Raw genomic sequence first — 72,089 nt, 5'->3', positions numbered from 1 at the left:
ATCAATATTTAGTTTATCTATATCATAACAAGGAGTATTAGTGCAAAATTGAATAGATATAGTAAAAACTACTTTTTATTTAATTATTATAATAATGGGTTTAGTGTTAATTTATAATAAAAAGTATGGAATCACTCTATCAAATTGAGAGCATACTTTTGTTGCAAACTATAGATTTAATGAAATTTGCTAAATGAAAAATAAGGAGATATTATAAAAGTTAAAAAGTTCTCATCTCAATCTACACTAGGTATATTTGACATTTAAACCAAAATATTGTATTCCTAATGACAAATTCATAACAAAAAAACATGAATTTTTAATCTAGTATTTTTATTACCATTAATCTTGGTTTAGAGTATGAGATTTGAATAGAAATGTATCAAGTTAAAAGAAAGAGAACCATCCATTTTTCCATGAAATACTTTATATTTTTCTTTGAATCCATAAAGAAAATATTTGAGCTTGCAAACAAGCCAAAAAGAATTATTGAAAGGCTTAATATGTTTGATAATGAAATAACTGTCTAAGAGTAAAAATGCATTCTTTGTATTAGTAGAACTTGCACTTTGTTGCAAGTTTAATTCCTCAAAGATTACATAATTTACTTAGAGGGAGTCATCCATTCATGATATTTTATTCAATATGCTCACTTCTAGAAATAATTTGATTGGATTCTATGGGTGGGGCTCATTATAATTTATTTCACTTTGCAAAGGTTTGAACTTTTAGTGCCCTCTACTCAAAAGCCCTTCTTGTCATCATTCTATGGTGGAAAGTGAGAACATATGATAGATAAAATCTATCTTCAACAAATATAAAAGGACCTTAAAGTAGTGAATAATTTTTTTTTAGAAGATACCTTTGAAAGTAAGATGATTCCTATACTTATCAATCAAACAACCACTTACATTTTTGGTTTAGTATGTTGAATTAAAAAAAGATGTTTTTTTTTCCTTTCAAGAAAGAATTTTTTTTTTTTTTAATGTGAACTTCAACAATGAAGATCAATCTTATACCATAACATCCATCAATTTTATTGTTCTTGTCTTATTATAAAAGATGTAAATAGATACTTTGAAAGTACATTCTATAGAAGGTTGTGGTGTAGGCACATCATCAAAATTATAGTTTTAGATATAGTCAATCTATTACAATAAGAAGAAGGTGTACACTTAGCATCTATATTCATATTATTCAACCAATTAGTTCATTTTTTCATACATATTATCATACATAGGTTTAAGAGTGTATTTCCTTATATTGTATTCTCCTTTACAATTCAAATTTAAAATTGCCACCCTTTCTCCTTTGGATCTTGCTAATCTAATTTGGGTTATAAAGAGGAATAATATTTGGCAATTATCTCTTTTCCTCCACATATCTTTTGAATAGCTTAGTGGTGAAAAGTGGAGATCTACATCCTATTAAAAGATCTCTCTTTTAACCATAAACAATATTTTGAACCTGACTTGTCCCCCCTTCATTTTGGTGTTAGATATTTTTTATTTTAAGCATTTACCTTCTTTTGGTGAATTCAACCTCTTATCCTCTTTCTTGGAGTTAGATCTTTCTTTCTTATTTGGCATCAATTTCTCTAAACATTTTGGTGAACTTGACTTTTGCCCCTTTCCTTTTGAAGTTAGATTTTTATCTTCTTTTGGTGAACCCTTTTCTTCTTATTTTTATTTTAAATTAGATTAAGTTATCTTCTATGTGGTTAGATCTCTCTCTTATGCTCCTTATTATATTTGTGTGGTTAGATCTTGTTGGGTTTTGGGTAAACTTCAAAATTTTGTAGTGTTGATGAAGCTTAACATTATAGTAATGCAAAAGTTCATTAGTTATAGAATTAATAAAACATAAAATCCTACATTTTGACAATAGCTAATAAATATAAGTGGTTCATGCCTAGATTCTATATCCATTTTTTAATTTTGTAATCATTGAATTCCTAGTAGTAAATACTATTTTTTTTAAAGAAGAAATATTATGTGTTTTATATGTTACGAAAACTCCTTATGAATATCATACATTTTATTTCCTAGTGGGGCATGTATTTTTTTATAGTTTGCATATATTTGATGACTTCAACATTGATTTTTGGTAAGTTATATAGTCCAATTATCCATTTTATGCATGATCAGATCTCAAAGATCATCCAATCTTGTACACTCCAAAAAATACTTAATTAGTTTCTTTATTTTTCATCATTTAGTAAGTTTTAGCCTTCTAGTTAGTGTTTGATTATACAATTATGATTCTTGTCATGTTAAGCTTTAAAATTTTCATAGAAGTGGCAAATGGCAGCTTATTACAGGAAGAAAAATACCTAATTAGGTGTCTTTTTTCTATCTAACAAAAATAAGGAGTATTATATATATATATATATATACACATATACATGTATATGTATACATATAATGTATATGTATATGTATATGTACATGTATATATATATACATGTACATATACATATATATATGTGTGTGTATATATATACATATATATACATATATGTATATATATCTATACATATATATACATATATATACACACATATATATATATATATGTATATATATATGTATATATATATATGTATATGTATATATATGTATATATATATACATATATATGTATATATACATATATATATGTATATATACATATATGTATGTATATATACATATATGTATGTATATATACATATATGTATGTATATATACATATATGTATGTATATATACATATATACATGTATATATAGATATATACATGTATATATGTATATATACATACATATATGTATATATACATACATATATGTATATATACATACATATATGTATATATACATACATATATGTATATATACATACATATATGTATATATACATACATATATGTATATATACATATATATATATATATATATAATGTTATTTTTATTAAGGTTATTTGATTTTATATGGAAAAAATAATAATTTATCCTAATACTTGTATGTAATGATCATTATCTAAAATATTTGTATAAGATAGTTAAATTTAAGATACTTAAAAATCTATTCTTTGAGAAGTAGATTTAAAATTGAAAAAAATGAAATTTCTATAACACATATAATCAATTTACATATAAATTACTTTACAAAATAAAATATATAATTTTTTAACCTTTTATTCAAATTTTTAATAACTTTAACTAATTTCAAAGATATGTTGAAAATTTTCAAAATGCTAGTTCACATCCAAAAGTTTGCTAAATTTCTTTAATATTGGATTGTAGATTCTACCTCTTTAAATGAAGCTAGCCTCTAGAATTAAAGAGTTTTCATCTTTTAATATCTAAACCTAATGCTCTTTTTGCTAGATCTAATACATAAGTTCATGAGATCTCTAACTAGAGTTGGGGTTTGTTGATAACTTGATAAAATATATAAACTAGTCAAATTTTAATTATTTTTTAAAAGAGGAAGTCCTACATAATGTTCACACTTTCTAAGGTCCATTTAAGGAATTCTTGTGATTAAACATTATTATTTGTTTTGACTAATATTTCCTTTGTTGGTTTTGGTGATTGGAAAATTTTGTAGATTAAATTAGAAGGTTTTAAGAAAGAGCATGATAGAAGGCAAGGTTTCAAGGAAACAAATTCTAGAAGGAAAAGGAAAAAAATGTGTTTCTCCTCTCCTTATGTTTTCCTTGAATCCAAACATACTAATTGGTAATCAAGTGCATTAGTCACATTTGTAAATGATGATGGTTTGAACCAATCACTAGTGGAATTTTGATTTGATGCATTCTTTATAATAGTTCAAGTTTTTTATTTGAGACATAGTATGATATATAACAAATTCTTCTAAACCTATTCATAACATTTGGTGTCTAATGTAGGGGATTTTGTAGGTGATGTAAGGAATTTGACTAGGGGAAAATTGAAAGATTTTGATGGCTCCTCGGGTCAGGTTTTGATCATCTGGAGCATGAAGAAGATAAATTGTTGCTTGGTTTCTAATCTAGAAGATGCAGAGATGAGAATATCCTTTATTCTAACCTTCTAACTGAGAGCCTAGTCTAGACTAGGGATCCACTACAAGAGGGGAATATTTCAAAAGATGTGGGCAAGGATGTGTTTCCATCACATGTGGAGGATCAGAACAAGGATGTGGTGGAGATAAGTCAACGCACATGGTCTTCACTATTGGGAAGGAAACCAAGAGGAAAGTCATATTTTCCTCTAGTTACTTCTAAGTCATGTTAGGAATAAGGCTGTCTTACTAGATGTTATTCCTTCCTTGGTCTTTGAGGATTAGAACAAAATGTTGTGTGCTATCACAAAGGGAGAGGAAACATACAAAGTTGTTTGCTCACTTAAAGGAGACAAATCCCCAGGGCCAGATGGTTTCCCCATGGTTTTCTTTCAGAAAGAGTAGAAACTACTTGGAAAAGATGTCTACAATGTTGTTAAAGAGTTCTTTGGAGCCAAAAGTATGTTGAAGGAAATTAATTCTACCTTCCTATGTCTGATTTTGAAGAAGATTGGAGCTAATTCTTCAGACTAGTTTAGACCTATTAGTCACTGCAACTTGATTTATAAAATCATCTCTAAAGTCCTCACTTTGAGATTGTTGAACATTCTTCCAAATTTGATTTCTGAGCAACAAAATGGTTTTATTCCTATTAGGAAAATTCTTAATTCCATTATTTCTATGCATGAAAATATCCACTCCTTATCTCTTTCTAATAATCAAGGTTTTATCATGAAAGTTGATATTGTCAAAGCTTATGATAGAGTTGAATGGTCCTTCCTCCAAAATATCCTTTTTTCCTTTGACTTTAGTTCCTATGTGATTAAGCTTATTATGGAGATGGTGTCTACTACTTCACTTGTTGTATTGGTCAATGGGAGTTCTACTGAATTTTTTAGGCCCTCTAGGGGGATAAGGTAGGGTGACCCTTTATCTTTGATTTTTTTTAATATGATGGCTAACTTTCTAGGGAGATATATTGGTAAGTTGGTTTCTAAAGGAGAAATTCAAGGTTTGAGACCCTTGTCTCATCCTCTTATGTGTTCTCATGAATAATTTGTGGATGATACCATTTTCCTTGGAAAAGCTAAGGTTAGAGAGGCTAGGAATCTAAAAAAGGCTCTTAACCTTTATTCCTATACAATTGGTCAGTTGATTAATTAGAACAAGAGTTCATTATTTTTATTAACACTCCAACAACTAGACAAGGTAAGATTTCTAACATTCTTGGATACTCTATTGGTTATTTTTTGTGTACCTATCTTATATTACCTATGGGTTTGAATCCTTCAAAGATTTTTTGGGAGGATCTTATTAAGAAATTCAATAAGAAACTCGCTAGGTAGAAAGGTAATAAATTGAGTCAAGCTGGTAAAGTTACTCCCCTCAAAGTTTATCTTCAAAGTATTCCTATGTATGATTTGAGCCTTTTTAGGATCCCAGGAAAATTTGCTAATGCAATTGATAAAATTCAAAGGAACTTCCTTTGGTCCAGTATAGAGGATAGGAAGAGAATGGCTTTAATTGCTTGGGATAATATTTGAAGCCTAAACTAGAAGGGGGTTTGGGTATAAGATCTACCAGAACTATGAATAAATTTTTATTAGCTAAATAGGATTGGAGAGTCTACCATGATTACAAGGAATTGAGATCTATCTAGAAACATAAGTACCTTTATGAGGCTACTTCATTTACCACTTTCTTTTCTACCTTATTGCTCCTTCTTATGCAATTTGGAATGTGGTATAGGGAGCTAAAAATATTTTGAACAAAGGTTACAAATAGAAATTAGGTAATTGGAGTAACATCAGGTTCTAGGATGATGAATGTCTTCTAGATCATTCTCTAATTGAGGATTTTGATGATAGGACTTTTATGGACAGATGCAAATAGGTTTATGGTGAATTTGTGGAGAATTATTGGGATCATAGTAAATGGGTCAATATTGATGACATTAATCAAGATTTTTCTAGTATCTAGTTGGCCCTGAATGTTGTTATCATTTACCTTCAAAAAAGAAGATACTTTGGTTTGGGTGATTGTGTCATGTCCCCTTTTCAAATAATTAAAAATAATAATCTTTGCTAAGGTATGCAGGCTCAAAAAGAGGTTGCCAAACCTGTAGACAACGAGACCCAAGGATGGGATTTTTTAGGTTTCTAGGAAGGCTAAGGATGGGATTTTAAAGCCATTCCATGTGCAAGCTCATGCAGATTTTGCCCTTGTGCTGAACAGTGCAAATTTGTGGGTTTTCAGGTGTGTTTTTGTAAGAGTTTAGTGTTTTCGGTTGAGTATTTCATATCAGTTTGGGTTGTTGCTGTATTTCAGACATTTAAATATTAAAATAGAGCTGAATATATTTTTTTTTTGTGGTTATACTTTTGTGATAGATTATTAGTTTTTTTGTGGTGTTTCTGGGCTATTTTGTGTTATTTTCGGGAGCCCAATGAGCATTGTTTTTGTCCTCCATTTGGGAGTTGTTGTGTAAATGTTATATAGATCTAGAAATATCATTTTTCACACCATTATTCTAGTGAATTTTTTTTTAAAATGTCCACTTTTAGATATATTAATAATATGTGAAGCTGTGAAGTTTTTGGCACTATTTCGGGCATACTCGATTTGGGTTTTATTGAGAAATTGGTGGATCTTTGAAATATTGGTTGTTTGATTTTAAAAACCTTATTAGAGGCTTTAAATATCATATAAAATTAGAAAGGGGACATTCCAGTGGTATCAGAGCTATGATCTTGCCAGCTTGAGATTTTGTAGAAGTTTGTATGCAACTAAGTGAAAGAGAAAAGAGATATTCACAATGAGAAAAGAATAAAGAAATTTTGATCAAACCTCCAATTAAAAGTAAAAGTACAAAATCCAAGGAAGGAAAAAGTATGGCTGACCTAGATGAGATGGAAAATAAATTCTTTCAAGAAATCCAAAATACTCAGAAGCAAATAGTGGATAGTTTGGTAGAAATTAGAGAGGCTTTGTGAATATTGACAGAAAAACTGCAAGGAGTTGCATCTACTAATGAGAAAGGGAGCACTTCAGAGGAGTCAAGAAATCTAAAAACCACACCTTCTAAATCAACAAAAACTATTTTCCTACTTGCAGATGAGCCACCAGTACCAAATCCAGCCCCTAATCCTGTGGAAGAGGTTACAGGTAACTTGATTGCATTAAGAGCTACTTACAATGGCTTGGATGATGGCTTTCATAGTTCGGTTCCTTTTAGAGAATTTGTGGATATGATGAACACTTTGATTCCCAAGAAAGAGTATAGGAGGGAGCATGACATAAGTGGAAGAGAGATCAAAAATAAAATAAGCAAGTTTACAACACCTACTTTTGATGGAACAAATAAAATTTTAGCTAGAGCATGGCTACAAAAATTATAGACCTTCTTCATACTTAACCCCATGAAGGAGAGTGATGTTGTTCAATTTGCAAGTCTACACTTGGAAGATGCAACCTATGATTGGTGGTATCATGGAATGACTACTCAAGGTCATGATCAGATAACTACATTTGATGATTTCAGTCAAAGAGTGATAGATAGATTTGACCTCAAGGATGATGAAGAGTATTTTAAAGAATTGTCAAAGTTGAAGCAAACCAAATCAGTTAATGAGTATATAGAAGAGTTTCAAAAAGTGGTTGTTATGGTACCTGATATGAGTGAAAAGAGGATTTTTTATATTTTTCTTGATGGTTTGGAAGATTCTGTTAAGGGTTTGGTTAAGGCTTTCTCACCCTCAACCTTATAGGAAGCTATCAAAAGAAGCTTGCAACTTGAAACTTGCATGCCTATGAAACCAGTCACTAATCAAAAACCCCCAAATCTTTGGAAACATAAGGGGAATTTTTTGAAAAAGACTTTTCCAACACTACCACCAAAATATGTGATAAATGTGGCAAAAAAGAAGGTAGATGAAGAGACTAGGAGTGAATTACGAAGGAAAAAGCTTTGTTTCACTTGTAGAGAACCATGGATTCCAAGACACAGATGTTTGGGGAAAGGTCAAGTGCACTATATTGAAGTTGCTTCAGAATCTGATTTAGATGAGCATGAGAAATTCGATGACACTAAGGAGGAGGAAGAAGAAGAGAAAGAAAAAGAAATCAGCAAGGATGGCACTTTAGCAGCATTATCAGGAGTCCCAAGATACCATCCCTTTCAAATTCGAGGTGTACTAGTAGGGAAAAGGTTGATAGTTCTTGTAACGCCCCACCAAGGGATCCAAAGAATAAACCTAAAGTTACACTAAGTTTGGCAACATTTTTTTTTTCATGAAAGTTAAAACCATTTATAACTTATACATAGTAACGAAAGCAATAGAACCAATCCAAATTAAAGTAAACATAAACATACACAACAAGTTACATTCTTTAAGTATCCCTTAACGTTGAATCACATCTAAAATAACTATTAATGAATCCATCTAATACTACATCCATATGAAATAATAACTAAAAGTCCAATGTTCATAAATTACATTTTCGATTGCTCAATCATCCACTGTACATGCCACAAGGTATGAAAGGCTTAAAAGAATATACATATGTGAAATAAAGTATATCATCATTCCAAATCTAATCCACGATCCAACAAAGTAAAGGTAATCACATGTAATACATGATACATCATCATAAAAGATAACCATTTATCATAAACATAATTACCTAAGTGCACGGTTCCTCCCAACTATAAATAGCATCATTAGACCATTGTGGGCCCTAGCCATCCCTCCGTGCGTAACATCCCAAATCACCAAAGAGATCATCGGTATTAACATAGTAGGAATGTCACTCCTAAATCATACTACATCATATGCAGAAAAAAAATATAACATGCAAGATAAAGCATAAGATAACATCATCTAACATATGCAAATCATCAATGTAAGGATACGTGTCCACCATCATAAAGAATGCATCAGCCACAATGTCTCAAATGGATCTCAAATGATAAGAGTGATAAAGCACTACCACCTAACCGCATGGAACCTAAATGGTCCACTCCCACCGCGCTAAGGAGATAATCTCAAGTCTGAAAAAGGTTATCAAAATCACATAGCATAAATGCACTCTAAGTACAAGAATCCTAAAAATATACTAACTCAAGGGTTCCAATCAAAAACTGAAATCTAAATCCAGAGGCACAACAAAGACATGTACGAAACCTACTATGCAAGCGAGAAAGTGTCATCGCACGAATCAAGCTAGAGTTACCCTGGTAGTATCCCAATAGACCCCAACCCCCTAGTGATCCCTGTGCGACCACTAGTATCCTCTCATACAGATGAGGCATACTATAGAATGCAAGGTCGCAACCAAGCGTTCTCTCTACTCCTATCCTAGTCTGTACTAGCACTCAAGGCATGGGCGAGAAAAAAACAATTATCTTATTAGGTTCATTTACTTCAATATTAGGTGTGAATGTTTTCACTTGTTAAGACAACTTACAATGAATTACCCTGGCAGCCTCTTAGGGCCCCAGCCCCCATTGCAAGCCACTTCCCATTACTACAAGTAGATAACCTACCCTAAGCTCATGGAATCATAAATCACAAATATCAAAAGATAATCCACAATATAATCATCAAATCTCCATGAGAAAAAGAAAAGCATCCATAGATAATTATGACCACAACAATTCTCTATTGGCAATTGAAGGTATCCCTGATAATCACAATAATTATTGGTTCTTAATAAGCAACCAAAAAGCATCTCAAAGTGATACTGATCGAAGACTCCAAAATGGTTGAGTCAAAACATGTCACAACATGACATCATCAAGATCAGATAACAATTTCAATTCCATCAAATGACTGAAAAGTAATCCAAGTATAATTGATTGATGACTCAAAATGGTTAAGTCAATTGTCTCATACATATGAATCTCAGCTTCACACAAGAAGACTAGAAAGCAATAACAATTAGTAAATACAAACATCTCATAGAGCATACCATCACATGACCATGGTTGGGTTTATAAAGATTGTAACCAAAAGACATCATCATGACATCACAATCATAATCCCTCAAGCCTCTGTAGACATCCTATAACTAGTCAACACTAGTCAACTCAAAAACTCAAAGCAAGAAGCATAGAGAAAACATAATGCAAGCACATGTTTTGGTTTGCTAGAATCTTATAGTTGAATTAAATGTGGAGGTCTCAATTTTCGTTTCAAATTTAGATATCAAGTGGGGAAATTGTACATTTTGCCTAACCCATGTAATAGTTAAAAAAAAATTCATAAGTCTAGAATCGATTTTCCAATTATTCTAATGATATATCGTTAATATAAACGTTAATTGAAAATGACCCCCATCAAATTTACATTGTAAATTTTTAACATGAGAATTTACCAATTCTTTTCATTATCATCTTATCTTCATACTTCAAGTCAATTAAATAATTAAATTAAACCTATATTATTAGAGTATAATGTTACAAAATAATTTATTACTAAAAGAAATGATCTATTAATACAAATCATTTTTTAAATATAATAATTATTTATTATTAATAACATATATACATATATACTTATATACATATATCTATATATATATATATTTATTTATTTATTTATATATTTATATATATACATACATACATAAATATATATATAATAATAAAAATTTAATAATAATAATAATATTTTATAAACATTATCAAAATGTCAAAATTTGATTTTTGCGACACGTATTACAATTTAAAAAATATATATATTAAAATTTCTTACCACAGTACCTACAAGTACTTCACAGACTATGGTCACAGTGCCATCCCATATGTGGGAGGCCTGCCACGGTAGTGGCCACTGCACAGTCATTAATGACTGCCAGTGGGTCCACTGTCATGGACAGTGATCGCCAGGGGGGAATGGGATGTGACTGCCCGCCCCTCCCAAAATTGATTTAATCTTTTTTTCTTTTAAAAACATTTTTAAAATGTTTTTCAAAATCACTTTCCTCAAATGCGATTCGAATTTTTATATACATATTCTTCACTGTGAATTAATAATCAATTTCAATAAATATATACGTATATATATATATACATATATATACACGTAGAGTTTTATTAAGCACTACAATAATATGTGTGTGTGTGTGTGTATATATATATGTATGTATATATATATGTATGCAGATTTATATGATTTTAAAAGAAAGAGAACAATGCATAGTTTATAAAACAAAAAAGGGTTTTCTAATTTCTTAAAATTTCCTTTAAAAATAATTGTTCTCTAAATTTTACCTATTAACCCTTCTAATAGGTTTGACAATAAAATTTTTTTAAACCCCAGTCCATAGAATTCTCAGATCTACGCTTGTGGGGTTTTCTCACATAAAGAATTTAAACATCCATGACAAGAATAAAACAACTAGAACATTCACACATAAAATCCTCAAAAAGTATTTAGAAGACACGAAGAAGACAGGAAGTGCAAGAAGCGAGATTTTATATGCAAAATTCACAAGTGTCTACCTGGACACTGATGCTAATTCACTTCTCCTCAGAATCTGCAAAGCAAGCTTCTTCCTTCTACAACATTCTCGGGTCCTCCAAACACGCTCCCTAAGCTTCTAGGAGTGCCTGAATATAAAGAACTCTTAGGAAGCACCTAGAATGTCTCTAGAAACAACCAGAAGGTGTTGACAACTAAGCATGAGTCTTTTCCAACCTTCTAGATGAGTCACAATTTTGTAGACACCATGTGCTTAATTAGTGCGCTAACTCTTGTGTTGTTGACATATGTGCAATCAAAAGGTGTGTTTACTCCTAGGCAAGCTTATAAATTTTATTTTAATTCTTTTATTATTTCTATTATTATTATTTATTTATTATTTTATTATTATTATTAATTTTAATTTCTTTTATTTAATTTTTTTTCTCAATTAATTCTCATTTAATTAATTAAAAATTAAATATCAAAGATCATAACATTATATTAATTTTTCCCAAATAATTTAATTATTAATTAAATCTTTTAATTTTAGACTTAATTAATAGAAAATTCACCATAGACCTCCAAGGTAAAATATGAAAACCCATCATAGAACAATCCATACAAAATCAGTCTAAAGGGTTAAAATCACGAATTATGTCATCTGACACATTCAGAAGGTAAAATATCCAGATACTTGTCCTACCTCACTAGGACAAATGGTTTAAGGGTTTAGGATTTGGACTTGACAATTTATCTCCCCTCTCTTACCATTGAGACAGTGCGATAGGGTACGCTCATCCTGGTAATTCAGGGAAGTTGATACCTAGTACCTGCAGCTTGCATAAAAATCATGCATGTACATACAATATATATATATATATATATATATATATATATATATATATATATATGCTAAGCTAAACAGGAAATGGCCGGAAGTGGTGCATCGTGTAGATCCTGACTAGTAGGTGACTATGACTCCCTTAACCACATCAGAAATGCCATACATAAGAACAACATGCACACCATACACATGCAAGTATGGGGTAAGTATCCATAAGAAAACACATGCAATAATAAACATCTAAGTAATCATCATCAATAGCTAGAAATAATCTACTAATCATCATGTATACATAAAATGTAGAGTCTGAGTAATCTCATCACATATCAACTGAATCCATAACACACTATCTAAAAGTCTCAAAACAATACCACTAACCATCAACATAAAACTAGTCTAACATAGTCTGACAATAATAGCAACAATGTGTCCAGAAAAAAGTAAACAAGGGCAGTCACTACATCCACGCCCCCTTGGATTAGGCTTACTCCTAGAAGCCTACAAAAAAGTAGGGATATACCTCCCGTAATCTAGCTACATCCTCCCATGTAGCTAAAGAATCATCAGTAGGGTCCCATTGGACCCTTACCTACTTGATGGTTTGACCCCTGAGGGTCAACTCCCGCTGCTGTAGAATATGAACTAGCTCCAAAGCCAACTGCCCATCCTCTACCTACAACACATTCCAATCAAGAACATGTACAACATCAGGGATATACTGCCTAAGTACTGAAACATGGAAAACATCATGAATACAAGCTAGGCTGGGTGATAGAGCAAGGCGGTAAGCAACTAGGCCAATCCTCTCAAGAATCTCGAATGGTCCCACAAAGCGAGGTGCTAGCTTTGAACCCTTTTTGTATCAGATCAGACTCTTTCATGGATGCACTCTTAAGAATACCTTATCTCCCACAAAAAATTGCTTATCTATCCTATGTGCATCAACATACATTTTTTGTCTATCCTATATCGTAGTCAAGTGCTCGTGGATATGCACGACCTATTTCTCCATATCACGAAGCATCTCAGGACCCAACAGGATGCGATCCTCAAGACTATCCCAACTCAAGGGTGTACAACAAGGATGTCCACATAAAGCCTAAAATGGTGCCATGCCAATAGAACTGTGATATCTTCCAAAACCTGATTCACCCTCTTTGTCTAACCATCTGTCTCTAGGTGATATGCCGAATTGAAATTCAATTGTGCTCCAAGCTCATGCTACAACGATGTCTAGAATGTAGATGTGAATATAGGATCCCTATCCGAAATGATCTTTCAGGGAATACAATGTAGTCTCGCAATGTCATGCATGAAGACATTAGCTACAAAAGTTGCTGTGTAGGAAGACCTGATTGGTAAAAAATGTGCCACCTTGGTCAACCGATCAATAGTGACCATGATAGTATCATGATGATGAATAGTCATAGGTAATCCTACAATGAAGTCCATAGAGATGATGTCCCACTTCCATGAAGGAATGAGATTTGGTTGCAAAAGTCATGTTGGGTGCTAGTGTTCTGCCTTGACTCTCTGACACTCAAGACACCTAACCACATAATCAGCAATGTCTCACTTCATCCCAGACCAATAGAATAAATGTCACAAATCATCATGCATCTTCTTGACACTTAGATGTGCCAAGTAAGGTGTACGATGGGCTTCTGCTAGAATCAAGGCGCGAAGCTCATCCAGTAATGGCACATAAATCCTCCCTGAATATCTCAAAAGACCATCCAACTCTTAGATGTAGCCTACAAACTTACCCTCCAAAGGTCTTCCTGAATCTATCTCTCTGCACACTTCTTGGTACCAAGAATCTGTAGGAAGTGCCTGAAGAATCTGACTACTTAAATCAACACTAAGAGTCATAGATGATATCACATGTCTCCTATGACTCAAAGCATCTACCACCACATTTAGCTTTCCCTTAATGTACTTTACCTTAAAATCATACTCACATAGAAATTCCATCCATCGCCTCTGGCGAGCATTCAAATTAGGCTACATGAAAATATACCGAAGGCTGTGATGATCACTATGTAGCTCAAATCTGTGCCCCAACAAGAAATGTCTCCACCTTTTCAAAACATGAACTACTACTACTAACTCAAGATCATGTGTAGGATAATTTAGCTCATGATCTTTGAGCTTGCATGATTCATACGCAATCACCCATCCATTCTGCATCAAAACTACTCCAATCCCTTCCAGGGAAGCACTTGTACACACCATGAAATCACCTTCTAGATCGGGTACTACTAAGATCGGTGCACTAGTCAAAAGCTCCTTGAGCTTCTGAAATGCTTCCTCACACTTCTCTATCCAAATAAACTTCTTTCCTTGCCTTTGAAGGGAAGTGATAGGATGCGCTATTCTGGAGAAGTTTTGGAAAAATCTACAATAATAACCAGCTAGACCCATGAAACTATGAATCTCTAACACATTAGTCAGTATAGGCCAATCTACTATTGCTCGGATCTTTGTAGGGTCTATAGAAATACCATCACCTGATATGACATGTCCTAAATATTGAATCTCTGATTTGAAGAATTCACACTTAGCCACATTGGCATAGAGTTGATTGTCTCTTAAGCATTGCAAAACCAATCCCAAGTGTTCCTCATGCTGCTTCTAAGTCATAGAATATATCAATATATCATCAAGAAACACAAGTATAAACCTGTCAAGATAAGATCAAAACACCCCATTCATCAAACTCATGAAAATCAATGGAGCATTAGTCAGCCCAAAAGGTACCACTATGAACTCATAGTGCCCATAGTGAGTTTGAAAGGTGGTCTTGTGAATGTCAGCTTCCTTAATGCAAAGCTAGTGGTATCCTGACTTAATGTCAATCTTGGAGAATATTGTAGCTCCTTTGATCTAATCAAATAAGTCATCGATCCTAGGTGGAGGATCCCTATTCTTTATCATCACCTTATTCAACTATCTGTAATCAATACAAAGGTGCAAAGAACCATCTTTCTTTTTCACAAAGAGCACTAGAGCTCCCCACGATGACACACTAGGTCGAATGCCCCCTTTGGCCAAGAGTTCCTCAAGTTGAAGGTGCAACTCACCCAATTCCTGTGTAGTCATACAATAAGGAGCTTTAGAGATAGGTTCCACTCCTAGAATTAGGTCAACGTTGAAATTGATGTCCCTCTTCGGAGGCATGCCTGGAATCTCACTGGGAAAGACATTTGCATACTCTTGTAAAATTGGGTGATCTAAAGTCTTCCTCACAGGATCTTCCTCATCAAGATCATTAACCATAACAACAAATATCTGGCATCCCTTATGGAAACTCCACTTCAATTGCATAGTAAAAATCATTCGTAGAGATATAGGCCTCGGTATCCCAACAATCTTCACATCATTCCCTTGGTCATCCTAACATGATATAATCTTCTTCCTACAATCTATACTAGCTCTATGAGAGCCAAGCCAATCCATTCCTAAAACCACATTGTAGGAACGAAGAGGTATAACCCAAAGGTCAACTGCAATATCAAATCCTCCTATGCTAAGCCAACACTTATGAACTACAAAATCTGTGGAGACCTTAATGCTTGAGGCTAGTTCCACTTGCCAACCATGATCTTGCTTCACCACATCCAACTTGCACTTACCAACTAAAGATGGAGAAATAAATGAATCTGTAGCACCTAAATCAAACAACACTGAAAGAGGTGTACCTCGAATAGCTCCTATGGTTTCAACCACTATTCCCTGATGATCTACCTAATGGTGATCTACTGATGTAAACACTCTATGAGCTCTTCTTATATCCCCAACTATAGGCTCAGATGTTGTTGGCCTAGGTCCTAAATACTAAGGTGTTTGCTAAGGACAGTGAGCTGCAAAATGTCCAACCTGCCCACATGAAAAACATTCTATATTTCTACCATATCCTCTACTCGTAGGTGGTGCATTTGACTACTAACGGCTATTCCTGCTAACAAAAGACTGACTGCTCTGAGTTGGATGAGGGGGCTGATTTCATTTATTGCATTGAGCATTGCAGTTGTTCTTGGAGTTAGAACCTCTGCCACCACCTTGAGCCTGAGAATTCGATCCCTTCTGCTACTGCATCTATTGAGACTGTTGTTGATACTGTTTCCCCTTAGAAAAAGGAGGCTTCCTGTTACCACCTGAATTGTAGTTTCCTTTAGATCTTGATGCTATAGGCGCTCCCACAAAACCTCCCTGACCAAGGTTGACACTTTTTTCAACAAGGATGGCTCATCATACTGCATCCTTGAGGGTTTTTGGCTCAAATACCTTGACACCCCCAATTATACGGTTGTTCAATCCCCTAATAAAGTGATGTGTCAACTGAGCTGAGTTGTCACTGAATCCTAAAAAGGACATGAGCTCATAGAATTTACGCTCATACTTTATTACTATCATAGAATACTACCTGAGGTTATGGAACTCATCTGCCCTTTGCTACTTCCATTCCTCTGGTAGGAATCGTTTGCAGAAACTCTCTAAGAATAGTTCCCAAGTGACACTGTTCATATCTATGCCCAGCTTCTTTTCCTCAATTGTCCATCAAGTGGCCCCAAAATTCTCCAAGTTGGTGATCGCAAATCTCACCTTAACATTACTGTCAAAGTCCTGCATGGCAAAGATCCTGTCAAGCGCAATAAGCCACTATTCGGCCATAGATCCAGAACCTTGCTCATTTAAGGGCTTGACCTTGGATCTCAAAAGGTCCTTCATTTGAGTAGATACAATGGATCTTTGTTGATCCTTTAGAGGGCTCCTAGACTTAGGTCTATGATCTTGTTTTTTCTGATGTGCTCTATGCTGATCTTGAACAAGAGGTAGATGGTCAAGAATGGTCTCCATCATTTGTCTCAAGTTAACCTCTTCAGACTCAGCTTGGTCCTCTCTATGGCTCTCTTCTTGCTACTTACTAATGTGCTCTCCTTTGCTCTCTTCATGAGTGGATTCACCGTAGACAGACTCATGGACACTGATAGCTCTAGCATGTCCATGGCCTCTTCCACGACCTCTACCATGGCCTCTAACAGAAGACCTAGTCCCAAATACCATCCTACAACAATACCCAAGATACTAAGCACTATTACCACATAATGCATGCTACTATATAAAAGGCACATGTTCTACAAAAGACTAAGTTCAATTTTAGTTTTTCCTATGTTTAGATTTAAATATAATTTTTAGTTTTGAGAACTAAGTGTTGCATATGCAAGTAATAGTTTAAGTTCTATTTTAGTTCACCTAGTTTCAAGTTTTGAAGAGATACACATAATAGTTTAAAGTCCTAGTTTGTTCCAAAATACCTAGAGCTCCCAATGTAGGAACTCGGGCTCTGATACCAAATGTAACGCCCCGCCAAGGGATCCAAAGAATAAACCTAAAGTTACACTAAGTTTGGCAACATTTTTTTTTTCATGAAAGTTAAAACCATTTATAACTTTTACATAGTAACAAAAGCAATAGTAACAATCCAAATGAAAGTAAACATAAAAATATATAACAGGTTACATTCTTTAAGGATCCCTTAATGTTGAATCACATCTAAAATAATTATTAATGAATCCATCTAATACTACATCCACATGAAATAATAACTAAAAGTCCAATGTTCATAAATTACATTTCAGATTGCTCAATCATCCATTGTACATGCCACAAAGTATGAAAGGCTAAAAAGAATATACATATGTGAAATAAAGTATATCATTGTTCTAAATCTAATCCATGATGCAACAAAGTAAAGGTAATCACATTTCATACATGATACATCATCATAAAAGATAACCATTTATCACAAACATAATTACCTAAGTGCACGATTCCTCCCAATTGTAAATAGCATCATTAGACCATCGTGGGCCTTAGCCATCCCTCCATGTGTAACATCCCAAATCACTAAAGAGATCATCGGTATTAACATAGTAGGAATGTCACTCCTAAATCATACTACATCATATGCAGAAAACAAAATCTAACATGCAAGATAAAGCATAAGATAACATCATCAAACATATGAAAATCATCAATGTAAGGATACATGTCCACCATCATAAAGAATGCATCAACCACAGTGTCTCAAACGGATCTCAAATGATAAGAGTGATAAAGTACTACCACTTGATCACGTGGAAGCTAAATGGTCCACTCCCACCATGCTGAGGAGATAATCCCAAGTCCCAAATAGGTTATCAAAACCACATAGCATAAATGCACTCTAAGTCCAAGAATCCTAAAAGTATACTAAATCAAGGGTTACAATCAAAAATCGACATCTAAACCTAGAGGCACAACAAAGACATGTAGGAAACCTACTATGCAAGCAGAAAAGTGTCATCGCACGGATCATGCTAGAGTTACCCTGGTAGTCTCCCAATAGACCCCGGCCCCCTAGTGATCCTTGTGCGGCCACTAGCATCCTCTCATACAGACGAGGCATACTATGGAATGCAAGGTCACAACCAAGTGTCCTCTCTACTCCCATCCGAGTTTGTACTAGCACTCGAGGCATGGGAAAGCAAAAAAAAATTATCTTATTATGTTCATTTAAGTCAGTATAAGGTGTGAATGTTTTCACTTATTAAGACAACTTACAATGAGTTACCTTGGTAGCCTCTTAGGGCTCCGGCCCCCATTGCAAGCCACTTCCCTTCACTACAAGTAGATAACCTACCCTAAACTCATGGAATCATAAATCACAAATACCAAAAGATAATCCACAATATAATCATCAAATCTTGATGAGAAAAAGAAAAGCATCCATAGATAATTATGACCACAATAGTTCTCTATTGGCAATTGAAGGTATATTTGATAATCACAATAATCATTGGTTCTTAATAAGAAACCAAAAAGCATCTCAAAGTAATATTGATCGAAGACTCCAAAATGGTTGAGTCAAAACATCTCACAAAATGACATCATCAAGATCAAATAACAATTGCAATTCCATCAAATGACTAGAAAGTAACCCAAGTATAATTGATTGATGACTCAAAATGGTTAAGTCAATTGTCTGATACATATGAATCTCAGCTTCACACAAGAAGACTAGAAAGCAATAACAATTAGTAAATACAAACATCTCATATAGCATACCATCACATAACCATGGTTGGGTTTATAAAGATCATAATCAAAAGACATCATCATGACATCACAATCATAATCCCCCAAGCCTTTGGTAGACATCCTATAACTAGTCAACCCAAAAACCCAAAACAAGAAGCATAGAGAAAACACAATGCAAGCACATGTTTTGGTTTGCTAGAATCGTATAATTGAATTAAATGTGGAGGTCTCAGTTTTTGTTTCAAATTTAGATATCAAGTGGGGAAATTGTGCATTTTACCTAACCCATGTAATAGTTTAAAAATTTCCTATAAGTCTAGAATCGATTTTCCAATTATTCTAATGATATATCGTTAATATAAACGTTAATTGAAAATGACCCCCATCAAATTTACATTGTAAATTTTTAACATGAGAATTTACCAATTCTTTTTGTTATCATCTTTTCTTCATAATTGAAGTCAATTAGATAATTAAATTAAACCTATATTATTAGACTATAATGTTACAAAATAATTTATTATTAAAAGAAATGATCGATTAATACAAATCATTTTTTAAATATAATAATTATTTATTATTAATAACATATATACCTATATACTTATATACATATATTTATTTATTTATTTATTTATATATATATATATATAATAATAACATTTAATAATAATAATGACATTTTATAAACATTATCGAAATATCACAATTTGATTTTCGCAACACATATTACAATTAAAAAAACATATATTAAAATTTGTTATCACAGTACCTACGAGTACTTCACAGATTGTGGTCGCAGTGCCATCTCGTATCTGGGAGGCTTGTCGTGGCACTACCATGGCAGTGGCCGCCGCGCAGTCATTAATGATTGCCGGTGTGTCCACTGTCATGGATAGTGACCTTTGGGGGGGAGTGGGATGTGACTACCCGCCCCTCCCAAAATTGATTTAAATTAATTTTTTTTTTAAAATATTTTTCGAAATCGCTTTCCTCAAATGTGATTCAGATTTTTATATACATATTCTTCACTGCGAATTAATAATCAATTTCAATAAATATATGTATATATATATACATATACATATATATATATATGTATACATGTATATATATGTATATATACATATATATGTATATATACATATATATGTATATATATACATATATATGTATATATACATATATATACATGTATACATATATATACATATATACATGTATATATATATGTATATATATATATACATATATATATACATATATATACATGTATACATATATATATATACATATATATACATGTATACATATATATATATATACACACACACACACACACACATATATATATGTATGCAGATTTATATGATTTTAAAAGAAAGAGAACAACACATAGTTTATAAAACAAAAAAGGGTTTTCTAATTTCTTAAAATTTCCTTTAAAAATAATTGTTCTCTAAATTTTACCCATCAACCCTTCTAATAGGTTTGACTATAAAATTTTTTTTTAACCCTAGTCCATAGAATTCTTAGATCTACACTTGTGGGGTTTTCTCACATAAAGAATTAAAATATCCGTGACAAGAATAAAACAACTGGAACATTCACACATAAAATTCTTAGAAAGTATTCAGAAGACATGAAGAAGACAGGAAGTGCAAGAAGCAAAATTTTATATGCAAAATTCACAAGTGTCTACCTGGACACTGATGTTAATTCACTTCTCCTTAGAATTCACGGAGCAAGCTCCTTCGTTCTCCAACAATCTCGGGTCGTCCAAACACGCTCCCTAAGCTTCTAGGAGTGCCTAAATATAAAGAACTCTCAGGAAGCACCTAGAATGTCTCTAGAAACAACTAGAAGGTGTTGAGAACTATAAGTCTTTTCCAATCTTCTAGATGAGTCACAAGGTTGTAGACACCATGTGCTTAATTAGTGTGCTAACTCCTGTGTTGTTGACATATGTGCAATCAAAAGTGCATTTACTCCTAGGCAAGCTTATAACTTTTATTTTAATTCTTTTACTATTTCTATTATTATTATTTATTTATTATTTTATTATTATTATTAATTTTAATTTCTTTTATTTCATTCTTTTTCTCATTTAATTAATTAAAAACTAAATATCAAAGATCATAACATTATATTAACATTTTCCCAAATAATTTAATTATTAATTAAATCTTTTAATTTTAGACTTAATTAATAGAAAATTCACCATAGACCTCCAAGAAAAATATGAAAATCCATCATAGAACAATCCATACAAAATTAGTCTAAAGGGTTAAAATCACGAATTATGTCATCTGACACATTCAGAAGGTAAAATATCTAAATACTTGTCCTACCTCACTAGGACAAATGGTTTAAGGGTTTAGGATTTGGACTTGAGAATTTATCTCCCCTCTCTTACCATTGAGACAGTGCGATAGGGTATTCTCATCCTAGCAATTCAAGGAAGTCAATGCCCGGTACCTACAACTTGCATAAAAACCATGCATGTACATACAATATATATATACTAAGCTAAACAGGCAATGGTAGGAAGTGGTGCATCGTGTAGATCCTGACTAGTAGGTGACTATAACTCCCTTCCTTAACCACATTAGAAATTCCATACATAAGAACAACACACACACCATACACATGCAAGTATGGGGTAAGTATCCATAAGAAAACACATGCACTAATTACCATCTAACTAATCACCATCAATAGCTGGAAATAATGTAATAATCATCATGTATACATGAAATGTAGAGTCTGAGTAATCTCATCACATATCAATTGAATCCATAACACACTATGTGAAAGTCTCAAAACAATACTACTAACCATCAACATAAAACTAGTCTAACATAGTCCGATAATAATAGCAACAATGTGTCTAGAAAAAAGTAAACGAGGGCAAGCACTATAGTTCTTCTCTATAGTGGGGCAACTCACAATTTTATTGATGAGGGATTTTTCATTAAAAGAGGGCTTAAAGCAAAAGATTTTGAGGGATTCAATGCTACTATAGCTGATGGATTCACTATGCCTTGCACACAGGTGGTGAAACAACTCAAGATGACCTTAGGAGATTATGAGTTATGTGATGACTTCTATGTTGTTGGCATTGGGGAGATAGATCTTGTATTGGGTGTTCAATGGTTGCACTTTATTGGAGGTTATTACATGAACCATCAAACTATGGAGTTTAAATTTCATTCCAATGGGAAAGAAGTCTTATTGAGAGGCTTATCGAATGGAGCACCTAAGGTGGTCTCTGCAAAGAGGATGGAGAGGAATTTTTGAAGAGGACAAGTAGCATGGGCAGTAGGAGTCATAATCCATCCAAAAAGCTCTCCAAAGAATCAAGGTAATTTCCATTTTAAAATTCAAAATATTCTTGATAAACATAGTATAGTTTTCAATGACTTGCCTCCAGGATTACCACTAGATAGAGGTTTTGAGCATGTTATAGAGTTAGAATAGGGTGCCAAACTAGTTATAACAACCACATATCACCCTCCAAGAGGTTATAAGGAAGAAATTGAAAAAACTATTAAAGAACTCTTGGACATGGGATTCATAAGGCCTAGCTCTAGTCCATTTGCATCATCTGTGGTACTTGTTAAGAAAAAGACAGTACAATGAGAATGTGTATAGACTACAGGGCTCTAAACAAGAAGTCCATAAAAAATAGGTATCCCATACCACACATAGATGAACTCATTGATGAGTTACATGGTGTTGTATACTTCTCAAAAATTGACTTAAGATCAAGGTACCATCAAATCCAAATGAGGAGTGAAGATGTGGAAAAGACTGCTTTCAGATGTCACTATGGGCACTTTGAATTTTTTTTTATGTTATTTGGCCTCACTAATGCACCCGCAACATTCCAATCTTGTATGAATAAGGTATTTAGCCAGCATCTTCAAAAAAAAAATTTGGTATTTTTTAATGATATCTTGATTTACAATTAACATGGGAAGAGCATCTAAAGCACATAGACACTATTTTATGAAACTTGGAGCAGGAATCCTTCTATGCTAAGCTATCTAAATGTGAGTTTGGTTTGACAAAGATCCTATATTTGGAACATATTATAAGTTCTAAAGGAGTATAGGTTAATCAACAAAAAATCCAAGCAATTTTGGATTGGCCTCCACCCACTAATCTTACACAGTTGAGAGCTTTCTTCAGGTTGTATAGCTACTATAGGAGATTTGCCAAGGGATTTTCATAGCTTGCTACCCCCTTGAGTGATTTAACAAAGAAAGGAGCTTTTTTTTGGATAGAAGAGGCACAAAAAAATTTGATAAGCTTAAGGAGGTAATGAGTTCATGCCCTATGCTTGCAATTCCAAATTTCTCTTTACCTTTTATTGTTGAATGTGATGCTTCTGGAGAAGGTATAGGGGCTAGCCTAACTCAAAGGGGACATCCGATAGCATTTGAGAGTAGAAAATTGAATCAATCAGAGAAAGGTTACTCCATCTATGATAAGGAAATGTTGGCAATCATGCATGCACCTCATAAGTTTAGACAATATTTGGTATGTGGGAGATTCATTGTAAAGACAGACCATAATAGCCTTAGGTTCTTCTTGAACCAAAGAGATTTGAATGATCGTCAACAAAAATGGGTAAGCAAATTGCAAGCTTATGATTTTGATATTGAATACATGAAAGGAAAGAATAATGTGGTTGCTAATTCTCTCTCAAGAAAGCCCACCTTTTGTTCCTTAACATCTATCTCTGTTGATTGGAAAGTCTCCATAATTTTAAAGTATGCTAAAGATTCCTTTGCCACCAAGATTTTGGATAAGTTAGTGGATGATAACAGGTACAAGGTTGTTGATGAATTGATTTATTACAAGAACACGATCTGCTTAATGCTAGGATCAAAAACTAAGGAGAGGATATTGAGGGCCTTTCATGACACACCTTTGGCTAGTCATCAAGGATACTTCAAGACATATAGGAAAATTTGAGAGTGATTTTCATGGAAGGGTATGAAGGAGGATGTGCTTAAACACATTAAAGAATGTATGGTATGCCAACAAAGCAAGAGTGAGCAAAAATTTCCTACAGGGTTGTTGCAGCCACTTCCTATTCCTGAACAAAAATGGGAAAGTATTTCCATGGACTTCATCACTGGGTTGCCCAAGGTTCAAGGTAAGGATTGCATATATGTGGTGGTAGATAGACTAAGTATGCACATATTTCTTTCCTATCACATCTGATTTCAAGGCATCACAAGTGGCCAAATTGTTCTTCAAGGAAATTTTTAGATTACATGGCTTGCCTAGAAACATTGTTAGTGACCAGGATAGTAGATTCCTTAGCTCTTTTTAGAAGGAGCTCTTTCATTTGGCAAGAACTGAACTCACTCCCAGTACTAGCTATCACCCTCAAACAGATGGACCAGCAAAGATAGTTAATAAATGGATAGAGGGATATTTGAGGAATTATGTTTCAAATCAACAACATGATTGGGTGAAATGGTTGCACCGAGGGGAGTATTGTTACAATACATCTCATCACATGTCTATTGGTATGCCTCCTTTTCATGCTCTTTATGGTTATGATGCCCTTTCCTTTCTTGATCTAGTACTTTCAGATAGCAGACTACCCGCAGCAAGTGATTTCATCAAGCAAAGCCAAGACATAATAAGGTCCCTCAAGGATAATCTACAACATGCACAGAACCAATAGAATTTGTATGCTAATAGGAAAAGGACTGAAAGATCTTTTGAGGTGAGATATTTTGTTTTTTTCAGGTTGTAGCCATATAATCAAAGCACCTTGAAGAGGAGTGGGCCAGAGAAGCTCAAGCCAAGGTTCTATGGGCCTTATAAGATCATCAAGAAGGTAGGAGAGGTAGCTTATGAATTGGAGCTCCCACCAAAAAGAAAAATACATAATGTTTTCCATGTATCTTTCTTGAAGAAGGTTCTAGGCCAAAAAACCATAGTATCTACAGAATTACCACCTCTTGATGATGAAGGGAAATTAGTTTTGATACTAGAAGAGATTTTGGATACGAGAGAAAAGATTGAGAAATAGGAGCATCATAGAGCATTTGGTCAAATGGAAAGGATTACCATTAGAGGATGAAACTTGGGAAGGAGCACATATTCTTGAGCATTCCAAAATTCATTTCTTGAGGACAAGCAATATTTGGGAGGGGAGGACTTGTCATGTCCCCTTTTCAAATAATTAAAAATAATAATCTTTGCTAACGCAGGCAGGCTCAAAAAGAGGCTACCAAACCTATGGAGAAGGAGACCCAAGGATGGGATTTTTTAGGTTTCTAGGAAAGCTAAGGATGGGATTTTAAATCCATTCTATGTGCAAGCTCATGCAGAGTTTTCCCTTGTGCTGAACAGTGCAAATTTGTGGGTTTTCGGGTGTGTTTTTGTAAGAGTTTGGTGTTTCTGGTTGATTATTTCATATAATTTTGGTTTGCTGTTGTATTTTAGAAATTTATATGTGAAAATAGAGCTGAATATATGTATTTTATTTTTCTTATACTTTTGTGATAGATTATTAGTGTTTTTGTGGTGTTTCCGGGCTATTTTGTGTTATTTTCGGGAGCCCGATGAGCATTGTTTTTGTCCTCCATTTGGGAGCTATTGTGTAAATGCTATACAGATCTAGAAATGTAATTTTTTAGGCCATTATGCTAGCAAAAATTTTGTAAAAATTTCCACTTTTAGATTTATTAATAATATGTGAAGCTGTGAAGTTTTTGGCACTATTTCGGGCATACGCGATTTGGGTTTTATTGAGAAATTGGTGGATCTTTGAAATATTGGTTGTTTGATTTTAAAAACCTAATTAGAGGCCTTAAATATCATATAAAATTAGAAAGAGGACATTCTAGATTAAACCTAGAGGATGCTTCAAGATCTCTTCTATGTTAAAATTAGAGGATTAAAGGGCTTACTCCAAAAATCAATGTCTTTTTTTTACTTTGCTTCAAAACAAAATCTTACTTTGGATAACTTACAAAAGAGAGGAGTCTACTTGGTGAATAGATGATGCCTCTGTAAGGAATTTGAAGATAGGAACCACCTTTTTTTAATTGTTGTTTTACTCAAAATGTTTGGAACTATCTTCTCAAATTTTAGAATTTAAATTAGGTTCACCACAATGACATTGATCTTTGTTTTTAGGGCTAGAGTTTTCCTACCAAGAATGATGATATTGGTTTCCTCTAGAAGATTCTCTAACTCATCTCTGGTGGGGAATCTAGAAGGAGAGGAATGATAGAATTTTTAGAAATAAGTAGACTCTTGATTGGGTTTTAGGGCTCAATATAATCAAAGCTATAAAAGAGAATTTCAAAGCTCAAAGAAAAATGTCTAATGAAATTCAAATAAGTAATCCTATGAATTCCAAAGGTACTACTACTAAACAAAAAGATCAAAGATAGAACATTAAGTAGAAATCTCCACTTATGGGTTTGATTAAAGGAAATATTGATGGATTTGCCAAAGGGAACTTGGGAAATGTTGGATGTGGAGGCATTTTGAGAAACCATTATAGTATGGTTTTGGATATTGTTGCAATCCCTATTGGGAAGTCTACTAGTCATAAAGCTGAGGCAACGACTACTCTTTTCACTATAAGAATGGTTGTAGAAACTAGTTTTTAGAATCTTTGGTTGGAAGGAGACTCTCTTAACATCATTAACATGTTAAACAAAAAGAGTTTAATTACCTGGAGTATAGAGCGAATATATTAGAAATAAAAGACCTTATGAAAAAATTTCATAATGTCTATATTTCTCATACTTTTCAAGAGGGCAACAAAGTTGCCGACTAGATTACTAATCAAGCATTCTATAGGGAAACTAGGTTGAGTTGGCAAGATGACCTAAGAAAGGAAGTTGAGCTAAAAAAAACTATTAATTATGATATGAAAAATGCTAATGAAAGAAAGGTCACACAAGATGAAGGAACTTATTAAGGGACGTGATGGGTTTGTGGTGAATTTTTTGAGTATCCCTAGGTGGTACTTTACATAAATATGGATTATACTTCGCATTCATGCAAGCTTAAAGGTTTCTTGGAAATCATTGGCACCATACTCTACTTTTTGGTGATCATTTTTCAGCCTAGTTGTAGGTGCAGAGCCAAAAACAAGATGGGAGAGGACCCAAGAAAGAAAGAGCCAAAAAAATGCAAAGAATAGAGGGAAAATTCAGATGTTTTGAAAATTCTGCAAAAAGGGAAGGCAATGGCTTATATTGAAAAACTTAAAAGGTATAAGCCACACGTTACTAAGTCCTTCTTCAGAAATTGGATTGAGGACAGGGTAACATTGCATGGGGTTACTGTGAGGTTGTCATAGGAGTTAATTGTTGAGGTTACGAGTCTTCCAATGGAGGGTCTTAAATTCAGCAAGGCAACTAGTATCTCGAATGTGACCTTCAAAAAATTCCCCAAAACTAATGAGGAGGAGAAAATGCTAGAGAAGAATGGTGATTTTTATGATCTAATCTAGATTAAGGTTATTTGGAGGGATGTTCTTTCATGTATCCATGAGTATTTTATCCTTGATGGTAGAGATAAGAGAGTCCACAAGTTTCATTTTTTGTTCCTAAATCATTTTAGGTATAAAGATAGAATTTCCTTCCCATTCTACCTTAAGTACTCTCAAATACAAAGCCTCCAAGCACATAGGAAGAAGGATTCTCATGTTGTTCTTCACAAGGGCTTAATCCTTCTTATTGAAAAGTATTGTAAAAATAATACTATTAAACCCTCTCCAACTTTGAAGAAAAAAATGAAAGTGTCTAGTAAGGAACCCTCTAAGAAAAGGGTTAAAAATTAGGATGGCACCAGTGATAGTAAGAGCACTAAAAAGGGTCATAAGTGAGAGATTAGAAAGAACAATGTTGAGGAAGTGATAGATTCTAAGATTTCTATCGAGGAGGACAATAAGATAGAAATGGGAGACCTTAGCTTGAACCTAGAAGGCTACTCTAGAAGTAAGGGCATGTCCATAGGTAAGGACCATGTGGAGGAGAGCAAAGATAGAAAAACTTAATCAAATACTTGGTTTAAAGTGTTAAAGGATGATAAGGGGAAAGATCAAGTTCTTTCTTCTCCTTCTAATACTAAATCCAATGAGGAGAAAATGAACATTGACACAAAAAAAAATGAGGATAATGTCTTTTTATAAAAGAGAAAAGCCCAAGTAAGGAGAAGGAAGAGGAGCTTGAGAAGAAGTGGGATGCTAACAATGACATCCAAGTTAATAACACTACCATTGATGTTGCAATTAGAAATAAAGAAGATACTAGGGATGAGACCCACCATATGAAACTCTCCTTTCTTCATACTGCCAAACTTAAAGTGGAAGCTTCTCTTCAAGCAGATTTGAGGCTATACAATGAAATCATGGTGCTTAAGAAAAAGGTTGGAGTCATTCAGAAAGAGCTAGACCATGAACATGTTATGAGAGCCCACCTAGAGAAACTCATTGGAAACATAACTAATAAACTTAAGGATTACAAGTTGGAACTCCATAAACCTATCAAAGAAAGTGGGTAGAGAATGGAGTAGGTCACTTTCAGTTTGTGCACCAAAACAATTAGTCTGGTTAAGAAAAGAAATGAGGAGGTCATGTCTCTAGACACTACTATGGTGAGGAGTCCAGGAGGGCCTATCAAGAGAATGAGGCTAAGTATGAGAAAAAATATTTTTGATGCTAATGAGGTTCCTTTTTCTGCCATGATTGATATTATCTACGCTAATTTTGAAATTGGTAAGGAGGGGAGAAGAGCATCAAGGAATTGGTTTAGGTGTTGGTTATGGTTTTTGGTGTGCTAGTTTCTGATCTAGGTGTTGTTGTTGGTTTTGTTTCTATTTTTCCACCTTTCTATTTAAAAATTTTAGGTTCCAAGTCCTTGGGAAACCTAGGAGTGTTTGGTTAAAACTTGTAGTTTCAGGTCTATGTAAAACTTGGTTGGTTCTTAATGCTAATCTTTTGCTTCTATTAAAGGGTTTCAGGTCCCTTCAAAACCTATTTTTACCTTAATCTAAAATAATTTATTTTTTGTAGTATGGTAATATTTACATGATTCAAGTGTTGATTATTGTAATAATATTAGTATATTATTTTCTTCTATGAACAAATATTGATCAAATATTTAGTATTGTGAACATAATTTTACATTGGAATTCATGAACTTGATTAATTCCCATGAAAATGGCTTATATTTATTCATAATATCATTGGATAGGTTCATGGGTATCTTTGAAATACATTGTTGACATCATTATCATTCTTTGCACAAGGTCATGAAAATTTGAAAGAAAACTAGCATAAATGATCCTAATGCCTGGCCTTACATTGTCTACCCTTAGTTGGTGAGGAAAAAGCTCTCAACACATAGCAAGGAATACAGAATTGTGAATGATGCATTCATTTTCATGGTCATCTGATTCATAGAGGGAGATTATGCAAAGAGGCTATCTGATGATGCAATAGCACAGATAATAGCTCTCAAAGCCTATTAAATCCATTTTAAGACATTCACATATCTGCGAGTAGCAGGTGCATCTGTCAACCCTAAGGAGCACCCCAGATATCCAAGTGATAAATTGGTTTTGCCGAAGATTGCACAAAAAACTAAGTCTACCTATTACAAGGTTAGGAGGTAGCAGAGACCATGTTGGACATGGCCCCTAGTCATAGGACCATACAAGGTGAAATAGAAGCAAGATATTTCATCCTTTGAGTGGGAGTGGGAACATTATCCCTTAGAAGAATACAACTCTCCTCGGCCCTATTTTGATAATTTTGGCATAGTGGAAAGTCTGGCTGGTAAAGAATTCCATCATGAGGAGGTTGTTGAAGACCATTGGATGAATGCAACAAATGACTATGATGTCTGCGTAAGAGACTATTGTAGGATGACTTTGTATTTAGTAGAGAAGGCTCTCAAACTAAACATTCTAGAGGAAATAAGGCAACAAGATTCCAGGAAGATGTTGGACCCCTTGTTCAACTCAGAAAAAATTGGAGAGAGACCCATCATAAATGTTGAGGTTGATAGGGAGGAGGGTGATGATATTAATCATCGGGCAACGAATGTCGTCAGAATGACAAAGGATTGGATCAAGAAGCCTTTTCAACTTGATCCAATACCTGACACCGTGATCTTTCATGCTCAAGCCCACTCAAAGAAAGGTAGAGGGAAGAAAGTTACAATTGCTACCTTTGAGGCCCAATCTCCCATCAGGCACAAGATAGTATACCAACTTGACCACCTGGTTGGATACTATCATCCTCTTGAGAGGAAAGGAAAGAACAAAAGGAAGAGGAACTCCCCTCAAAGGATTGAGCTAGTCAAAAGAGGGAGAGAGTCAATAGGTTTCCATTCCTCCTTCACAAGAAGAGCCAGCATCCCCTTCTACCTCTACAAAACAAAAGAGGATTAAGATCCGAATGAAGAAGAGGCAAAGGGTGACTAAGAGAATGGTGCCTTTCCTATCTGTTCTTAAAACCATTCTAGAGGGAGAAGAGGAAGAAGAAGAAGATGAAGAAGATGAAGAGGAACAAATGCCTCTGTAGAGAAGAACCCAGCTAGCTAGAGCCACATAGCAAGAAAGGAGAAGGAGTATCATGGGCACATCACCATCCACCCAAGAAAGACCCTTAGAAGTCTCTTCTTTGGAAGATGAAGTAAAATAGTGGATGGATGAGCAAAGTGAAGAGAGTGATGAAATTTTCAAAATTTTAGATTTTGAATTTATGCCCATTGGAATAGAGGTAGTTGTGGACAAGAACAAGGATACCCCTACAAGTGAACCCCAACAAGAAGACTAGACACAAATGCCGCCAGATTCATAGGGACCTAATCTTACTCCCCCATCTCCACCACAAGTCACAATGGTAGATAAAGGCTCGATTACTCCTCAATCAACCATCACAAGAGGAGGGACCAAAACAAATGGTGATTGATGAAGTGTCAAAGGAGGGACAAATGGTAGAATATTCTTGACCACCTTCCCAAGACACTAAGGTGCAAGATGTAGGGTCTATTGAGATAGAGACTACAAAAGGAGAGCCCTCACAAAAGGAAACAACTTTGAGGAGGAGTAATAAGGGGAAAGAGGTGGTAGAGCATACTCCATCCTCGAGAGGCAAGTCTTTAACTAAGCACATCCCAAGATGGCTCTAGAAAGAAGTGATGAGGAGCACAAAACCTCAATTTCATTATGATGAGGAGGACATTTTTGAAATTACTAAGATTTTGAATGAACCTAAGTCCACATTATATGAGGCAAGACCGTTGACATATGTCAACAATACACAAGATTAGGAGTTGTTTGCACAAGTAGTCATTCCTTTTGAAGACACAGATGTAGAAAGCCTTGGCCCTCAAGATTATCAACTCAAAGAGGTTATGCTATGAAAACCTACATGGGATATAGCCTAATTGATGGTGACTATGGGAATCAAAGAAGCCTTCATGAGCATGGAGCAAGAAGAGGTCAAACTTTGAACACTTCGATGACAAAATAACATCCTAAGGGGATATTTGGCCAAAGTGGTTGGTCTTCTTGATCCCAAGCACCCCGAGACATTAAATACCATACTCAAAGAAGGGGTAGTTGTACATGTAGATCCATTTTTGAAAGCCTATCAATAGTGGTGGGAAATTTTTGAGGAGAAGGGAATTTTGATAATCTAGGGGAACTTGAAGTTACTACACGCTACATAGGAGAACATGAATAAAATGGTGGCAATTTTAAAGCAGGACTTCAACATTATGGATGAAGTAAGGGCCTGGAGTAATGACTTACAAATTTTGCAAGCCATAAGGGGGCAAAGGTATAGAGTTTTGATAGATGTATATATAGGGGAGGAGTTAGACATGATTGATGATTGGATGGAGAAAATTGTACATAGTAATAAAGTAATGGAAATATTACATGCAGAGATTCATCGGCTCAAGGACCAAGCCCAAGAGAAAATTTTGGAAGTAGAGAGACACTATAGTGATGCATGCTTAGATATTTTTGAAGATGAGGAATGGGAGAAGTTGTTTCCTGTAGAGGTAGTAGTGGAGATTTTTAAGAAGATTTTTGTGGAAGCTGCTAATGATGAGGATATCTAGTAAGCCTTCAGGACTAAAGAAGCTTTGTTAGAATTGGATACCAAACTCAAAGATTTTGTTGACACCCATTTTGAGGTAGGCAATTACAAACAGAAGCTCAAGGTCAAATATGAGGCTTTATATTTACTAGATGTAGCTAAAATCACTAAGATTATAGAGAAATTCAAGGGCAAACATCCAAACATAGCTTTGGGATGAATAGGAACAAAACCCAAATGCTAGAATTTCAATTTTGATACTTAGTAAAATTTTGAGATTTTGAGCCATTTTGAAGTGCATAGCTCCACAGGTCTATAGGTCTATAGGTGTGCAAATCCGTAGCTCCACAAATTTGTAAGTGTGCATTTCAGAAGTTCCACTGAAAGTTAACTGCTAGTTCCAAAAATAGGGCTTTACATGCATTGGAAATGCATTCTGATAGCAGTTTAACTCCAACAAATGACCAATGAAGGATCAATTTCCATTTTCAGCACTTCCAGACACTTCCACTTCAACTCAAAGCTTTCTCATTCTTTCTTCTCTCATAATTCTTTATTTTTTAACATGTAATGGCTCATGTATCCAATTAATGAATAAAATATGGATGGAGTCCTACTAAGCACCAATTAGATTGTAGTTTGTATATAATTAGTTTATTTTGGTGATTAAAAGAATTTTATTGCATGAAGAATATCTCTCACTCTCAACACAAATTGAGGAGACAATTTCTTAAAAATACCCCATTGTAATATGTAATGAGGGTTGCCTTTATTTTGCAATAAAACTATGCTTTTGGTGCTCACATTTGGAGTGTAGTAATTCTTGCCTAAATGTGTCATTGTTTTATGAATTTATGTTCATGAAATTGTGATTGAGCCAAAGGTTTATTACTTTTTTTCTAGTTGTGCAATTCATTAGTTCTTGTATTTGTTATGGTTTTGACGAATTCTGCTACATAACTAGCTTGAGAAGAAATCATCAAATTGTGCCTACATAACTTTTCATCTTGCATGAGTGCACTTTTCGTAGCCTTGTGATTTGATGAATAGTAAAACATCATACAATCACTAAGTTTCTCACTGATGATTGCAACAGTGGAATCAAGGAAGTGCCACTCCTTCTTTCATTGGTTATCTACCGATCTCTTTGAAAGTTTAATTTGGAGATGTGTCATTTTCCATAACATATGTCTATTAGGAATTTCAATTTCATGTTATTTGCTTTAAAGTTTTGTTATTTTCTTTGCTAACCCCCCTGTTAGAATATAAATTCATACAAGTTACATTGTTAGATTGCATTCATAAGAAACATAAAAATATATAAAAACATAGTTCTTTTTTGTGTTTTATTTTGAAGTAGCATATGGATTCTTCGTCTCATCTAAAATCAAAATGAACCAGCACAGCCCTGGTTGTGAACAATCACATTTATCTTCAACTAAATGGATTCTAGTAGGTCACAAGATCAACCTGGAACCTTGGAGTTGATTCTCAAAATCAACTTTTCAAGAGAGGAATTCGCAAGAATTCCTGCTGTTTAGCATTGTGCAGAACGACAACTCAATAGAAGTGGCACTAGAAGGAGGGCCACACTTTTGATTCTCAAGAAAGGAAGGAAAATTTGTGAAAGTTTCAAAATTCTACACTTTTTGTGAAATTTTGTGTTTGCCACAAGTTCAAATTTTTTTTTGAGTTTTTGGGAAATTCAGGTGCACAGGTGTGCAACTCCATAGGTTCATAGATCTGCATGTGCATGAAACTCTGTAGTGCACCTGATTTGTGAGAAAGTCTACTTCTAAAGAGGTGCACTTTTTTTAGAATTGGTGCAAACTGGAGGGTTCTGATCCAGAATCCCCATTTCAACAAGCATTAAGATCTTCACCGAGGGCATATGAGTTTCTTGAGCTTACCCACTTCCACAAACCTTGCAATGATAAAGGGATTCCTTGAATTTAGCCACTTTCATTTGAAATTTCATCATCTTCTTCAACCCCACCTCCACTTCAACCACTTGGTGGACCACCACATACTCCAATAGTTTTTCCTCCACAACAACCATCCCTCGGTCCACCAAATCCTTTGATGGCTTTTTTTGCAAATGCTATGGACTCACCAATAAACTTGAGAGGTGCACTCCATGACCTCCCTAAGAATCCCAAAAAGTTTTTCCCAAGGTTCATTTATAGAGAAACATGAACTTCTAAAGACCACATTAAAGTGTTCAAAGAAATTTGCAATCAAAATCAGATTGCCAATGAGGATGTGGTCCTTCGTTTATTCCCCTACTCTTTGGGGGAAGTTGCCTATAATTGGTACATCAATTTTCCACCTGGATGTATTGGAGATTAGGACACCTTTGAAAAAAAATTATTAGAACATTTTAAAACCTTTGTCAACCTAGTCGTGATACATCAAAAATTCATATTAATTAAAAGGGATCTAGTTGAGATAGTTTCACTCTTCAATGATCACTTCATATGGCCTATCACAGATTGGAAACACCATACACTATACTAGTTGAAGTGGCCATTCAGATTTATCTAAATGCTATGGATACTCTTGCTGCTATCTTCCTAAGAAGGCTTCCTCTAGTAGATATTGATACATTAGAAAAGGTCTTTGCAGAAGCAATAACTTTTACTAAGCAAGTGAATCATAATGGAGGAGGATTGATGCTCCCAGCCCAAGCTATCATAGCAACAACAATATGCCCAGTCAGAGCACCCCTAGTGCCTAGTCAATTCATACTTATAACCCCAATTCCATTACAACACACACCTACTCCACATAATCCTATGCTGACCTATCCTGGGTATGAGCCTCCTAAGGCTTCTTTCTTTGAGAAGAAGGCAATGGTTCCTATAGAAATAGACAATAACTTCATTTTAGAATTTGATTAGATGAAAAAGACTATGTCAAAAATGAACAACAAACTGACTCATCTTAGGTTGTCACAAGGATAGAACAACAATTTTCAAAGAAACAATGCCGGTCCTTACAACAACAATTATGACCAAAATTACAATAAAAACTTCAATGGAAGCAACAACAATATAGGAAACAATAACAAGGGAAACAACTTCAATCCTCCTGATCAAAATAGTGTTTTCCAGAGATAGAACCGATAGTGGAACATGCATCTGAATAATGGAAGCATTCCTATTGACAATGACAACAACAACATTTAGTATGCAGATATCAATTAGTATGATGATAGTCACAGTACACCCAACAACAATGGTTCATACTACAATGGAAATCAAGAGGTAGCTCAAAAATCTCAAGCAAGTGACAATTCTACTCCTGTGTAATTTAACACTATGTTGTTGGAATCCTACGACCCCATGCAAAAGCTATAGGTAGAACAATTGGTCGATGAAGAGTTCTCATTTCCATTCAGCCAAGAGCCTAAGCTTTAGCATGAAGAGATGTTTTCTTTTCACAGTGACAGTCAAAATATGTACAACTTGAGAAGTAGAAAGGAACCTCTGATAGGTGGAATTCCTCCAATGCTACCACCAACTCCTATTGATCTAAGGGCAAGTAATAATCTACCGCCGGTTAAGCCACCACCCAGAGGACAACAAAATCAAAACCAAGCGAATCTTCCTACAATATTGAAAAATCTTTCTTGGTCTACCAAAAGATACAGTGTGGTGGAAGACTTGAAATGAACAAAGGCCAATATGTCTATGTTTGACATGTTGAAAAACTATCCACAACATTGAGAGTCAATCTTGAAGGCCCTGGACCATACAAAGACTTCCCACAATGCGAATACTACCCCTCAAAAGATAGTGTCATAGCAAGTTAACATTGTAGAGGCATTGGCCACTATGTTTAAAGACAAGGTAGAGGTGCCCCTATTTTTGCTCAACATCAGAGTATACGAGAAGAATCTTCACAATTTCCTTATTGATTCATAAGCCTTATGCAATGTCATGCAATTATCCATAGCACAAAATCTAGGGGTTACCCCTCAACCTACCAATCAGATAGTGATATAGTTGGACAAAATAGAGGTGAAAGTCATAGGTGTATTGAAAGATGTATAGATACAATTGACAATTGACCCTCAAATTCAAGATGTCATTGATATACATGTGGTTGATATTCTAGAAACGTATGGATTTCTCCTGAGTGGAGAATGGACAAAGTGTCTAAGGGGATGGTTTTCCATAGATTTCATTTAGCTTTGGTTACTGTGGAAAGGTTTGAACAATCAAATCAAAATAGATGTAGAACCAAAGTTAAAAAAGATGATTATAGATTAAAACACTCCTAATGAGGTAGCCTTCTTACAAAAAAATTTAGGCTCTTACAAGGTGATGTCTTTTGATACAATGTCAGCTGGGAAACCAAATGACTAAGATATGGACCCCACAATTTCAGCCCCAAAAGATGAGGTCATAACACAATTCATAGAACATATGATAGCTAATCTACAATGTCTTGGAGAAGAAGTTGATCCCAATATTCTCCTCCTTCCAAGATTTTGTCGATTGCATAAAGTTAGCCATTCAAAGTTCAAGTGTTCATCATGTCAAGAAGCAGTTGCTAAGGTATTGACACAATTGTCAAAGTAAAGAAAGTTGACAACCCACAAAAAGAACCTACAGAAAACCAAAGTCCTACAAATGCATCTCATGTTGTCAAAGAGATTAAAGGGGAAACTGAAGATTTGAATGCATCATATAGTGATACCTCTTTAGATGGTGGAAGTTTTTCTTCTCCTCCACCCAGAATCATAAAAATACCAAGGAGAAGATGGTACATAAAAGGCCAAGGATGGACTTCAGTTGTCATTTTTCCTCTACCTAAAGTGGAAGAAATTAAAGAATTGATAGGGGAAATTCAAGACAAACAAGAAAAACACACACCTCCTCTATCAGGGATTCACAATAGAAAAACATCAAGCCCATCTCCTGAAAAATTACAATGGGTTCCTAAGAAACAATCTTTTAAAGCTCAGATAAAAGAGAGATTGAGAATAAATAAGAACAAGGTTAGAAAACCCAAGGAAAGCTCAATTTGGATGCTTTGCTTTGATGGTTCCAAATGTAAATTAGGAGCTGGTGTGGGCATTGAATTAGTTGGTCCAAAAGCTAAATCCTTCTACGTTGCATATCAATTGCAATTTAGATGCACTAATAATGTTGTGGAATATAAATCATTGATTTGAGGACTTATTTTTGCAATCAAAAGGGGGTTACAACTCTCATTGTCGAAGGAGATTCTCAATTGGTTATTTGACAAGTAAAATCATTGTATTCTTGAAATGATAAGAGATTGATTGCCTATAGGAAAAGGGTATGGGATCTGTTAGATGACTTCTAAGCTTTGAACATAAAGTCTATTCCAAGAAGGAAAAACATGGTAGCCGATGCCCTTGCTATTTTAGCGAGTGCATTGTAGCTTGTTGAAGGAACAAAGTTGAAATGGTTTTTAGTTGAATTGGTTGCTACCCCATCTATTCTTGACAATATCATTAACTTCCAAGTTTTTTAGGATGATCAACATATACTAGAGTTTATTATGTGTAGTGGTCACTTTAAAGGACAAGAAATAGATGACACCCTAGAAGATGAACCTAAGGTTACCAAAATCCAAGAAAAAGATGAAATTTTGAACCTAAAAACCAATACTATTCCAAAGCGGATGGTTGAATTAGAATTTATCTTTGATCGTGATGAATCAACACTCAAAAAGAGAATTCTTGAAGAAAAGGGAACTGACAAATGTAATTCATACAATTTAGAAATGAAAGATGATCCCAAGATGGTAAGAATTGGGAAAGCATGCAGCTTACAAGAAAGGGAAGACATGCTCAAATTACTCATAGAGTACAAGGATGTCATTGCTTGGAGCTATTAAGATCTAAAGACATATGACCCTTGGATCATTACACATGATATTCCCCTCAAACTTGATGCCAAACCTTTTTGACAAAGGTAGAGACCCATCAATCCCATCCTCAAGCCTTTGATAATGAAGGAAGTCAAGAAATTGTTGGATGCAAAGATTATCTTCCCTGTGCATCACTCCACATGGGTGGCTAATCTAGTTCTTGTACAAAAGAAGACTAGAGAGATTAGACTTTACATCAATTTTCACAATTTGAACTTGGTATCACAAAAGGACAATTACCCATTTCCCTCATTAGATGAAGTCTTACAAATTGTGAATGGTTAAAAAATGATGTCTTTCTTGGATGGATATTCTAGTTACAATCAAGTAATGGTAGAAGAGGAAGACAAGTTAAAGACTTCCTTTACAACCAATTGGGGAACCTTTGCCTACAGGGGAATGTCATTCAGATTGATTAATGCGGGAGCTATATTTCAGCAAGCCATGAATGAAGCATTTAAGGGATTGATTAATAGATGTATAGTTATTTATGGATAACTTGACCATCTTTTCAAAAGATCGAACTAATCACATTGCCAACCTAAGATAGGTGTCATAAATACAACATATCTCTCAATCCCAAGAAGTGTTCATTTGGGGTCACTAAGGGAAAACTCCTAGGTTATATCATTTTTGAACCTAGCATCTCCATAGATCCTAATAGAGTTGAAGCCATTTTAAAGTTATCACTCCCAAATAGTTGGAAGGAACTCAAGTCTTTCTTTGGTAGATAAACTTTGTTCAAAAATTCATAAGTGGATTTGCAAAGATTGTGAGTCCTCTCAATAACTTTCTCAAGAAGGGAGCTAAAATGAAATAAGTTCCTCAAGTTAAGAAATCATTCGAGGATATTAAGGTATCCATTTCTACTGCTCTAGTATTGGTAAGTCTAGATTACCACCTTGTCTTCAAGATATAGTCCTTTTCTTTAGAGCATTCATGCGCAGGGGTCTTAACCCAGAAGAAGGAGAAGGAAGATGAAAGACCTATTGCTTTTATGAGTTACCTACTGAGAAATACTAAGTTGAATTATTCTAACCTCAAAAAATAGTCTTTTGCCTTGGTTAAAGTGGTGAAGAAATTTTTCCATTATATCCTAAGAAGTAAGGTGTACACTATCGTACTTGACCCAACAATAAAGACATTGTTGATGCAAAATGAACTTTGTGAAAGGCAGGGTAGATGGATGGCGATACTTCAAGAGTTTGACCTTGAGATCCAACCTATGAAATTAGTTAGAAGTCAAGGATTATCAAGGATGATAGCTGACAACCAAATTAGTAATGAAAAGAAATTTGAGTTTGAGAAGGAAATGGATGATGAAGATCAGAAGAAAATGATAGTATCTCAAGTGGACATTAGCCAAGGTGTAGTAATGGATGTATGGTACCAGGATATTGTGTACTGCCTCTTGCAGAATCAATTCCCAAGTTGGATGAATAGCTCACAACACAAAGGACTTAAAATGAAGTGTGAGTCTTATATGCTACGAGACAACAAGTTGTACAAAAGGAACTATGAAGGGATCTACTTGAAATACCTAAGACATGAAGAAGCAAAGGAAGTCCTGGAATAATTTCATGACAAGTATGGTATAGGGCATGGTTCAGCAGAAGTGACAGCTCATATGATTTTAAGGTCAAGATATTTTTGGCCCACATTGTTGAAGGACACTTTTGAGAACATGCACTCTTGTCATGTCTGTCAAACAAGTGCTAACAAAGAAAGACACCTGGTCATGTCACTATAGCCTATATATGAGATATGCCCTTTCGCAAAGTGGGAGCTAGATCTCATTGGTCTAGTTAACCTACCATCATCAAATAGACACACCTATATTCTTATGGCCACTAACTATTGCATGAGATGGACAGAAGAAAAAACTTATAGGAATTGCACTATTAAGGCAGTGACAAATTTCTTGGAGGAACATATTGTTACTAGATTTGAAATTTCGTTCGCCCTTGTACGTAACAACAAATCTACTTTCGCATCAATATTTTTGACTCAATGGGCATTTGAGAATAAAGTTATTATCAAATTCTCTTCCAATTACTACCCACAAGGAAATGGGGTAGTAGAATCTATGAACAAGGACTTGATAATAGTAATAAAGTGATTGTTGAAGGAGAACCCTAGAGATTGGCATACATAGTTGAAATATGCCTTATGGATGGATCAAGTAAGGGTTAAGAATGCTTTGGGGACTTCTCCATATTTACTTGTTTATGGATAGGATCCAGTATTTCTACTCAACCTCAAAATTCCTATTTTGAAGTTTATGGGCAGATACACTAAAGATGCTAACAAAGTACAAATCAGTTTGATGAATCTTCTAGACATGGGCAAAAAATGGACAGTTGCATTGGAGCATATGGCTAAACATCAAGCTATCATGAAGAGATGGTTTGATAAGAGAGCCATGATAAAATCCTTCAGGATTTTTGACCTTGTTCTACTTTGGGATAAGGCAAAAGAAAAACCAAGCAGCCATACCAAGTTTCAATGCTTATGAACTAGTCCTTATCCAATCACAAAAATCCTTGGAGAAAACACTTTTAGGCTTAGTTCCTTATAGGGGGAATTTCTTCCCTTACCTGTAAATAGGTAATTTCTAAAACATTATTCTGAGGCCTAAGAAAAAAATTTAAAAAACCAAAAAAAAAAGACAAAAAAAATATATAGGTTTTATTTCTTCATTTAGTTAGAATTAATTTTTGCAATTAGTTAGGTTTTATTTTCACAAGTTTGTTTATTTTCTACAAGTATGTTTTTCTTTCAGTTGTGAGTTCGCTTTCAGCCACATGTTTACATTCCAAAGTCATGTTAGTCCCAAGGGATAAGGTGCACTTGAGATTTTATCTTGAGATATCTCACTAACCACTCTTTGGTTCCAATTTCAGGAAGAGGTATTTCTTTGTCAAAATATTTGGATGATTATGTGTCTTATACCAACTAAGCAATGGACGTTGCTTACAAAAATAGGGAGACTTTCAATCTTAAGTTTAGGGTCCTAAACCAACAAGCTCCCAACACTTTGCAAACTTAAGAATCAACCATTTTAGGTGTTTTTGAATTGAGGTTGAAGGTAGCAAGGGATGATTCAAACTCCAATTGGTTCAAATAGGAGGGGTCTTCTTGAAGGGTTGCTATGATCATTGTTTGGCGTGAGAGTTTCTAAAAGTTCTAAAAGAGGAATTCAAGGGATGTTCACCAAAGATTGAATCCAAGAAACGACATCGATGTCTTGGCTACACAGTCTAAGCACAGTCAAGATATATATATATATGATAGTGTTAAGACTGAAGAATTCTAAAAGATCTAAAGAAACAAAAAGATACTATTTCAAAATGAAGTATCTTATACTAAAATATTGCTTCATCAAGCAGGGAAATTATGAGCTAAATGGAGCGATTCCTCAAAAGTTAAAGGAAAGTGACAGCCCGCTAAGAGCCCTCGAACTGATTCTCTCATCTAGTCAAGCAAGTGATTAATAAACAACCTTCATGAAGATTCCAAATGGATGAACTAGAAAGGGTGGAAGATTGTTTTCATGTTGTTGGAAAACTTAGATAAGACTATGTCTTGACATGTCAAAGAGAATGAATACATGAATCACACAATGAGCTCGAAGGTTTTGGATCCTGAAGTTTTGACTGTGAAGTCATTCAAACTACACTTGAGGCATTTGTAGTTCAGTTGGTGTTCGACACATGTTGAAAGAATGTTTGCTGATGGAGAAATGCCTTTGTCATTTCTTCCTTTTTTTTGGGCTATTTTTTGTGGTTCCACAATGCATGCACCATTCCCTACTAGGAATGGGGAACCCCTACTTTTTTTTGGATCCCCAAACTCACAATTTAGGATTTGGGAAATTCAAAAAGTCAAAAAAGTAAAAATTGAACAATTAAAAAAAACCAAAAAATTTGAAAATCAAAAAAGTCATAAAAAATATATACAATTTGAAAAATATAAAAATTATAAAAATTTATTAAAAATTAAAAATTAAAACACCTCTCGTACACCTCACGAGGGCCACGGAAGTGCATCCCACCTTTGGTAGGGTGCAATGCATAGTTGTACACTTAGATGGTGCATGTTGCACGCCACCAAGGGTGGGCATAGCTATAAAGCCCGACCCTCTCCAAACCCTCATTCCTTTCATTCAACTTTGCAAACATTCAAGCACTTGACCTTCAATGCACTCCACAATGTGATCAAGGTGTGCATAACACCTCTTGTGCACCCCATGAAACCCTCACACTTGCGCTTCATTTCCACACACTGCATGCTCACCTTCGGCCATCACGCCATGCACAACCAACATCCTACGCCTCTCACCCATGCACATGCACTAATACATTTGGCATCGATTTGCGACAGCCAAGTGTCGCAATTGCGATGCAAATGTGTCGCCACTGCGATAACAGTAGACGTCGTTGTTTTTTAGTCGCAAATTGTGACTTCTATCCCTGGACGTCGCAATTGCGATGCTCATTCGTCGCAATCTCACCATACTAAACTGGCACGATTTCCATCGCAATGCCTGCAGATCCTGTCATAATTACAACGGCTTCCCCACGCATTGTAAAGGGGTGTCGTCGGCATCTGTTGATGCATTCACTGATCCTCTGGCGTCATACTTGCAAAAGTTTTGGAAAATTGTGACGCGACGGTGCTAGTGGCACAGTAGCGCTAGTGTCGACACTGCCGGCCATCGCAGTGTTTCCAAATGTGTTGCATTTGCGATGCATAGTCAAGAATTGTGACGGTGTCGCTACGCATGCGACGCACATTTCGTCGCAATGCCTGGGCTGGCATTACAATTGTGATGTCTGTGGATAGCAATATGGCAGGGCCACTATAGCGGCGATGCCAACTGTCGTCACCACTACAGCGGCCCCGCAACAAGCATGCATCATGGGGCATATGAATTCATATGCCCCCCAGGTGATAGAAAACATGCATTTGTTTGGAAAGAAAACATGTTTTCTGTCACATACGGTGAAAAGGATATTGTGAATTCAGAATGAATTATAAGATTAAAATTACACTTTCAAAACTAAATATGGTGTTCTTATCAAAAGATTGTAGGAAGGGATACCAATAATAAAACTATAAAAAGACATCAAACAGTGGGAGAGAAAGCATCTAAATGTTTATTCTCAAAGGTATGCATTGAGATAAATCACCATATTCCTCAAAGAGATAGGAGATGGCGTACTTTCTCTCTTGGATGCATAGATAATGAAGCACTTTATCGGTTGATGTCTTGAGATAAGGGGGGCGCATCACTATATGTAGAAAAACTTAGAGAAAAGTACCTAGTTGGGTTTATGTATTAGTCTAGTTTTAGATGGACTACTTGTTGAGCAGTTTTCACAACATCACCCCATTGCAAATAGTGACCTCCCCTTCTCTTTTTCTGATGAGCATGGCTAGTTGAGTAGGTTGGCAGCAATCTGGGGTGCAAAAGGCTGTGTTTGGATAGAGTATGAAAATTGAGAAAATTTGGCTAACTCTAAAAGGGGGAGTAAAGATAGAAATTGAGCTAAGGAAATGTAAAATTCGTTGAAGTAGTAAATGGAGCTGAGACTCCTCTTTGTTCCTAGCAAATGGAAATGAGACTCTAATTCATTCCTAGCAAATGGAGATGAGACTAGTCTTCATTCCTAGCAAATGAGATTCCTCTTCATTCCTTGAAAATAGAACTGAGACTCTTCCTCATTCCAGCTAGCAAATGGAGCTGAGAATCTTGCTCATTCCTAGGAAATGGAGATGTGAAGGGAGAAGCGGATAAGGCCCGAGATTGATCCTATGGGCCCAAAATTCAATCCCACATGGCTCAAAACTCTTGGTATTAGTAATAATGCCCTACAGCTGAGAATGTAAACTTAGGCTTGTGAGCAACATCTAATGCATATAGATAGCCCTTGGGGGTAAAATGTGGGGGCCAGGTCTAATAACACCAAGCCACAATTCCATAAGAATGGGGCTTAAAATTGGGCACTATGGTTCGTGAATGGGCTTGAGAAGGCCTAAAACTTAATAATCAGGGCCTGGAAATGAAATGTTGTGACCTTAAAAGCTTGCTTAAGCCAAGATTCAAGTTTAATAAGCTCCAAATTGCCTTGAACTTTGTAATCTAAAAGTAATTACAACTCAGATCTGCCCTTTACTGCAGAAGGCCAAATCTAAATCTAATAACAGTGGATTTTAAATTTGCATCTTGTGCAAAGTGTAGCCCTATATGAAGTATGGGGGGGATCTAAGGCCTTACTATAAGAACAAATAATTGAATGTATGCCAGATCTGGGCCCAATTTTAAGGTGGATCAAGCCCTAAGACAGTGGAGTTGTACTTGAAATGAATTGAAACTTGCCCCTATTTGAGGTGTGTGGATGTAAGGCTTTTAATTAAGACCCATGTATAAGATGTGTGGCCTAATATAGGCCCAAATTATGATCATATCAGAGAGTTCAATCAGCTAAGCCCTATCCTAGATAAAATGTATGGGCTGAGAGCATCAAAATGTATTTGTAATTTGAAATGGGGTCTGCCCTATGGCTAACTTAGGGTGAATTAAGCCCAGATCTGTGCTCAAAGACCAATGAAATGAACCCTTATGCCCAGAATGTAACATCAGTTGGCTAAATTAGGCCCTAAAGATGTAGCATCTGGCCTTAAGGATTTAAATTTAAGTCACTTAGGCCCTAGTTCAATCCAAACAGCTGGATCTTGGGCATTAAACTCGAGTAGGGGTATGGAGGATTAATTGAATTAAATACATGTAGATCTGGGCCCAAAAGTCAATGGCAGCCCTTGCTATCATTGTCTTACCTTAACCTTTGTGAATCGAGGCATTAAATTTAATATCTTTTATCAGGTTCTACCCAATGCACAATCTTGAATTTCAGATTTCAAAGGGAAATGAATTAAATGCCATGTCTCTCACCCTCAGAACTTGAGGCAATCTTCATTTAATGAAAATTTGCAAGCATTTAAGATTAAGTTGCACTGATAATTGCCCCATATACCAAGACATTTGCTATGAAGGCAGGGCAGCAGGGCTCTATTTTGAAGATCTCTTGATTGCAATTGCAAGACAAGGGCAGAAATTTCGAACTTTCAGAGGCAGATTTGAATAAATTTTTTTCATTTTACTAATACTGTTGAGAGTAGCAGAGGTCTGATCCATCATTATGACCTACGTTTGCAAATTAAGACTATTCTGGTGTCTGTATCAATCATTATAATCCATCCTCAAGCTGGTACTGTCAAGAAGATTATATCCCAAATCAATTAAAATTAAATAGGCTTTGACTTTAGACTAACACCATTGTCAAATTCTGATTTTATATTACAGTGAGGCCTTCACCAGTAAATTAAATCTAATTGCAGGTCTGATATCAACCTTTTCTGAAGACCTCAGTTTCGAATTAGAGGGGCCACTTCTTAACAATCTAAATTTGATCACAGGTATTAGACTCAAGGAGATAGCTTGATCCTGACCTGCCATCGCAGTTTTAGCTCCACTCATTGAGGTTTATTTTAATCATCAGAGTTGTATATTAGGCCATATTTTCAAACCTAATCGCATCATTTGGCTAAATGTAGTTAATAGACTAGACTAAAAACTAAGCTGAGAAAAAACAAAAAGGAAAAGACTAAGCTAAGACACAACAAAACCAAACCTAGAAAACAATCATAACTAATAAAGCTTCAAATCCTGTCCATTGTAAGACAGGTATTTTGGTTCCATCCAAATACCTTAGTTTGAAAGAATTAGCTCCAAGCACTTTGCAAATTAAACATGTCTTCACAACTGTAGCAAATGTATACTTGATTATCATCTAAAGCATGCCAGATGCCTATGGATGAACGAATAAAGAAAAAATAATGACCAGAATGTGTGTTCCAGTCATCATGAACAAGAACACCATAAAGAGCGTTCTTAAAAGTGCCCTCCTATGATTGATCAATAGACAGAGAAACTAGAATATCATTCAAATGTGCAATATTTATTAAAAAACTAGTAGATATTACAAAAACTATATTATTAGATTCCACTGAAAATGTGATCCACTGGCAAATAATATTGTAAAGGCTACTTACATGTGAACTGCTAACAAATGGTTTGAGATCCAATGTACAACCAAAGTCTACTTTTTTGTCTATTTTTCCTCCAGATCCAACTACACTGAAGTGCTTGAGATGAATTGCAATAACATGTGGTGCTTTATCAATTTTGAGTTGTTCTAGAGCCTTCACTTTTACTTTGCAGTGTTCACATTGATCTCTTTTCACACCCCCATCTAACTGCTCCACTGCCGTGTAATGGGATAATGCTTTCAACAATAGATCATTTCAAATCTCAGTACAACCTCAACGATGAACACAATTCCAGAACAAAACTTATTTATTGACCGAAAGAATACCTTAGAGATTCTCTTAGATTGAGATTCCTATGTAGATTTACTATTATTTGAAGGACAAATAACAAATGAGCAGCAATCAAGTGTTGAAGAGCAAGGAGAACCTAACACCAAAAAGGTTCAAAAGGTTGTAGCAGAGGTAAAGAGAAAGGATGCTGATGAAGACAGAAAAAGAATTTTGTTGCAGGCATATGAGAATATGATGGAGATTCCTAGTGTGGGGAAGATAGCAATAATTGGTAAGAGTTATGTTCTAGAAGGAGCTTGTTATTGCTTCTTGTTTCTACCTATTGTTAGTATCTTATTGAGCTTCACTTTGTTTCGAGAATAGTTTAATATTCTCTACTAAATAGGGCCAACCACATGAAGGTGGAAGCTCATTTGGCCCCACCCCCTTCCCCCTAACATCACTCTACATTCCCCGTTAACATCTAACATTCATTCATTCTTTCAACCATTACTAAAATGTAACATTCAATCAATATCACATGATAACATTCATTAACATATTAGATTCATTAACATGCAACATTCATCAATATTCTGCATTAACACATAATTCATGAACATTCATTAGCACATAATTAAATTCATTGAGACATAAAATTCATTCATTATCAATTAAGGTATGTAGATGACAATCATTTCTTTTTTTTATTTCTATTTCTTTTTTCTATGTAAGCTCTAAGAGGAGCATCAGTGTCATCATCAATACCCCCCTCATCAGTTGTTCTGTTCTCTGTTCTTGATGCTCTCAAATTCCTATGTTGTTGCAAAGGGGGGTCCTCTGCAATAACAAATAAAAGAGTTAAATTAAAATTAATTTATTATAATTGTTACAAGTATTTAATTATTTTAAATAACATAACTGTGGTGCTCTTTACCTGATCTGACCACATCATTTTGTCTGGACTCAACGTCAACATGGTCATGAACATCGACCCCTCGATCCTCTACAATTGCTATACAAAATGTTACTTTAATCCAAACACCAATTGCAATTACATAAAAAAAAATTAATAGAAAATGTATACCTCCACCACTCGGATGCACATCATGCAAACCTTCAGCATCCACAGATTGTGTAGAAGGATTGTCAGGCTGCATTCCAACATCCTACGCATTGTTATCATTGCTTGCTTAAAACAAATATACTCACTTTATATTGGAGCTTAACATCAAATAGACTAATTGGTAAAGTATTCAATTTGAAAAAAATTTCATTTAGCTTATTTACCTATGGCTCAGATGCATCATTATTAGAACCTTCCACACTGATTTCAACTCGTAGCCGTTCAGCCACGGCTCTATAGCCTTGTTGGAAGACAATTTTCTTATCCTCTTCTGTGAGGCATCTCTTGAACTCTGAGCCCTGCATTTTTGCATGGTATGGTGAATTTTACTTGCATTGTTTCATCAACCAATGGAGGGTAGTTAAAATATCAACAGTAAATCATCTATATCCATCACAATATAATAGGAGAAAAATCAAGCAGTTTTGATGGAGCAATCTACTATATAAATGTTGCGTGTTTGTATGCTTTGCTTGTACCAACATATTTTCTCCAAATTCCTAAGTTGGGTAAGAGTTAGTTCAGCTCTTTGGAAATAAAAATGGCTGCAAGTGTTGCTGCATTCCCTCATTCTTTCAATCACTGCCTTTATTCTCAACTATTGGAGGAAAATTCAGTCTCAACCATGGCCTCCATTTGTGAGATTTCTTCATATGAGGATTTTGTGAATGAAGAGAAAAGTAAAATATTAGTGATTGGAGCCACTGGTTATATTGGTCGCTTTGTTGCTCTTGCAGCTGTAAATAATGTCATATTAGTAAATGAAGGAATCTTCACTAATCTAGATTGCAGAGTCTGACTTCAATTGTTGAATTTTTTATATTGAATATGAAAATCCACTACTGTTATTATATTCTATTGACCTATTTATAATTGATGAGCTAAATAAGGGAGTCCTAGCATTTCCCATCACATTATATAAAAAATTTGATACAATTTTTCATTTACTAATACTTACAACTCTTGCTTGAAGTTTTGAAAAACCACCAGAGCCAAGCTTGTATGTCCCGTGCTTTTCTAGTCTTGCCTTTGTTGCCTTTGATGTGTTAGGCAATCTATGAAAAGTTTGAAATATGTTAGATAGTATAAATATAGAGGTTAATTAGTACATAATTAGATTCTCAACAGTATCACATACCTTGATGTACTCTCCACTGGTGTAATATTATTTTTCTTGTCAGCTTTATACTTTCCATCCAAAATCAGAGCCTGCCACTTAGCCTCAGGAACATAGGGCAGACGCTCGTACCTGGGGTTATCCCATAAATTTTTTCTGTACTGGTCCCTAATATACTTCAAACATAAACCAGCTTTCTCAAGGAGCTTGTTTCTCTTGAATGCACGAGGTCCAAAGAGTTGGGTCATGCTCTCTATAAGATCATCCTTCAATGGTTTGCGTTGGTTATTCCACCTTTTAAGTAAAAAAAACATGTTAGACTCATAAATGAAGTGAAGCTACCTTTAATATATATAGTTCAAGAAATGGATGAAAAGGAAAACTATTATAGCAATGATATGAAATCAAAATAGTGGTTTGGGGTTTTAGTTAGGATATGATGTTCCACCAGGTATGCATGGTGGGCCCGAATATTTGCAAACACTCATCACCAAGTTTTCTCCAAAAAAGATCATTCCCTACAAAACAATCATGGGATCATTAGTCGATGAAGAGTGATCAAAAACTAAATTACTATTATATCACTATAGAATAATAATAACTTTAAAGTACCTGGAACTTTGGCTACTTTTAATGGAATGCCTTCATTGTCGTTGATGATCAATGTGACATCCTTCACTATTCCCGTACTAGGAACATAGGAACATCAAGGAAATGATGCTGTAGCTCCTATTGCAAAAAGTTTCATAAGTTTCATAAGTCTTTGTCACGAAGTATAAAAGAAAAAATGATAATTGATGTTAAAAAGTTGTAAAAAAAAAACTATTTGTTGCTATCATAAGAGAGAAAAAGAGGGATTTGTGTACTAGCAGATGGTGCAACAGTCGATGCCTGTAAGCTGTGTGTTGCTGACTCAGCAGTCGAAAAGAGATTTTTGGTTGTCCTAGATGGAGGCGGCGTCATCATAGGATTCAATTGATGTGAAGCTGAAGAATAAAATTGTTAGAGCATGCATAAATATAGAATGCGTGGACTAGCATGGACAAGATTGTTAGAGCATTAAAAAAAGGATTGTTCGAACATGTATTGTCAATGATTATGATCATTCCTATATATATTCAGTGGAAAATAGAAGTGGGGAATGGAACATGCGATCTACCTGAACCACCTGCAGCACCCTCATCATGGGAACGGGGCTCAAAATCATGCAAAAAACTCTGTAAAGACAATGCATCCATATTTTAATTAATGCCATAAAAGAGCATAACATAAAAACCATTATTGAACTCTTGTTATAATTAAAATTTTCATTAATACTTACTTTTAAGGTTTCAGAGGTGTGCATCAATTCAGCTCCCCTTTCTCTTATTTCTTAAGTAGTAGGCTTTATGGTTGCCAAACGTAAAATTTCTCTGCCAATTTTCTTTAGCAACTTTTTAGTCGAACCGATCAGGTCATCAGTGTCTGATAAATCAATATAAAAAGGGTCCTCCTCAGGGGGGGGCTATTGATCAGGGACTGCAGGTTCCTTTCCCTCCCTCCGACCACTGGCCCTCCATGACAACAATAGTATTAGTATTATCAAAATTACTCCAAAACAATGAAGAAAACAACATTAAAAAAATAACATTTTGCTTCTATCTAGTTTGCACAATTACAATGAGTTTTACCTGCTCGTGTGTAGATGAGTCGAGAACATCATCAGCATCCCCTCCGGGTGGTTGCTCCATATTGTGCCCCTGTGTCAAAGATCAAGTATAAAAATGTTAGCGAAAAATTTATTGACTAAATGGTATGTTGGAGTCATTGATTAGAAGTTGGTTTAATAGTATGTACCACCCCCATGATAGTAGCCTCGTTTGTATCTATGCGGTTCAAATTGTAATCAATAAGAAGCTCTTCCCCTACACGTATTGATTTTATCGCACAGATGAATACACAATTTCCCTCACGCGCCTCAAATATGCAATTGGGTTGCTTTATAGTTGACCCAGGTCGTGTACTATTTATAAAACTTGCAATATTCCCTATTTCTTTTGGCTTTCCATCAATGTATATAGCCACACTTTTAATTTTATTATTGTCTTCCTGTTGTATATAATTTTTTGAGAGGGCATACCTACGCATACTTTTTTTATATTTAACAATATGCATCCAACTTTTGTAATCGTAACATGGTCCAACATACTCCATCAATTCAGAAACTTTGTTGTAAGACACCTTTATGTCGTCCATAGAAAATAGGCCCAAACCATGTAGTGATGATGGTGCTAAGCAATATATCCTCTCGTTAACACAAAAACCAGTGTTTATTGGAGGAAGTTCCTTGGGTACCCAATGTTTCTGTAGATGTTGGTACATCAAGGGCACCTCGATGTCGCCTTCTGTCTCATCATCATAAGAACATGACCCCCCTTGAGCAAGGAAAAATTTCATGCATTTATTAAATTTCCTTCTAGTCCTTTGACCTCTAGTTAATCTCCCTATTCTAGATAAACTGCATGTCTCACTTTCCTCTTCTATTCCTATATTTCCATCACTCGAGGAAGACACTTCTGACAAATACCTATTTGCTGGTACCTGAAAATGGGAGAGATCTTAGAAGACATCAATCTTACTATTGATAAGTGTATTAAATAGACTGTCTATAAGGAGTATTGACTTATACCTGTCGATCCATGAGACTGTGCGGGATGCTCCTGAAAGGGGTTCAGTTTCTTGCAAATGTAATTCAATTATCGTGAGCATAATCACATCATAATCATAATCACATCCATCATTAGCATCACATAAAATTTAAAAACATTAAAAGGTACACAATAAACCACTTAAATTAGGCTCACATTATAAGCCTACTAGGGAAGCAGGCCTAGTGAAGGGCTAAAACTGGGTTTTTGTATCAGCTGATGACTTGAGGGCTTAGTCACCTTGGGGACATACTATTTGAAGTTTTTTGATGTGTGTGGATGTGGAGGAAACACCTAGTTAAGGTGAAGTCAATTTTGATGCCTATTGAGGCATTGTGAGCATTTGATAGTTTGTTGATTAGATTGCTTGGATGAATCCATTGAATGGATTGAGGGACATTCATGAGATTATTCCAAAGATGTAGAACCTAAGGTGGCATAAGGATTTGGTGTGCACTCTGATAGGTTATGGAGTTGGCTTGGATCAAGGAGAGGGATCTTATGAAGATGCTTTGTTGGTGTTGTGAGAACACTATGGAAGTCCCTCTTGTTATGAATGATTGCAAGACCACCTAGGGTCTCTGCATCACCTACGGAGGCAGAATTATTAACCAACAAATTGGGTGAGCACTTATATTATGTTTTCCCTATGATATTCTAGGTACAACTCCCTTTTATAGATATTTAATGAATTCCCTTTTCTAAACTAAACACATACAAATGCTTTTGACCTGAAAGAAAATAAGGCTCAATAAATTCATGCATCAATATGTCATTTAAATAGTTTTATTTAATTAATTTAGATTAATAGTTAATTTAGATTAGCAGTATTCTATTTTTAGTTGAAACTTGTAGCTTTTAATAGATAATGAATAAACTATGTAACCATATATATAAGACAAATATATTTCTATCAAGAAATGAATATTAAATAGATTAAGGATTGATGGCATACCTCTAAATTCCATCATCATCATCCTCGTCGTCATCATCATCATCATCATCATCATCATCATCATCATCATCGTCCTCGTCATCATCATCATCGTCGTCATCATCATCATCCTCGTCATCGTCGTTGTCGTCATCATCATCAGCAACATCATCATCAACATCAACATCATCTTCACCATCATCATCAGTAGCAGCATCATCATCATCATCATCTTCTTCTTCTTCATGAAAATTTGTGTCAGGAACATCATCCAATAACTGTCGATCGTGATCACCATCTATAGCATCTTCTACTTCTTTAGTATCTTCTTCTTCCATCACATTATACTTTATTGGCCTTCCTCTCGGTTCATGTCTAACAACAAATGACCAAACTGGCTCAAACGACCTTGTATTAACCATTGTAAATCCATTATCATGTTCAATAACAGTTCTATCAGGATCATTTGGATTAAGTTGTAGCCTATACCATTTGACAACGAAGAGTACTAATTTGAAGGAACTAAAGTCACACTCAAGTATCTCATCCAAAATGCCATAGTATCAATTTTCAGACTCTTGAGGATGTAAGTCATTTCTAGATGAAATATTAGTCAGTTGAAAGACTGCAGTTATTCCTGAATCACAAGTTTTCTTCGTGTCATCCAACACTTTGATGCAAAATTTCTGACCATTATAGAACATAGCCTTGTGGTGTTTAACCTGCAATAATATGTGAAACATATCAAAATTATTGTATCATGAGTTGATAAACATATGGGTGATTAATAAATTTGTACGTACCTAGAAATCTCTTGAACCATGTGCTAAATCTATTTCCCTTTGCATAACATTGGAATCTCCATTATGATGAGCTTCTTTAACCAATGAAGATACACCTTCCCATGTTAATGTGCGACCAGAATGTTGACATCATTCAATCCATACTATCATCCAATCAAGATTGTTTGCAATATACAAATGTAGTGCATCCCACTCTCGAGCACCTGTACAAAAAAAAAAAAACAACTTACAACCGATTTATTTTGAAGATTAAGAAATAATTTATTACAATAACATCTTATAATTTATTACCTCTCACTTTCCTCAATGTACCTTTCCCCATCAAGTACTCCCCTTCTAATTTTTTAAAAGGCTCGAGATCCCAAATGTGATCTACATGGATATTTAATGCAAACTTAGGAAGATATTCAGTAATGTACACCATAGTCTGGTATACCATATATCCCTCTACCATAGAACCCTCAGGATGTGCTCTTTGTCGAACCAAAGCCTTCAAAGATTTCAAATGCCTCTCAACCATCCACATTGACCTAGTGTGTACAGGTCCACACAATTCAATCTCCTCAACTAGGTGTGTGAGGTAGTATTCCTGTGCATTGAAAAAACTTGGAGGTAGAAACTTTTGCATTTCACATAGTAAATGAGGAATTCTTCTCTTCCAATAGTTTATATCTTCTTTATGGATTTCTTTAGATGACAACCACCTACATTAAGAGATTCAAGTTACAAAAAATATATAGATATGAGACTTTACAAAATAATATACAATAGATTACATAGCAAGACAAACAAATCACGAATATAATAAATATATACAACAAATTGAACAGATATCACTGCTTACCTCATATATTTTGCAAGATCGTATATCACTTGTTTGATGTTATTGTTGAAGTTCTCTGGGAGAGATAGAGGAAGCACATACTGCAGTAATTATAAACCAATCATTTCATTTTTTTCTAACATAACATAACGAATAGTACATGTAGTTTATGAATATATTGTAAATATAGAAGAACATAAGTTACCTTGATGAAAGTATGCCAATCATGCGTTTTGAGCCCTGGCCCAAATTCACTTTTTTTGATATGAGATTGTTTATGTTTGCAGCAAATCCTGTGGGAAATTGAATTTTTTGTATGACTTCTTTTATGGCATCACTTTGCTACTCCATTAATAACCATGGAAGGGCACTTATATTAATCTGATCTCTGTTGCTATTTGAGTGAATGAAATTTTTCAATGCATGATTGGATTCATGTATGTCATTACAAATTTTCACAATTTTTTCTTTGTCACCCCTTCCATCCAATATTTTCCACAATGTCTCTATTATATTCTTTCCAATATGCATAGTATCAAACAAATCCACAATTTGTAAGTGCTCGTAGTAGGGCAACCTACTAAATTGTCTAGGATAGCTTTTTAGTCCATTTGGAAGGTTATCAGTATTGCCTTGATGACCTTCACGATCATCAATTACAGAATTAGTCAACAAAAATCACAATAGAAATATCTAAATTAAAAACATAAACCATTAGGTGGAACGACATTACCTCAATGATTAATTCTATTATATTCCAACTTCCGTAGGTGAGGTGTCATTCTTTGTGGCTTTGATGTAGTCTCTTCTTTCCCATTGAAAAGAAGTTTTTTCATACTTCGGTACTTATGATTCCTATGGAGGAAGTGTCTACACTCATCAAACACTTGCTTTCCTAAACTTTTTGAATGACGAGATTTCATCTTTGGACCACAAACTGGACATGCAAGTTTTCCCTTTGTTTGAAGACCTGCAAGATAATGATGTAATTGGATTATTAAATATGTTGATTTTTATAATTAGAATTATTGTGTGCAACTTGAATTCACTATAACATACCACAAAAATGTGTTAGCCCTGGGGCATCATGTATTGTCCATGCAAGTATTGCATGGAATTGAAATTGTCTTTGTCCTATTGGTCTAGACACGTCATACATAGTGACACCGTTCCATAACTCCACCAACTCATCAATAAGAGGCTCAATATATACATTCATATCTTTTACTTGATATTTACCTACTTGAATGAATAGTAACATTACATAATTATTGTGACCATTTTACTACAAGATTTGTAAGTACATGTAAATTAATAACTATCAAATGATAAGATACCTGGAACAATCATTGCCAACATAATGTGCTCCCTCTTTATTGACATCCACGGAGGAATGTTATTGTTGATAACAAAAACAGACCACACCGAGTAAACGGATCACATCTCTCCAAATGGATTGACACTGTCCGCTGCCAATGAAAGCCTGAGATTATGAGGTTCTTCTTTGAAGTGTTGCCACTTTTCCTCTATGTGCATAAATGCCGAACCATCTGTAGGGATTCCAATAATGTCATCTCGACTTCTATTGCATGCATGATAATCCATAAATTGAGCCAAGCTACTACACCTGAATAATTGTTGCATCCGTGGAATAATGGGGATGTAACGAAGAACCTTTTGAGGCACCTTTTTTGTTAGTCGATCTGTTCAATATCTACTCATATGACATACAGGACATTGTGTTGCAAATTCATGGTCTTTATAATATATAATATGATCATTGGGACAAGCATGTATTGCTTCATACTCCATTCCAATATCTTTCATAACAATAGTTAATTCTCAATATGAGCGAGGTAGAATATTTGATGATGGTAACAGAAACTCGCTTATCAATCTACAACAAAATATATAAGTTGTTAATATAAACAATATTAGTGGTACATTATTCAACCTTTGTTAACTATAAAGACATATATGACATACCTTAACATATGTGACATTGTTATGTTGGATAAACCATTCATAACCTTCAAGTTCAACAACAACAATACAGCAGAGAGAAGAGTTGTTTGGGAGTCTTTGTATAGGGGCTCGTATGCCTTCTGAAGTAGAGGTACATCGAGGCTATCATCATCATCATGATCAGATATGCTTGGACTAGATGTGTCATGGATCAATGTATTTATACCATCCTCTTCAATTGTGTTTTCTAGCACATGATCGTCATCTTCCATGGGATCATTATCTTCACCTTGGATATTTGCACCTCCATGTTCCTCCACTTCGAAAACCATATTCTTCGGATTGTTGTGGTTCATATCATGTACTTCCCTAGGAAGATCAACCTATATAAAATTGATTAACATAAATAAACCATGATCATCAACTCATCATCAAGTGATTTCATATGTATATATATAAATTGTTAAAATGATATAATGAATGACTTACCAGTGGACGATAGTCATGCCCCCCTTCAATGTGACCATTCTCCCTACAATGTCTCTTAACTGTTTTGATTAGCAGTCTTCTACAGTTTAAGCCCTTACAAATATTGCAAGGACAATAACATTTTCCATCACCTTTTCTTTTCAAGTTAGACCACAATCTAGCGATTGTCTCCCTGTTTTGTTCTTCACTTATATTATCTGACATGATCGTTCTTTGCAGGAAGCAAAAATCGGGCTATGAAAACTTCGGTCTACAACTTTAACAAACTAAGAAAAATTCTCAAAAGTACACAAATATTCTTAGACCTAGCTAAATACTTTAATATTTTAAAAATACTTTCTTTGACTTTATTCCTAAGATTATTTGTAAAACTTTGACCAACCACCTGAAGGTCTTATTTCAACAGACCTTAGAACATTAAGCCACTAAAAGCAATTTCAAAACATATAAGCTAAAAGTCTAGTTAAAATATACATTAGAATAAAAAAATAATAATTTTCATACCCGAGCACGTGGCTATAACTCGTGTAACGGCCTTCTTGCTTAGCTGTAGAAGCTCTCCAGCAATGAAATTATACAAACTACAAGGCCTAACAAAAATTTCAAAACATATAAGCTACAAGTCTAGTTAAAATATACATTAGATTAGATTCAACAATAGCAAGCAATGTTATTCAGAATTAGATTCAACAAACCTTAGTAGTGTAAATAGCCATCTCCTCTAAACTGGACTCCAGACATGAGGGGGCATTCACATACTCTTCCCCTAAAGGTATCCTGAAGAACAAAAGCCACTATTCTTGAGTTTGTGAATTGCACCTCGAGATGAATGAAGCTTAAAAGGAATGAAAATTGTTTTCATACATTTAAATCAGGATGTAATATTTATTCATAAGTATATACCTTGCAAGCACTTAAAATTGTTGTTATATGTGTTGCGAGAAAAGAAGAAGTTTATACTTATGTGTATAGATGCACTTCCTGTATGCGATCCAAAGCTCAAATGTTATCAAGTGTGTCCAATGATGGGGAGAGACCTCCGTGCAAGTAGAAGATCTGCAATGAAACAAAAGAAAAGAAAATTTTCTTATAGTAAGAACAAGTTTGTTGTGCTGCACAGGGTACCAAAAAAATAGTGTATAATATCTTTTTCTTTACCTGGCTTTCAATTCAGCATGAGAGCCTTTAATAGAAAAGTCAAGTTGATAACATATTTAACAAGAGCTGTAGGGTAGCATAGTTCCTGCGTAAGTCCAAGAAAATGTGTGAGGATTTTAGCATAGTGCATCTTACTTCAGCATTTCATGTAACACAACCAAATCCAAAAGAAATCTCGCAAACAAACTACCTAAGATTTATAACCTTTATCTTCCAATATCCAATGGCTCCTTATAGGCGTTAATACAAAGAAGCCAATTGTCAAAAACTGTGGCAGTGATAAAATTTTTGAAAAATAAAATTGTATTAGGTATAAATAAAAAACAGTGAAGAATGGTGTAGACTTGTAGCCAGAAGATAACACAGTGAAAATTGATGAGCTCTTTGTTATCACCCACCTCTTTGTTCATACCTCGCTGTATTGGTAATTTATGTGTTTCATTATTCTTACTGGTTATATATTTCCTTTATTATGAAAAGTCAATTTAACCAATTAGAATATGAGTGCAAGTGAGTCCATGTACAAAAAGAGCAATTCTAGATCAGTTATCTAGTTACTTCAGAGAACGACTTGCAAGCTATCCATCAACTACTATTGAAGATGAAAGAGTGGTAAGAATTAGTTCCCTTCATGTTGGGGATAACTATATCCTTATAATTTTTCAACCAACATATGTTTCAAAGTGATTTTTTTACAACATATTTGCACTGCATCAGCTTGCAGACCCAAGTACGGACCCCAAAAGGCAGGTGGCCACACGATTGGTACGAATAGAGAAAAAAATGCTTAACACGTGCCTAGAAGCAGTTAATGAAATTATTGATTGATTACCTGATATTGTTGTAGCTCCATGTCCCAGTCCATACAGTCCCACATTGAAATGAAAATTTCATTTGGGGTCTGAGTTGGAAGATTGTCTCTTGGTTGAGGCCATTCTGTAAGTATTTGATGTTTAAATCTGTTGTATGCCATTCTATAAGTATTTGATGTTTAAATCTGTTGTATGCCTGATGTCATGTAGCTTTTTACATAATGTAGGTCTTCTTGGAATGAAAATTTCTCAATTATTATTTTCAAAATTCGTTATTGGTATAATCTCGTAGGTCTGATATATCTCATTAGATATCAATTCTGCAGAATATATACTTTAACTGACATGCAGATTCATATTTTAAGCGAAGCTGTGCGGTGGATATTATTGTATGATTGCATCTTAAATGTCGGCAATCAGAGGGCTTCCTGTATAGGTCTAATTTTTAACTTGGACACTGAAGTTCATGGCAATATATTGAGATGTGATGGCACTTTTCTACAGCTTGAAATTAGTAGCACGTGAAAGCAATAATGAATGGTGATGACACACTGAAATATTGAAGTGCAAAGTGTCAGAATCAACAATATTCATGACTGAGGGAAGAGAGCAATAGTTTGTCATATTAAAAATAGTGACAAAATTTGTCTATTCAAGTCAGTGCTGGGTTGAGGTGTTTGTAACATTGTACAGTTTGAATAATATCTTAATAATGCCATGTTATCTTGTTTATGGATTTTCCATATTGCTTTAAAGGCTATGAGACACGTTTTGGTTTTTTAGTATAAAAATAAAAATTAACAATTTTATTCAAACTGCAAGTTTCTTACATATATTTTTTGGAAAAGACATTTTCTTTCTCCCTTTGTCTGAGACAGTGATGTTGGGAATCTGTAAATCTGTAAAGTAACTACTAATTACTCAAAGTAATTAGATCCCATTTCTCCAAGGGCCAACAGCATGACATCCCTTTCTACTGCCCATAGCATTATTTGTCCTTTTGCAAATATACAAACTAGGATCCACCTCCCTTAGGCTTTTACAAGCTCAATATTAATGGAGTGTCCAAAAGTAATTCAGGGCGGGCAAGAATAATGAACACCATAGGAGGTCGCTTTGAATGAGTTGTGGTAACCTTTTTCCAAGTGATCCACACTAAAACGATTGTCGAAGCCTCTTAATATAGGTTCACAAAAATGTGAGGCTAAATAATGAAAGGCCTTCCTATTGAAGGAGATTCCCTCTCCATTCTTTGAGGCTAGCAATTTCCATAATAAAGAGGATGAGGAAATGAAAGTTTTTGATTTTATGGGTAAAATATGTTTTCAAGGGGCCTTGAAACCTTTTGGAAAGCTAGACATTGAACACAAAAATAATAGCAAAAGAGTAGGCAAAAGAAATATGATATTAAGCGACTAAGACATGGAAACACTGAAAAACATGGAGAACATCTCTGCCGATGCGCGTCTCTGAAAAATAATGGGTTTATTTGTCTTACACCTTGTCGATGCGCGTCTCTGCCCAACCCTCTGAATGCCTCGAGTTCACCTCTCCTGCGCGCGTGCCTTTCCTTTCAGAAGAACCTAGCTGTGTTGTGCAATTTCATTCAAATGAGGGTTTTTGGCTTTTTTTTTTTCTCTTATATCCCGCTGGCGTCGCAATTGCGACGCCATCAGGCTAAAATTGAAAAAAAAAAGCCAAAACCACATTACCTTCTCTTGCCGTCACAAATTAACATCGCAAATTGACCCTTAATGTATTAGTGATGCCACACCAAGTGTCCACTATGTGTGCTTCATGACTGTTGTTGCCGTGCACATGCCCTCACTGCCCACTTTGTGACTGCTATCGCCACTACTCTATAGTCTGCACCTCCTGCGCACCACCTCGCGTGTGCACCTATCCATTCTCACCACACACTGGGCCCATGCCATCATGCACCATGTCATTGTGCCTGCACTGCACATCTTTGCACCATGCATGCACTATCGCACCATGTGCAATACGCAACCCTTGCTACGACACACTTTTCCATGCATGAGTCACTTCATGCACCCCTCCCCTATGCAAAACCCTCACTTTTTTCACTTCATTTCTCATGCCCCATTGCTGCATTTTTCGCACCACACATATGCCCACACAACGTGCACCCTACGTCACACACTTGCATAACTTTGCTCCACGCACTCCACATGCACACCATCACGCACCCATCCTGTACCCCTGCATCACACATAACACTGCACTATGTGCACATCAAATGAACATAGCATCATGTGCACTTTATGCCATGTGCACCTCCATATTGTGCCACATGTAGCTTGCACTGTACACACCACCATACTAAGTCACGCACACATCACCATGTTGTGCCACACGTGCACCATCATGTCACACACGCACATCCATCCCACCTCTAAAAACCCTAAAAGGAAAAAATATAATAGATTAAAAATTCAAAAATAATAATAAATAAATATAAAATAATAAATAAATAAATAAAAATAAAATGATATGAATAAAAGCACCAAAATTAAGCATCTTACTTTTATTTTTATTTTTGAATGCTTTTGCGTTTTAATTTCTAGGTTTTCTTTATTTTGAAATAATAAACATTTTTTTCTTGTTTTGTGCAGATATAATGGCATCTACATCTAAAGAGAAAATGGCACCTAAGGCTGTTGTGCTCAAATTCGGTGTCCGATCGAAGTCGAGATTTCAAGATGAATACGCAGAAATTAAAGATATTGATTTGGGACATATAAACTTGGGAGAGTTCCTCAAAATTTTCAATAAACACATGGAGAGATCTACCCTAATAACCTCTTTGATCCGATCTGGGTTGGCAAGTGCAACTTAACATCTAGTATCAGTACAGTTAGCAGATCATGATATTGGCACAACATTTTTTTTTTGAAGAGAGAGTGGTTAAGAGTGTAACTAGAGAAGTTGTACTAGACCAATGACCCAAAAATATTTAAAGGGTCTTTCATCTCCCAAGGGCAGACTAGTTTATAAGACTCTCCTATGAAGCAATAGAGAGGTGGTATAGGGAGCACCAGAAAGAAGCATCAGAAATCATCCAATCCTCCTATCTCATTGAGAAGGCTCCTCTGGACAGGGTCATAGGAAAGGTGGATATGACTATGGGATATATGAAGGATGATATTGGTTATTCTATCATTCTTTTGAGTAGAGTCATGGGTCTACTAGCAGCTGGCCACCTTAGTGCTTTCATCGTCAATTTTATTGAAACAATCAAAATGGCAAAGATGTCACTAGACTAGGCCACCACATTAAGTGAAAACTTGTGTGAGCAATTGGGGGCAATCAAAGACAACAAGAAGTTCTATATAACTTCTTACATGGTATATCTACTAGTAGCAAGGGTGACAAACTACCTCACTTTGTAGAAAAGAGGCAATATGCAGGATCCTAATGCCTGGCCCTACATTGTCTACCCTCGACTAGTGAGAAAAAGCTCTTAGCATAGAGCAAGGAATATAGAATCATGAATGATGCATTCATTTTCATGGTCATCCAATTCATAGAGGGAAATTACGCAAAGAGGCTATCTGATGAGGCAATAGCACAAATAATAGCTCTCAGGGCCTATTACATCTAGTTTAAGACATTCACATATCTACAAGTAGTTGGTCCATTTGTTAACCCTAAGGAGCTCCCTAGATATCCAAGTGATAAAGTGGTTTTGCTAGAGATTTCATGATAGATTGAGTCTACCTATGATAGGGTCAAGAGGCAGCGGAGACCATGTTGGACATGGCCCCTAGTCATAGGACGATACCAGGTGAAATGAAAGCAAGATATTTCATCCTTTGAGTGGGAGTGAGAACATTATCCCTTAGAAGAATACAACTCTCCCCAGCCCTACTTTGATAATATTGGCAAAGTGGAGAGTCTAGCCGGTAAAGAAATCCATCATGAGGAGGTCGTTGAAGACCATTGGATGAATGCAAAAAATGACTACGATGTCTGCATAAGGGACTATTGTAGGATGACTTTGTATTTAGTGGAGAAGGCTCTCAAATTGAACATTTCAGAGGAAATAAGGCAACAAGATTCCATGAAATTGTTGGACCCCCTGTTCAACTTGGACAAAATTGGAGAGAGATCCATCATGAATTTCGAGGTTGATAGGGAGGAGGGTGATGATATTAATCATCGGGCAAGGCATGTCATCATAATGAAAAAGGATTGGATCAAGAAGCCTTTTTAACTTGATCCAATACCTGACACCGTGATCTTTCATGCTCAAGCCTGCCTAAAGAAAGGTAGAGGAAAGAAAGTTACAATTCCTAACTTTGCGGCCCAGTCACCCATCAGGACAGAGACAGTATACCATTTTGACCACCTAGTTGGATAATATCATCCTCTAGAGAGGAAAGGAAAGAAAAAAAGGAAGAGGACCTCCCCTCAAAGGATTGAAACAGAATAGGGTGAAGTGCAAGCACCTTCCTAGTAGTAGGAAGAGAGTGTACAAGGGTTTGAGGATACTAGAGCTGCTCCAGTCCAGGATGACCCTCAATTGCCTCCCTTCATGCCCAACCAATCAGAAGAGGGAGAGAGTTAGCAGGTTTCCATTACTCCTTCACAAGAAGAGCTAGCATCCCCTTCTACCTCTACAAAAAAAAAGAGGATTAAGATCCAAATGAAGAAGAGGCAAAGGGTGACTAAGAGAATGGTACCTTTCCTATCTGTTCTTGAAACTATTCTGGAGGGAGAATAGGAAGAAGAAGAAGAAGATGAAGAGGAACAAATGCCTCTATAGAGAAGAACCTGGCTAGCTAGAGCCATAGAGAAAAAAAAGAGGAGTACCATGGGCACATCACCATCCACCCAAGCAGGACCCTTGGAAGTCTCTTCTTCAGAAGATGTAGTACAATAGTGGGTGGATGAGCAGAGTGAAGAGGGTGATGATATTTTTAAAATGTCAAATTTTGATTTTATGCCTGTGGGCATAGAGCTAGTTGGGGATAAGATCAGGGATACCCCTACAGGTGAACCCCAACAAGAAGACTAGACACAAATGCCACCAGATTCATAGGGACCTGATCTTATTCCCCCATCTTCACCACAAATCATGATGGTAGATAAAGGCTTAGTTACTCTGCCCCAAAGTTTAGAAGAGGAATAGGTTTAGAAAGAACCATCACAAGAGGAGGAACTAGAGCAACTAGCGACCAATGAAGTGTTGAAGGAGGGACAAATGGTAGAATATTCTTGACCACCTTCCCAAGACACTGAGGTGCAATTACAGGTTCTACGAAGATAGAGACCACAGAAGGAGAGCCCTCAGAAAAGGAAACAACTCTAAGGAGGAGCAATAAGGTGAAGGAGGTGGCAAAGCATACTCCTTCATCCTCGAGAGGCAGGTCTTCAGTTAAGCACATCCCAAGATGGCTTTGGAAAGAAGTGATAAGGAGCACAAAACCTCAATTTTGTGTTGATGAGGAGGACATTTTTGAAATTGTTGAGATTTTGAATAAACTCGAGTGCCCGTTGCATGAGGCAAGACCATTGGCATTTGTCAACAATACATCAGATCAGGAGTTATTTGCACAAGTGGTCATTCCTCCTAAAGACACAAATGTAGAAAGCCTTGGTCCCTGGTGCAGAGCACAAAGCTTGGTATTAGAGGAATGGATAAAAAATCCATCTTTTCTTCATTCTTCCTTCCTCATACCTCTTTGGATGTAATTAGAGGTTTTATGAAGTTTTATGAAAGGTTTGAATAAATATGAGCCCATTTGTGTAGGCACTTCATCTTATTTGGTGACCCTATAAACCAAGGATGTAAGTAGCCTATAGGGTATATATGTTTTAGGTGTTTAGGAGGGTTTCATATGGCCTAAATAGCCATGATGCTCAATAATATCAAGTTTAGAATGTGTTTTGAAGTCTTCATATGAAAAGTTGCTCATATCGGCAGTTTTGAAAAAAAAGTTGCTGACAACTTTTGCAAGAAAACTGTGCAACTTTTGCAAATTAGTTACATTCGACCTCTAACTACCTTGGAGGTCGGTTTTTAGGTGTCATTAGGCTATAAATATATTGATCCTCTTCCCAAAAGAACAGAGGAACTTCATTGTACGGATTTTTCATTGGATGAATAAAGAACTCCCTATTTTTCTGTTTAACTCGCTGTTTTCAGAGGTTGCACGTGTGGTACGGACGTGAGACTAGAAGTTTAATGGTGGATTTGCAGAGTTTTATGTCCCACTGACTCATTGCATTTTGTTTGGAGTGATTTGAAGGAGTTTGGACAAAGTTAGAGCAAATTGGGTGAAACCAGTCCCAAACCCTCCATAAAATCAGGGTTTTGTGCAAATGAGCCATTAGAGTGCACCTAATTGGTCTCAGGGGTGCAAAACCCAATAATCTGAGAGAAGACATGTACCATTTTTTGATTCTAGGAGTAGGAGTAATTTCTATGGTGGGAGTCCAAGATTCAATGAGGCCCTAGTTCAAGTTAGGCATAGAATTTGAACTCGGAATTCAGATTTGGAAGTAGAATTGTGAAGTTCGGTTGATTGGAGTGCAACCAAGGGTTGAATTGGAAGTCTTAGACCTTCCCTAACACCATCCAAGTCAGTATCTTATTCTGTGTACCCATTTCCTTGCACTTGCTTAACAAACCAAGCCTAATTAGGCCTATTAGGACTGCGTGTTTTGCATAGGTTGGGATATGCTGGAGTGGAGTGAGATTTTAAGATTTGGAGGTCTTTAAGAGGAGTCAAAAGGGTATCTGAAACTCTATTTTATTTACCAAGTCATTTGGGGAAATCAAAAGATATTGCTGAAACTCAGGTTTTGCTGACCTACTAGGATTTACTAGGTAGGTATTGGTTGGGTGTATTACAAAAGTGTGGGAATCTGAAAAGTTGTTGATTCAGAGTACATTGGGATAGGTGAAGGTGTGTTGACCATCAGATCAAGTGGTTGAGAGGCCTAAAGCATAGATCCTTGTTTTGGCCTAGTTGAGGGATACTATTTCTAAAGACAAATTGGGAGCAGACTTTGCTTACCTGTTCCTTGCATTGAGAAGGTTGTCAAACCTTGTGAGAAGGTTATTTGCCAAGAGTGGAAGGTCCTTTAAGGATCTCCTAAGGTTAGAAGCAAGTTTGGCTTGTTTGAAGGGTCTAAGTGCAATCTAGACCAAGAGTACACTTTCGGTGTGTAACTCTACATCAGTCCCCAAGATTATCAACTCAAAGAGGTTATGCTAGGAAAACCTACATGGGATACAAACCCAATTGATGGTGACTATGGGAATCAAAGGAGTCTTTAGGAGCATGGAGAAGGAAGAGGTCAAACTTTGAACATTATGACGACAAAATGAGATCCTAAGGGGATATTTGGACGAAGTGGTTGGTCCTCTTCATTCTGAGCACCCCGAGGAGACATTAAATACCATACTCAGAGAATGGGCAGCTATACATGTAGATCCATTTTTGAAAGCCTGTCAATAGTGGTGTGAAAGTTTTGAAGAGAAGGGAATTTTGATAAGCTAGGGGAACTTGAAGTTACTACACGCTACATAGGAGAACGTGAATAAAATGGTGGCAATTTTGAAGCAAGACTTCAGCATTATGGATGAAGTAAGGGCTTGGAGTAATGATGTACAAATTTTACAAGCCATAAAGGGGCAAAGGTATAGAGTTTTGATAGATGTATATACAGGGGAGGAGTTCGACATGATTGATGATTGGATAGAGAAAATTGCAGATAGTAATAAAGTAATGGAAACATTACATGCAAAGATTCATCGGCTCAAGGACCAAGCCCAAGAGCAAATTTTGGAAGCAAAGAGGCACTATAGTGATGCATGCTTAGATACTTTTGAAGATAAAGAATGAGAGAAGTTGTTTCCTATAGAGGCAGTAGTGGAGATTTTTAAGAAGATTTTGTGGAAGTTGTTAATGATGAGGATATCCAACAAGCCTTTAAGACTGAAGAAGCTTTGTTAGAATTGGATACCAAACTCAGAGATTTTGCTAACATGCAAATTGATGTAAACAATTATAGACAAAAGGTCAAGGACAAATGTGAGGCTTTAGATTTACCAGATGCAGCTAAAATCACTAAGATTATAGAGAAATTCAAGGGTAAACATCCAAACATAGCTTTGGGGTGAACAGGAACAAAACCCAAATGTTAGAATTTCAATTTTTGATACTCAATTAAATTTTGAGATTTTAAGCCATTTTGAAGTGTGCGACTCCGCAGGTTCATAGGTTTGCAAGTGCACAAGTTTGCAGCTCCATAAGTCCATAGGTGTGCATTTCAGAAGTTCCACCGATAGTTAACTACCAGTTCAAAAACTAGGGCTTTCCATGCATTAGAAACACATTCTGGCGGTAGTTTAACTTTGACAAATGCCCAATGAGGGATTAGTTTTCATTTTTAGCACTTCGAGACACTTCCACTTCAACTCAAAGCTTTCACATTCTTTCTTCTCTCGTAATTCTTTATTTTTTAACATGTAATGGCTCATGCATCGAATTAATGAATAAAATATGGATGGAGTCCTAAGCAACAATTAGATTGTAGTTTGTATATTATTAGTTTATTTTGGTGATTAAAAGCATTTTATTGCATGAAGAATATCTCTCACTCTCAACACAATTTGAGGAGACAATTTCTTATAAATACCCCATTGTAATATGTAATGAGGGCCACCATTATTTTGTAATAAAATTATGCTTTTGGTGCTCGCATTTGGAGTGTAGTAATTCTTGCCTAAATGTGTCATTGTTTTATGAATTTATGTTCATGAAATTGTGATTGAGTCAAAAGTTTATTGCTTTGTTTTTTGTTGTGCAATTCATTAGTTCTAGTGTTTGTTATGGTTTTGACGAATTTCACTGCGTAACTAGCTTGAGAAGAAATCATCGAATTGTGCCTGCATAACTTTTTGTCTCGCATGAGCACACTTTCCATGGCCTTGCAATTTGATGAAGGGTGAAACATCATACGATCACTACATTTCTCACCGACGATTGCATCAGTGGAATTAGGGAAGCATCGCTCCTTCTTTCATTAGTTATCTACCGATCTCTTTGAAAATTTAATTCACAGATGTGTCATTTTCCATAACATATGTCCATGAGGAATTTCAATTTCATGTTATTTTCTTTAAAGTTTTGTTATTTGCTTTGCTAACCCCCCTGTTAGAATAGAAATTCATACTAGTTGCATTATTAGATTGCATTCATAAGAAACATAAAAAAATATAAAAACATGGTTCTTTTTTGTGTTATTTTGAAGCAATGTGTGGATTCTTCATCTCATATGAAATCAAATCGAACCAACAAAGGCCTTCTTGTGAACAATCACATTTATCTTCAACTGAACGAGTTCTAGCAAGTTGCAAGATCAACTCGGAACCTTGGAGTTGATTAACAAAATCAGCTTTTCAAGAGAGAAATTCACAAGAATTCATGTCGTTTAGCATCGTGCATAACAACAACTCAACAAGTTTTGAGTCCTTGTAAAACCTAGTGGTGCTTTAATGTTTATCTTTAGTTTTTTGTAAAGGGTTTCAAGTCCCTTCAAAACTTGCTTTTAACTTAATCTAAAATATTAACCATTATTAAAGACAACACAATGAAGAAGTACATGACTTCGAAAATAGATTCATTGAAAAAAATGATATGCATGTAGAGATATTCACTCAATTAAAAACTTAATCATTGAAACAATATAATACTCATTAAACCAAGATAACATTGTATTGGAATTAAAAATTAACCAAAAATAGTTTTGTTCTCATTGGAGAAACAAGTGAATTTTATTTTTTAGATAAAATAGGCTTAAGCGAATAAAATATTAGAGTACAATTAAAAAAATATAGAAAGGAAGATAAAATATATGGGAAGGGTTAACAATTTTTTTGAGTAATTTTATTTTCGCAAAAAAACTATTTTTTTAGATTATTACTAATTTAATAAAAGTGTCTTGAATTATTATTATCTTAAAATTATAGAAATAATATTATTATTTAATTTATATTTTCTAGTGGAATATTTTTCTATCAATCACTATCTTGAAATTAGAAAAAAAAAATGTTTTATTTTATTTTATTAGTTTAGATTTATTATTTTCATTAATTATAATCTTAAGACTACGGTTATTAGTTCCTATTGTAGATTGTAGAATTATAGGCATCAAACTTGATTAGACTTGTAGTATGTGTGACATGACCTTGGAGCTAAGTAACAAGACTTGGTGTTGATTTGAGACTTCAAGGGTTCAATCGGGAGGTCAACTAGGACTTTGATATTCATTCAAGACCTCAAGACTTCAATAGGAAGGTCGGTTGAGAAGCTTGTTCAAAATAAATGGACTTTAGATTGATTTTGGATTCATTGAACATATAAAAAACATACATATGTGCATGTTTGCAACCTTAACCTAAAACTAGAAACATCTCTACTTTTTAGATTATCCAATGTTTTTTTGCTTCTCTATCATCTAAACTTGTAGCATCTACAAATAGGTAAGAGACCAAACTTAATAATGATTGAAGACTTAACAAGTTTAATTGGAAGGTTAAGTATCCATCAAACAAATAAATTTGCTGTCATCTTAGCTTCATTGAACAAACAAAAAAAACATTAATATGTTTGCAACCTAAACCTTAAATTAGAAACACTTCTACTATTATCCAATTTATTTTGCATCTCGACTTGTATCTATTAATATCTTAAAGAACTAAGTGACTTGTGTCTGAAAACCTTTAGAACTGGTTCTTAAGTCACCAAATTTGTAACTAGTCCAAAACTTAATAAGTTCAATTAAAGGTTATTAATTAAGAAGGACGAAGAGGCTCAGCCGAAGATTTGATGTGTTTCTGGAGGAGGTGCTTGTGGAGCATGACCAGCGGTGGAAGAGCGTGTCTGATTATGCTAATGCTGATATGGTGGATATCTTGCCGCAACGGAGTGATGATCCTGCCAATAACATTACCAAGAACAGAGTCAAGATCTTCACTCAGGTACATAGTTAAATTTTGGTTTTCAGAGGGAACTTGTGCTGAAATTGAAGTTTAAGGTAACATTTTGTTGCAGGTATCTTGTGTGGTAATTATGTACTTGCTGGTTTGATGAAAACCCAGTTTCCCATGTCGAAATGTTCACGAAAACACATCCAAGAAAACTGTCCTCTATTGTGAATTAACAATGAAGTTTTAAGGAAGATTATCATTCTAGGGAACGAGGAATGCATCTCAGTTTTTTTCCTAAGAGCTATAGGTTGGCTGGTTAAGAGGTAAGAACTAGAAGGAGAGAAGTGTTCGGACAGTTTTCCAGTACTTTTGAACCAGCACTTATCTGGTTTGCCTCAGAGACTTGTAATGTAAGCTCCTTTTGACTGATCATTTCCAAGAGCTCCATACGAGGATGGAGTGATTCTCAACTAAAAATGTAGGAGTTACAGATGGTCTATATTGTGATACAAGTCTCGTAGTCCTATATTTAACACTGCAGGCGTTGCAAAGTGTCTTAGAAACCATTGGTCCAGCTCTCCATTGTAGAGTTATCTAGGTGCCATATTGCATGCATTTCATGGCTCGTCTCTTGCCTCGATCCTTCTTTTTGATCCCCTGTTTTTTCTTGGAAATTATGTTTGTGGATTGTACGTTACCTTGTTCCTTCTTTCTGATTCCATGATTTCTCTTGGAAATTTTATTTGAGAAATCATATTTTTCTTTCAGTTTCTCCAGACTAAGTGATGTAGATGACCTACAGATGCATTATTATTTGCATGGCAAGCAAGACACATTGTCTTTAGTCCATTGATCCAGTGAGGGCTTTCCTGTGTGCCAAGTTCATACAATTAATGACCCTTGTCATATCATCCCAGTTTGTTTCAATCAACTGGTATGTCTGAGAAAATCTATTTCAGGATTGCAATTTTACTTGTCGAGAACTCAATAAATTTGAATCAGTGGAGACAACATCATAAAGAAGAGACATACGTGTTTGGACAATTCTGTATAAATGGATTACAGTTAACAAGGGGAAGACTCCTAGTTCCCCAACTGCTAAACGAGACTCTTGACCTGATACTTCTAACCTTTCCTCGAGTAGAAACATCAGGAACATAAGTATGTATATTTCCAAAACAAAAGTTGTTTTCAAATGATGATATACTAGCAGTTGCAAGCTTTTGTGCTTGCAACGATGAGTCGATAGGTGTTTACTTTAAGTAAAATAAAATTTTATTTTGTAATAAATTAAATAAATAATATTTATTTATTTAATTTATCATATAATAATAAGTTATCATCTAAAAAATATTCCCATAAAAATCTATTATGAAAAATAATAAGAAAAAAATAACACATTTATAGTGGAGCAAAATATATAAACTGAAATAATTATAAATATAAATTAAGGGAAGTATGCTCTCTGAACATCACCTGATCTAAGAACTGTTAAGTGTTCTATTTATTATCATGACTTGTGATAGCCTAAGAGCTAATAACATAGAACTTTGCTTACTAGATCCATCATTTTGATTTTGTATGTTAAAAAAATCATGAATCTCCTATAAAAATATAGCCCATGCAAATTTAGCAAACAACTCATTCATGGTTAACTATACATTGCATATCTATTTAATCCATATTAGATTGAAGATGTTTGAATTTGGTTAACATTGGAAACTCATAATTTTTCTTGGGAAGCTTCACATTATGATATCCATATTTCCAGTTCCACTTATTAGTGTTCTACATTTCCACTTCCATTATGCCATTTTATATCAGATTTGGTTAAAGCTGTTAGGAGATGGTGACTTTTAAGTATTTTAATTTTTTAGCATTACAATTGATCAACAATTTTATCCATTCGCAAGGTTTTTGTGCCATTGTTTCTCCTTCAAGAATTTTATTCATTTGCAAGTTTTAGTGCAGTGATTTCTGCTCACTTTTTAGTCTGGAACAGATTATAGCTATAACTGACACTTGTATGGAAAATACTTTTTTATGTCATGTTAACTGCGGTCACCAAAAGGATATTTTGTTGGGACGTTTTTCATTTTTTTAAATGTGAATTCCTTCCTTTATCTTCTTTTATTAAGAGGAATTTCTAATGCATTTTGTAGACTTGGACACCACCTCAGATCTTATTGGACAAGACAAAGATGACAAAAAAAACCAGTCAGCAATAATCAGAATGGGAGAGAATATTGACTACAATGCCTACTTAATCCATTCAGATTAAGAAAGCTCTCTAAAATATCTTTTCAAGATAGTTTGTACTTTTTCTTAATAATTCCACTAGAGGTTCGTAATCATATTGTCAAGTAAAGTCTGGACCACATGTCTAACCTGT

This window comes from Cupressus sempervirens, chromosome 1 (genome assembly GCF_028749045.1).
Source record: "Cupressus sempervirens isolate cs-2001-9-10 chromosome 1, ASM2874904v1, whole genome shotgun sequence".
NCBI classification, from domain to species: domain Eukaryota; kingdom Viridiplantae; phylum Streptophyta; class Pinopsida; order Cupressales; family Cupressaceae; genus Cupressus; species Cupressus sempervirens.
This window is presented reverse-complemented; position numbering follows the sequence as displayed.